This window comes from Callospermophilus lateralis, chromosome 15 (genome assembly GCF_048772815.1).
Source record: "Callospermophilus lateralis isolate mCalLat2 chromosome 15, mCalLat2.hap1, whole genome shotgun sequence".
Taxonomy (NCBI): Eukaryota; Metazoa; Chordata; class Mammalia; order Rodentia; family Sciuridae; genus Callospermophilus; species Callospermophilus lateralis.
Window position 1 is genome coordinate 75,692,561 of NC_135319.1, and position 60,948 is coordinate 75,753,508.

The window sequence follows — 60,948 nt, forward strand, 5'->3', positions numbered from 1 at the left end:
TAAACACAAGAGAAATCCTGTTCCCTGCACAGGGTGCTTTGGGTCCTAGAGAGCCAACACCCCAATATGTAGAACATGCCCTAACACCTGTGAGTCTTTTAAAATAAAGACAAAAACAATGTCCACCTCAGGGAATTGCTATAAAGACTTTAAAAAAAAAAAAAAAGTGCTTAGCATAGAGCCAGATATTCAGTAAAACCACTGTTAACATTTTGGTGTTTCTGACTGATCTGTTTTGTATGTATCAGTTATGTGTCAGATTTGGTTCTTTGATTATTACCCCTCCCCACTTTTGAACTCCTGAGATTATCTTATATACATAGTGGGTACCTTACCTTGTAGCATATGCATTTCCTTATATTATTACAGATTCTTTGTAATCATCACTCTTACCAGCTATAAAATATCCTGTGAGATTCTGTGGGGGGAAAGTAGTATGTATTTATAAATTATATGGGCTGGGGATGTGGCTCAAGCGGTAGCGTGCTCGCCTGGCATGCGTGCGGCCCGGGTTCGATCCTCAGCACCACATACAAACAAAGATGTTGTGGCTGCCGAAAAACTAAAAAAATAAATAAATAAATATAAATTATGAACATTTTTTTCAAAAAAGATTTTCAGATTCTGGAATGCTTCTCTGAAATACCCATTGAGGCTTACCTCACATGGTTTAAGCACTTGTTCCTAGGGGCTTTCCCTCAGTTCTGATGCAGGTCAGGGGCACCTGTATGTTTACATCTCCTTTGTGTCTTGACGGGCGGGGGGGCGGGGGGGGGACTTTTATGCCACCGAGAGCATAAGAGCCCACAGTCCCACTGTCATCCTGACAACATGATCTGCCCACTACTTTCTCACGTTCCCAATATGCCCAACCACTGATTAGGCTGGGGTGGTTTTTCCTGCCTGTGAAATTACCTGCCATTAGAGCAGTAGAAAGTGCCCCAGCACTGCCTCTTGCCAGCTTGGGACTTGGGGCAATTTTCCAACATTTCTCAACCTCTTCCGTAAAACAAAGAGTTGTGTCAACTTTCTGGTATCAAAGAGAGCCATTTAAAGGTAGTTTTTCATCTTTCTTCTTCCAGAGTTCCGTATTCTTCTCTTCTCCTCCCTGACATGTCCTCCCACCCCCATTCAGCCCCCACCAGCTTCCTTGCACTGGTGTGTCCCAGCTGAGTTCCAGGAAGTGGTTCTGCCTTAAGAGCCTCCCTGTAGCAGCTGGACAGTCAGGTGACCCAGTTCCCCACTGGGTGACTAAAAAACCAGTGATGCTGATTATTGGGACTTCCTGGGCAGGGCTGCCAGCCGCTGGTGGGGCTTTAGCAGCAACGATAATTAATATTTTGCAGGGTGTGATTCCAATTGCCTGGCTAAGGAAGGGGTCCCACCCTGTGCAGGGAGCCATGTGGGAACTACCCTGGTTACATTTCCATGGTAGTGATTGTGCCATGGGCACCTGGGCTTAGCCAGGTGGGGCAGGCAGGGGATGCCCTCAGCCTTGTCCAGGGTTCAGATAGGCAAGCTGGGCAAAGCAGATGACCCTAAATTCATCTTGGGGCTGGATATTTAGGCCACTAGTGTGAGAATGAACTGACCAGGGCAGAGGGCATCTGATGCAAGAAAGGGAAATGAAAACATCCTTTTGCCAACCCCTATCTTTCCGAGCACCATGAGAACTCAAAAGACTCAGTGGGCTCAGGAGCCTAATTGTGCCCCTTCTTCATTCTGTGAAGAAGAAAACTGAGCTCTAAGGAAAGTGAATTGCTTTAACCCCAAGTTTCTATGAGAACTAGCCAAATGAGGGGAGGCTGGGCTTTTGAAAGCACTGTGCAGGGCATGGTGCTTTGGATGGGATTTCAATGACTCAGAAAGACTCTCCCACCTCCAGCTTTTCCTAGTTTGCAGCTCCTGAATTCTTCCTTACTCCTTTAATTTAAGGCTTCCATGTCAATCAGAAGTTACCCTAACAGGAATCATTTTCTACAGCAGTTAGAAGTAGTTTCTGTTCCTTTTCCCCAGAGAGTGATAGAGGGTGGGAAAGAGAGCACACGCAACCTCAGGAGGCAGGAGTTTCCACAAGGTGTCCCAGGCATGGGGGTTTCAGTTTTCAATGCACTTTTACTACAATCTCCAGGTAGGTAGGGGAGACCTTGGCTGACATGCCCATTCAGAAAAGGAGGAACTGGAGGCTCAGAGATGTTCAGTAACTGGTCCAAGGACACATAGCAGGTAGGTTTGAAATCATGGCACTCGGCTTCCCTCCACAGCCCAACATCAGAGGGTGTGTTAGTATTTTTTCAAGTGGTTTATAAAAAGTATAAAAGTCTGCATTCAAGTTCCGAGAACATTTGGAGTAATATATTGTACAATGATTGCCTTCTTTCATTTAAGCCTCACAATAGCTCCAGGCATACCATGTGACAGGGGAAATGCCGAAGGCTCCCAGATTTCCTGATTGCCTGCAAAAATTAAACACCTCCAGGACAAGGAACCTGGCCGTGTCCCTCTCTCTGATCTAGCTTTATCTATGAATGTTTGATGGGTGTTTGCAGGGAGAACCTGCCAGGTCATCCACACTGCATTTTTCAGAGGGGAAGATGGAGGCCTGCAGCAGTTAAGGGGTATGCCTGGATTACAGAATTAAGCCACAGAACCTGGAATACAGAGCCCTGGATTCCCAGTCTGGTGTTGTTCATTTGACTATGAAAACTGGGTCAATGCACTTCCAGGTAGTATGCTGGGCTCTTGGAATGCAAAGGAGCAGGACAGGGACCAGGGATAAATCTCCTCCCAGGATGCCAGTCGCTCCCTAACACCATCCGCAGCCCCATCTAGCAGGTATTCCCAAGACCACCACTAACCAATGCAAACGTGGGGAGTGAGGCACTTGCTTCAGATACAAAGCCCCACTGGCAGGAGGTGCCAAAAAAACTCAGTAATCAAGACAAATATTTTAATGCAAAATCTTAAAAAATAAAGTTGACAAACTATGGCTCACAGGTTTATAGCCTGTTTGTATTTTTTTTTTTTCAAAGACTAAATCCCAGTTCCTATTTTGAGAAGCTCACAGTTTCATCTGAGGAGACAGACCTGAATGGAGGACTTATTTACTTCTCCCTGGAAATCTGCAGGCAGCAAGCAGGGGTGAGGGGAACCTTCAAAGCAAGGAAGATGCTGTATACATGCCCAGCTGTATGACACAGCCAGTTTATGGGGGGAACGTGCAGCAGAGTTTGTCAGTGTGGGAGAGACAAGGTCAGGGGTCAGGGGAGGAAGTGATGAGTGGCTAGGACTCAGAGTCCAGTGGAGGTAGAAGGGCCAGGAGGAGAATGTTCCCCTCAAGATTTTGGACTGGCACCACAGACATGGCTAACAACTTTTGGACTGACACTAAAACTGAGAGAATCAGACACAAACCAGAGCGTAGCCCACCCTCCCCTCCCGGCTCAGGAATATATTGAAAACCACACTGAATATATTTGACTGGCTGACCCCTCCATGTATCTGGGTATTTGCTCACCTCCAGCCCTTGGCCCCCAATCTATGACTGAACCCCATCTAAGGGTAGAAGCCACTCCAATCTAATACTACCTTGGCAGAGCTACTGGAAAGCCAGGGGGAACCATGGGGGACAGAAGCTGTGGAATTCTCCTTTGCTGAGCATATTGTAAGATGCTTGTTTAAAGGTATTCTGTGTAAGACACTTAGAAGGGAGCTTGGCATAAAAGAAATAGAAAAAAAAAGATGGCTGTTATTACTTTACGTTTAATATTAAAGTGCTTTCCATACTTTTTTAAAGTTATGATTTGAAAGAACCTTCTGTTCTTGAAGGACACTGGTTCCTTCCCCATGTTTGCATTGGTTAGTGGTGGTCTTGGGAATACCTGCTAGATTAAGCTGTGGATGGTGTTAGGGAGCTGGTGTCCTGGGAGGAGATTTAATCCAGGAGGACTTCTAGGGAGAGGGTTGGAGACAGAGGTTTTGTTTTGTTTTTTTAATGTTTTTTGTAGTTATAGATGGATAGAATGCCTTTATTTCATTTGTTTATTTTTATGTGGTGCTGAGATTGAACCCAGTGCCTCACACTTAGGCAAATGCTCTGCCACTGAGCTACAGCCCCAGCTCTGAGACACAGTTTAAAGAGTACCGAAAGAAGATGAATAAAGGTATTCCAGATGACATGGCATCTGAAAGATGGAGTAATTTTGCTCACCTTGTAAGAGAATCAGCTGATATCACACACACAGTGGTTGGCTCATTACAAGACTCCAGTGACCGGAGGACAATGATAAAGGCAGGGGAGGAGAACAGGGAAAGAAGGAGAGAAAGGGCTTGAGAAGTTGAGACCCCAGTTCTAGAAGGGCTGTGTCTCTGTTCAGCTATGTGAGACCCAGGGGACAATCATGCCCCTCATGACACTTCAAATTTCTTTTCCTGAAAATGATTTAAGCTAAACTTTCCACCTTTGAGAGTCTCTGATTATAATAATAAAAAAATAACAACAATTGCTTATTGCCAACTACCTTACACCTTCTAAGTAATATGTTTATATTCTTATTCTTATTTATTGACATCTTATTTGACTTTCACAACAACTTCATTAGTATTCCCAGGACATCTATAAGAAAATAGAGTTTAGAGATGTAAAGTAACCTGTCCGAATGGTAGCTCTGGTAAGTAGGCTTGATTCAGGAAGGCAGAGAAGCTGCCTCCTGGGGACAGGACCTCTCCATGACTGAGACGGATGCTGGCCCCAGTGCCCTGGAGACACAACTGTGACAGGAGGCTGCACACTTTTCTGATTTCACTACTCAGACCCCGCCTCCCACCCACCACCACCCGCCGCCCACCCCCACCCCCACCCCCACCTTAGCACAGTGACTTTCCTACAGGCTGTGTCACTCTTGACAGATGACACTCAAGGAAAAGCTCTGAGGTTGAATCACAGTGACCACTTCCTGTTTCATTTAGGGTCCCCTGTTCTCCAAAGCCTTTACTTGTGCCATGTTGTTTAGTAATAAATACCACAATGATTATGACCCCTGGATGGCTCAGGAGCTTAGTCAGCCCTTCCTCTACCCTTCTGCTATAGGCCAAAAGGCCACTCCTAAATTTGATATCTTTCCACAGCCCTGCTTCAGAGAGCCTGGTGGGACACCTTGGTTGTCCCAGTGCTGGGTAAGGAGGCAAAAGGACCATCTCGGTCCCTCTAGACTGGTGATGTAAGGATGATGGGGACAGGTGGGCAACTAACTGTTCAAGCCTCCACCATGTAGTTAGGAGTCATTGACCCTGTGAGCTCCCCATGGGCCTCGACTCATTGGATTTCTTATCTTGGCACATGGGCCAGGATGCTTGAGTAGAAAGACAGATACAAGGGGACTGTGTGTCTTTGAGGGAAACCCCACATCTCTTCCATTTGCTCAGAAAGGCCATCCTGGAGGCTGACAAACATTGAGCTTGAGAGGAGAGGGAATCATCAACTCTTTGAGGGGCTGTCTGGGGTGGAGACTTCCCCTGGGAAGATGCAGAGAGCCAGAACCTAGGATGATCAGCGCTTGAATAAGATCTTTAGGAATCTTGGGCTTGCTTTGTGGTTCCGTAGTAGAGTGCTTGCCTGGCACATGTGAGACACTGAGTTCAATCCTCAGCACCACATAAAAATAAATAAAGTAAAGGTATTATGTCCATTTACAACTAAAAAAAAACAAAAACAAAAACAAAAATTTTAAAAGATCTTTAGGAATCTTCAAATGCTAAAGGTTATGGTATCTCTTGCTCACTGCCACCCTATAGATATAAAATAAAATTATCAAAATCCTGAAAACAAGTATAAGGAAGTACAGTAACATTCTGATTTTCCCTGGGGAAAAAAAAATTTTTTTTAACTGGTACTAATCATCAATGTCCTTTTTTCATGGTTTCTGGTCTTGCATTTTGTTAATGTTATAAGTGCCATTTGGAAAGTCTGTTGAATACGCCAGCAGTAGGAGCAGAGGGTGGACATCACTAGTCCATCAATTTCATTTAACATCAGGAAGATCTTTCTAAGCATTTATATTGTGTAAACCACTGAGTGGGCTGCCCCAGGAAAGACGTGCCTGGTCATTGATGTGTTCCCAACTGAGACAGAAATTCTTACCATAGGAACAGGATGTGTGGAGTCTGGGGAAGGAATAGATATCCTCTAAAATCCCTTTCAATCTAACGAGGCTAGAGTGGGAATTCCAAGGGCTTTGGAAGGAATGCACTCATGAGATTGGATCCAAGTTGGTGGGTCTTTGGGGTCCTGCTGAGGACTACCCCCACAGTGCTGGGTATTAAACCCAGGCCCTCCTACATGCCAGGCAGGTGCTATACCACTGGGCCACCTGTTGGGAACTTTGAGGAGAAGAATTTCTTTTTGCACCAGAAAGGCAAGTTTAGCCCTGTCCTGGAGGCCTTGGACCAACTCCACCATAGTATGGCACCAGTAATGGATAAGACTATAGGGCATTTGGGCCATCAATTAGAGCACTCTGTGTTCAATCTGTTTTGACAATTCCCCTCTGCTGTATTATAAGCTCCTTGGATTTCTCAACTTATTGATCCTTATATCTCTGGTGCTGGCCCTCAGTTGGACACACAGGAAGTTGGTCATTGTGTTCATCTCTGGAAAAGGGCCAGGGAATAAGGTTATGGGAGTGGGAAGGAGACTTTCATTTCATGAATCATGAGTATGTATTAGTGATATACACTACAATAAAAACATAGGGTTAAAGAGTGTCCTAAGTGGTTCCAGCAAGCCCAACAGGTGATAAGTATGTGATAGAGAACTGGATGATGCGTATGTGATGGTCCTTAGAAAGGGCTTAGGATGTTTTTCTCAAATTTGAATTTACAAATGATTTTCACAACTCTGAAATGTCTGTTTTCTGGTATGGAATTCATCAAATTCTTACCGTTAAAAGTAGATTTGTGATAAAGACAGGCATGAAGGCTTTTTCCAAGAGAAGGGTCAGAAAACCACTGTTTTATTTTGAATACCTGAATCAACAGTCCTGAAAATGACCAAGAGCTGCTGGCAAAAGATTGCATATGTTTTCTTTTTTTCTTAAATATTTACTTTTTAGTTTTAGGTGGACACACTATCTTTATTTTATATTTATGTGTTGCTGAGGATCGAACCCAGTGCCTCATGCATGCTAGGAGCACTCTACAACTGAGCCACAACCCCAGCTCTCCTGCCCCCACCCCCCCCCCTGCATATATGTTTTTAAAGAAAATTAATCAAAATACTTCTTGGTTAAAATCAACTCTTCCAAGGCCAGGGCTGTGGCTCAGTGGTAGAGCGCTTGCTTTAGCATGTGTGAGGCACTGAGTTTAATCCCTGGCACCACATAAACATAAACAAATAAAATAAGGTATTATGTCCATCTACAACTAAAAAAAAATAAATAAATAAAATTTTTTAAAAAATCAACTATTCCAGATGAGCCATGTACCTTGACATTGGGCAATTAAACAGAGAAGGTAAACTTGTGGACCCAGCTAAATTCTAAATTCCCAGAAGCCTTTCTCAAAGTCTGCAGAGTAGACTTCCCTGGTGCTCAGAAGTGTGTCCTCCACGAGGAAGAGGGAAATTCCACTTCAAGTGACCAATAATGGACCTTTCCTCAGCTTCTCTCACTGACTGCAGCAAAACTCAATTCTCTCTGTCATCTGCGTCAACATGGTCTGTTTGACTTTGGGGCATTGCTCAGTACCTCGGGGCCTCAATTTCTTTAACAGTTAATTGAAAATTAAAATCCTTAGATCTTGAACCTGATGGTGGTGCTATTATATGAATCTATGCATGTCAAAAATGCATTAGAACTACATGCCAAAAGAAAAACATTTTTTTTTGTATGATAATTTTTTTTTCATTCTTTCTGGCATCCAGTGCAAGGCGTGGCTCACAGTATGCATTCAGCAAGTTGTGTATCTGGATGACTGCATATCGAAAGAAGAGAGGGCTGACCTGCAGATTGTGAATAGTTGTTCCTTCTTTCCAGTTTTCCTTTCGGTCATTTCAGATAACAGGGCACAGTGCACATGTACACACACATGTGAGCCCGCACGCGCACACACACATATGTATATATGTAATACATATGCATATATGCTTACATATGTATATATGCTTTATAAGTGTGTATGCAATCTATTATTTACATGTACATACATACATACTCACACATTCTGGCAAATTTGTATGAATAAACAAAGGGTACCTTTGGGCACAACAGAAGCCATTTCTTCCAGCTTTTTGCCCAGGCATGGGAGTTAGCTGACTGATTTCCTGTTGCCACGTTGATCAAGTGTCTTGTCCATGCTAAGCACTGTTGGGAGTGGCATAGGTCCTGAGTCCAGCTACACGTCACTCTGTCCAGTCAACCTGAGCAATGGAAACTAATATTCATCTCAGTGTCCTTGGTTCTCACATGCTGGGGATTATCCAGTTATGGTATTTACAGAAGCTTATTTCCAGTGCCTGGATGGGAGCTGGAGTGAAGGCAGCCAGCAGGAAATCAGCCAGGATAGCCAGAGCCTACCAGTATGGCCCCTGGGTCTGGTACTGTGTTAAGCCACCAGCTCCCCAGCCCTAATCATATCCCCAGGGACCAATTTGTTCTAATTAGCCAACAAGAATAGGAATAATGGAATAGGAAGTGAATGTGTTAGTTTCTAAGGCAATTCCTTGAGTTCAGCAGCAGGAAAATTACTGCTGCTGCAGCGCTGGGCTCTCTCTTTTTTAATTATTTTGATAGATAATTTTCTTTTGCAAAGAAAAAATAACATCATGAGTTATCAAGCATGGAAAATAAGGGCTGGGGTTGTGGCTCAGTGGTAGAGTGCTTGCCTAGCACGTGTGAGGCACTGGGTTCAATTCTCAGCACCACATAAATAAATGAATAAACAATAAAGGCATTGGGCCCATCTACATCTAAAAAAAGGTTTTTTTTCCAATGGAAAATAAATTGGGTGCAATGGGGGCATGCCTATAATCCCAGTAACTCTAGAGGCTAAGGCAGTGGAATCACAAGCTCAAGACCAGCCTGGGCAATTTAGTGAGATGCTGTCTCAAAATAAAAAGGACTGGGCTGGGGATATAGCTCAGTGGTAAAATAGAGCTGGACTTGATCCCCATTACCAAAACAAAGAAAAAGCAAATATTTGATAAGACTTTTCAATGACATCTAAACCTCCCACAATTCCATCAGCCAGAGGAAACTATTAGTAGCATTTTTTCTTTCCAGGCTTTTTAATTTTTTATTAAAACAAACAAACAACAAAAAAAGCAGTCCTGTTCCCATGCTGAATCTAATATATTTATTTACGAGTATGTATTAATATCATCTCAAATCTATAAATCTTCCACAGGCTGATTTTTGAGGAAAAAAATGACTGGCATAGTGACCCATGATATGGCCATATGTTTTATTTAACCGATTCAATATTATTGAGCAGTTTCACTAGCATAAGCAGTACTCAAATGAACATCTTAGCAGCTGAGCATCTTTTATTACACCCCTACAATAAAGATCCTGATGGAGACTGTTGGTCTATACCAACAGCCTTTCAAACACTTCCCACCAGTTTATGTTCCCACCCCGGCAGTGTACATTATTCTGACCACAGGCCAACCGTTTTAGTCAGCTCTTTTTGCTGCTGTGACTAAAAAACCTGACAAGAACAATTAGAGGGGCTGGGGATGTGGCTCAAGTGGTAGCGCGCTCGCCTGGCATGCGTGCGGCCCGGGTTCAATCCTCAGCACCACATACAAACAAAGATGTTGTGTCCGCCGAAAACTAAGAAATAAATATTAAAAAAATTCTCTCTCTCTCTCTCTCTCTCTCAAAACAAAACAAAACAAAACAAAACAATTAGAACAGGAAAAGTTTATTTGGGGGAATATGGTTTCAGAGATATCAGTCCATAGAAGGCTGGCACCATTCCTTGGGGCCTGAGGTGAGGCAAAACATCAGGGTGGAGGAGTAGGGCATAGGGCAGAGGAAAGCAGCTCAGGACCTGATCAGAAAGCAGACAGAGACTTCACTCACCAGATACAAACCCAAAGCACGTCCCCAAGGACCCACTCCCTCCAGCCATACCACACCTGCCTGCCTTCCCTGACCACCCAGTTAATCCCTATCAGGCGATTAAGTCACTGATTGGGGTAAGGCTTTTGTAACCCAATTGTTTCACCTCTAAGCCTCCTTGCATTGTCTCACACATGAGCTTTTGGGGGCTACCACATCCAAACCATAACACCAACCCTGTGTTTTGTCATTTTTCCCCCTCTTCAACAGCAGTAGCTTGATCACTTTCCTTTTGAGATTTCTGTCCAAATATAGTCATCCCTCTATCGGATGGTTCTGCATCCAGGTATTCAACCCAACCACAAATTGAAAAACGTTTTTAAAAAAATCTGTGACTGAACTGAATGTGCACAGACTTTTTTCTTGTCATATTTCCCAAACCAACTCCCTGACATTCATGATCTGTTAGATATGACAAGTGATCTAGTGAGGATTTTAAGTGCATGGAAGGATGTTTTTAGACTACATGCGACTAATGCGTCATTTTATATAAGGGATTTGATCGTCCATGAATTTTGATTCCACAGGGGCCCTGGAGCCAATCCCCTATGGATACCAAGGGAGGACTATAGGTAGATTTGGTCTCTGGGCCTCATAAGGCTTTGTGTCAGACAGCTTTTCTTGGCTGTGACGAAGTATCCGAGAAAACTCAACTTAGGGGAGGAAAGATTTATTTTGACTCACAATTTCAGAGGTTTTAGTGCATAGTCACTTGGCTGTTGGTTCTGCGCCCATGGTGAGGCACAACATCATGACAGGGAGTGTGTTGTGGAAAAAAACTGTTCACTTTAAGACAAGTGGGGAGCACTGAAAGAGAGAGAACCCACTCTCTTCAACAAGGCCCCATTTCCTGCGGTTCCCACCACCTCCCAATAGCCTATTCAGCTGTGAAACTCTCACTAAGGGGTCAGAGTTCTCATGATCCAATCACTTCCCCAAAGCCCCACCTCTGAACATTACTGCACTGGGGACCAAGCCTTCAACACCTTTTGGGGGACATTCCAGACCCAAACCAGCCTCTTCTGCCCAGTCTGGTTCTGGAGACCTCTCTGGATAGCAGTCTCCTGCCAACTTTCCATGCCAGCCAGCAGGTCTTGTCTCACAGAGGACCTGGGATCCTTAATTAGACTACTGCTTACCTACCATTGGCTACATTTCCCAAATCTCATCAGCCTTGTTCACAAATCTTGCCAAGGGTAAATTCTTTCCGGAGAAGATTTCCAGAGATAGCTGGTACCACTCATTTTCTGTTTACAATCCTGGCTTCCGTTTCTGAGGGCGAGGCTCTCCAACTTTGTTTCTGAAGGCAGGGTGGGGAGGAGGGTATTTTATCACAGCTGAAAGTAGCAAATTTGGTTCCTGGGACAAATAGCAGGAAATGTGGGCTCAGATCAAAGGAAGGGTACCCATCGGGGAAGGGGATGTGGGGAGAACAGAGGCCCTGGTCACACACACATTCCTGGGCTCACTGGCCCACATCATTCCAACCTCTGGCAAGAGATGCCTCTCTATTTCTTCAACTCTCCTGTCAACTTCCGTCCCTCTCAAGGACCTTTGTGATTATATTGAGCCTATCTCAGGGAATCTGGGATAATTTCCCTTCTCAAAATTCCTGTGACATCAGCAAACTCTCTTGTGCCATGTAAAGTCATATATTTGCAGATTCCAGTGAATAGGAATAGACATATTTGGGAGTTATTACTCTGCACTCCTCACCTGGCAAGCCACTTTCTATCTCTGGCCTGAGTTTCTTTATTTGCACTTGGTGAGTCTTCAACAGAGCTCTCCACAGTCCTGTCCAGCTGTGGCTGGTGGAAATGTTTTGAGTGAAATCCAGCAGGCTGAGGTATAGGAACAGCACCAAATTTTTCAGGTTTTCTCTATTTTCTTCTCTCCAAAGTCATTCTCTCCTCTGAATTCTACCCTCTATCACTTGAACATTTATTTTTATTAATTGAATAAATCTGCACAGAGTACTTACTATATCCTAAGGCTTGTTTTAAGTCCTTTCATGTCGTGAACTTTCACAGCAGCCCCATGAACAAAGTCCTGTGGTAATCATTATTGTATAGAGACACGGGGACATTAAGTATCTCGCATAAGATCACAGGGCTGAGGTCAAATTTGGGCAGTCTGGCTCGAGTCTGCATTCTTTTTTTTTTTTCCTTAAAAAAAGCTTATGTATGTATGTATGTATGTATTTTAGTTGTAGTTGAATGCAATACCTTTATTTTATTTCTTTATTTTTATGTGGTGTCGAGGATCGAACCCAGGGTCTCACATGTGCAAGACGAGCGCTGTACTGCTAAGCCACAAATTGCTGGCTACCCAGCCTCTCCTCAACCCTTGATCCACAGTCCTGTGGCCACAGCTTAAGTTCCTTCTAGACCTAGAGAGCAGAAACCTTGTCTAATTCTGTGAATCCCAGCTCTGATAACAGCCTAGCACACCATTAAACAAACACATGAATGAATGAAAGAATGAATTGCTAATACCTACTTGATCAGAGCCATAATAAACATTCATAGTGCACTTCAAAAGAGGATGATCCTCATGCTAACTCCCGGAGATAGTTACTGTTATTATCCTCATTTTACAGACTAGTTAACTGCAGCAGAAAGAAGTTAAGTAACTTGCCCAAGGTCAGGAACTAGATGTGAATTGAGATCTGCTTGATTCCCAAGCTGCATCAAGAAAGGCAGCAGGAAGTGCCTAAGGGCTGCATTTTTAAGGTTAGAACCAGTTTGACCTTGAACAACCAAACAAAGCAGCAGCAAAGGAGCATTTTCCTGGACAACTACTATTCTCCAGGTTCTGGTGTCAGGGGTTTAACATAATCATCTCATTTAGCTCTCAGAACAATCTTATTTTTACACATCACAGGTTAAGTAGAATTTCCAAAATCCATAGGAAAGAGCTAGGATTCAAAATTAGGTCTAATCCGCAATTTATTATCTTTCCATTCTTCCTAGGCTGCTGTGCCTGTTCTCTCACCTATAGAATTAAGGAGTTGGGTGAAGTGATCACTGAGCTCCTGCTCAGTTTGTCTTCAAACCAGTGTTAATTGTGCGCTTATTGCCTGCAGGCAGTGCTAAGAACATTATAAGCACTATGCACCTCCATCTTCATAGCACCCACTAGTTAGTTCTAGTATTGTTATTTCCACTTTAAAAATGGGGAAACCAAGAGTCAGACATACTTATATTGTACAAGGTCACACAGCTACTCTGAGGACCAGTCTGAGGTTTTTTTGTTTTTTTTTTTTTTAGTTTTCGGTGGACACAACATCTTTATTTTATTTTTATATGGTGCTGAGAATAGAACCCAGCGCCCCATGCATGCCAGGCAAGCCCGCTACCGCTATCCTCAGCCCCCAGCCTGAGTTTTAACAGACATTTATTGGATTCTTAAGCCAAACTCTTGCCCATGACCCCGCATGACCTCCAGCATTCTCTAACAGCTTTGGAGTGTGGACATCCTGTGTTCCTGCAGAACGGGAACAAGGCCGGGGTAGAGTGGGATGAGTTCCTCAATGCGTGGGCCTCTCTTCCTTTGGATTTCAGACTCACTTGAGTGAAGTTCTATGAAAGTCAGAGGTGACATTGAATGGATGCTTGGCCAAGGCTCAGAGTCCAGCCCTAGCACTGCGAAGGCTTGACCATTTTCTCTGATCGTTGTCAAGGCAACTGAATCTCTCTGTGGTTTGGTTACTCTCCCTTTTTCCTTCTTGTCTTCCTACCGGTTCAAGAGGACACTTAAGAGACGACAAATCCCTATGGCCTACTCATCAATGATTGAAGGAGATGCTGACTTGAAATAAAAATAGTTCCCAGGACTTTCAAGGCCTTAACCAGAAAGATTTAAGTTCTTTAGACACCTTGAGGGCAAAGCTGTCTGTCTCCTTCACATCTGTACCCTGGCAACTTATAAAGTTCTTAGGATGGAGGAGATGCTCAGCAAATGTTAAATGAATGACCAGGAATTGAAAGGGCAAAATTTCCCTGGGTTTTGCAGGGAAAACAGGAGTAGAGCAACAAGCTGAGATTTTCAGGGGCAAACAGAATAGAAGTGTATGTGTATGTGCATGTATCCCCACAGCAAAGGCTCAAAGACCCCTGTTATATATTGACTTGTGACCTTTCTTCCCCATCTCTGTGAACTGGAGTTGCCAATGTAGAGAGCTTGCCCACTCCAGGCTTCTGACCTCGAAAATGTCCCTCATTTTTTTTCTCTTAAAAATCATAAAGTAGACATAAAACTTATCATTTTAATATTATGTTTGTTTTGGGTTCCAATGTTCTTCCTTTTTTTTAATTGGTGCATTATAATTATACACACTAACCAGATTCATTGTTATTTAACCACTTTAAAATGTACAATTTGATAGTATTGAGTACATTCACATTATTGTACAACCAGTCTTCAAGACTTTTTTCATTATGCAAAACTGCTTATCTAACATGTGCTTAATGTATTTTTTAGCCACCATCTTGGATTTTAGCTACAAATACACAGTCATTGAGTTTTGAACACTTTATTGAATCTTAACATAGCATACAATGGCATTGATGTTCAATGAATGTTCACTGGGTAACTGGTCTTGGTCTATTTTTTATTTCTTACTGCACACTTCCATCTCTTGGTTTAAAAGCTAGTTAAGCTTCATGATACATTCCACAATTATAAGTTCTTATCGACTGCCCTCTAGTGGAAAAAATGAAGAAGTGAAACTCAGAACAACTGGTTCTCCTGTCCAGCAGATGTTGAAAATGTACCCCTTCATCTTTTTATTTATTTTAATTCTTTTTTGTTGTTGTTAACTCATTGAACTTCATACAATCCAAAATTATTATCAATACAAAGTCAACCATTCAATTCAAAGTATCCAGTTGATGTATTAAGCAGTAATTCTCAGACTGGTAAAGATCCAGTTTTCAAAAAAAAAAAAATGAATCAATTGCAAACTAATCCATTTGTATGATCAAAATTAATTACTAATAAGTTACATTAAAACACAAAGGGCATACAAGATAAAAGAAATAACTTTATTTTTTAACTTGGGATTGAGCTCGAGGCCTCACACATGCCAGGCAAGCACCCTACTACTGAGCAACTTTTTTTTTTTTTTTTTTTTGGTACCAGGGATTGAACCCAGGGCCACTTAACCACTGAGCCACATCCCGGGCCCTTTATATTTATGTTGAGACAGGGTCTCTCTAAGTTGCTTAGGGAATTGATAAATGGCTGAGGTGACTTTGAACTTTTGATCCTCCTGCCTCAGCCTCCCCAGCGCTGGAATTACAGGCGTATACCATCACAAAAAACAAAATTATCACTGTAAGATTTAACAGATAAAATTACAGTTCAATAAATATATTAAGAATAAACATAACCTCAGGTAAAATGAAGCACTTTTTTTGGTAAAATCTGTACATGTTTATTGAGTGTGCATAGCATGTAATGAACAGAGACTTGCTATTATACTCGTAAATTTTTGCTGTTCTGCAATCACAACTAAATGAAAAAGTATGAGTAAAATAGTGTTTCCCCACTTTGAGTGCCACATAAATCAGTATTGAGGAGTTTTAACCGTTGAAAACTCATGTGATTGTTTACCTATATAATCTCTTCAGAATGGTCTACAATGCTGTTTGCAGGTACAATGTGATCAAAACTATTTCTGATGTTTTTTAATAAGAGTTTGTAAGAGTTAGTAAAAGTTCTGTTTTTCTTTTCTGATTGGGGTGGGGGGGCATGCTAGGGATTGGACCCAGGGCCTTGTGCATGTAAGGCAAACACAACTGAACTGTATCCCCAGTCAATTTCTATGTTTTATTTTTATTTTTTATTTTAGTAAGAGATGGGAAAAACCAACCCCTCAGAGTTTTGTGAGATGAAAGAAGAGATTTAAGCCAATTTCAGGGAGTTAAAATTTTTCACCTTTCACTTTTTTTTCCCAAAATAAAAGCAAACACATTTCTATTTTCAAAATTCATCTTTGATTCTCTGTCAATTGTCCCTTCTAACAATTTGTCCTGTATAGTTATAGTTAAATGAAGTTATCTTGGGCTGGGGTTGTGGCTCAGTAGTAGAGCGCTCATTAGCACGTGTGAGGCCCTGGGTTCCATCCTCAGCACCACATAAAAGTAAATTAATAAAAAAATAGGTGTGTGTCCAACTACAACAAAAATAAAATATTTTTTAAAAATGAAGCTATCTTTCAATGAAACCATGGAATATGGATCTTCTTTTGATGTGAATAAATTTTAGAAGTTCTATAAAATCTGTATGGGATTTGGTCATAACATTGTACAGATATAATTAAGATCATCACCACTTCATTGATAACAATTACTAAGTTAAAAGGCACATTATAACAGACTGTAGAAAATGCTCTTCCAAGTTCTAGTTTTCATTTTTGCCATGCAATTTTATTTGCCATTGAGATCATATTGCATTCTTTCTTGCTTAGAAATATAAGATCATTAAAATGCCAAAAATATTGCACAAATATGTCTATCATCAAAATCACATTTATAAAAAGTTGTGACCTTATAAAGTTGGGAGTTTTTACTTTCAAGAAACACTAAGGGTTTTTCTCTTAAAACATTCCTGATAGAATTTTTCCCTTTAGTAAGGATCAGAACTCAGCATGCAACAACAAATGTTTATGAGTGGTTTCCATATTATCACATAATAAAGAGAATAATCTCAAATTTAATGCATTTGACTTTGCATAAAAGTCAAATGAATAATCTCAAATTTAATGCATTTGACTTTGCAGAAAAGACAAATGCATTAAATTTGACTTTATTAAATTTTTAAATTTACTATGTAACTGGATATTGTTTAGTTCAATCAATTTTTTTTTTTTTTTTTTTTTTTGCAAAACTTTCTTGATTAAAGAAGCAGTGTGTTGGTTTACATTTCATTCTAGCTCCATAATCTGGGTAATAACTTTAGAATGTTTTTCTGTCAACGAAGCTGCACATTAGAGCATATTCCTACATCACACTTAAGATCAAATCACATTCCTTTATGATGCAATTATTTATATAGTTTTATACAATTCACAGCTTGTGTTTGTCATCAACGAAACTGAAAAATTCTTCTTCACATATTCACTATGTTCAAATCACATACCAAATTAAGTGTCATGCTAACACTCTGTGTGCATTCAATGACTTGCAATGAAAAATGCTTTGCTAGCTCTACTTGTGAGTTAAAGATAATAAATTTGTCCAACTATTAAAAAAATGATACTGAAGCTACCTTCTTTATCCTGGATGTACTCATAACTTCCAAGGTCTCTAATACTAGTGTCTTTTTCAAAATTTTAGCAACCTAAAATGTTAACTTATGAGATACAAGTTACTGTTTATATGTGAAATATTGAACATCGCTATCAATTTTTTTATTATTTATTTTTTTGGGGTACCGGGGATTGAACTCAGGGGCACTTGATCACTCCAACCCTATTTTATTTAGAGACAGGGTCTCACCGAATGCTTAGCATCTTGCTTTTGCTGAGGCTGGCTTTGAACTCACAATCCTGCTTCAACCTCCCCAGCCCTGCTGGGATTACAGGCATGTACCACCATGCCCAGCCAATTTTTTAAATTCAATATTCTTTCTTTCAAAGTGTTTTTTAGGTTTTAAAGTGTGTGTGTGTGTGTGTGTGTGTGTGTGTGTGTGTGTGTGTTTTAGTTACTAGGGATTGAACTCAGGGGCTCCCTACTATTACATTACATCCCCAGTTGCCAGAATTACAGGTGTGCTACTTCGCCTGAATTGGGTTTATTTCTTTTTATTTTCTGTGTAAATGCTACCTAAGATCAATAGTTTTATTAGTATTTTTAGTTGATACATTATTGCAAGTAACTATAGTTTTAGCACTTCAGTATCAAGTATGACTACAAAGTTGCATGAAGAATCAGGCTTGTGAGTAAAATTACTGAAAACTCTGGGTTTCATTTCTTTGGAATCATTTCCATAGCCATCACTTGTTTTGCTTCTGCTATTTATTAACAAAAGTGTGTCTTTCCTGGTTAAGAAAAGTTTACTGAAACCGGGAGCAGTAGTGCACACCTGTAATCCCAGCGGCTCCGGAGGCTGAGGCAGGAGGATCAGTAGTTCAAAGCCAGACTCAGCAATTTAGCAAGGCCCTGGCAACTCAGCAAGACCCTGTCTCTAAATAAAATGTAAAAAAGGGTTGGGGATGTAGTTCAATGGTAAAGTGCCCGTGGGTCAATCCCTGGTACAAAAAAAAAAAAAAAAGACTGGGGATGTGGCCCAGTGGTTGAGCACTCCTGGGTTTAATATCTATTATCAAAAAAAGTGAAAAGTTTAGTGAAGTCTGTAATAACACCTGCAAATTAAAGTTAAAAATTGTCATAAAACTGCTTCCCTAATTTAGCTAATATTTTAAAATTATACAGTTTTAGAATTTTTATAGGAATACTTAATTTAGTAAGTAAAAACAACAAATTGTAAAAGGAAATAAGTGCTTTTATTTTCTCTGATTTTTATATCCCTTCTGTTTATAGTTGACCACTTACCATAAAATATCATATATTATAGTATGATCCTATTGCCCACACAGCTCATGGACAGCTCCTGAACTGGTCTATGACTTGTTCAATGAGACAAGTTCTCTAATCATGCACTTGAATGTCAAGTTGCCATAAAAGTTTCTAAACACTGGCATCAATTCTGTACTGCTCTTCTTGTGAATTCGAAAAAAACGTTCATGGACTACAGGAATACTTGCCCAAGGTCCACTGGTAAGTGGTGGGTCACCTTAGTGTAATGCCTTCTTCATTTCCTACTTCCACCAGAGGATTAAATGAAATTATGCATTGAAAATCTTTTAGCATGGAGCCCAGTACAGAATAGATGACTGTTATTACCAACTTACTGGTGTAAGAGATGCCAGTCACAGAATCTCAGCCTTCACTGTGTTCCTCAGGACATGTCACTGGGGCACCATCAATGAGCACAGACAACTACCGAAGCTCTCCTTTCTCAGTCCTTTCTAACTTGAGAAGAAGCTTCCATTTGAGATCCTTAATATAGGTCTCCATTTTGCATGCACCTAGGAACTATGCAGAGCAGTCTACAAAGGTATACATGGTGACATCATATATGGTGGCTACACCTTGGCATTCTGAGGTATGTTGTATGCATCTCCTCAGAGGTTTCCCAGTGGGATTGATCCCCAGAGCTCACATACAAGTAACTAGTTCAATAGAACATAACTTACTGACTTTTCTCTGTTCCCTGTCTTACTCTTCCTACCCCTACACTTTTTTTTTTAAGAGAGAGAGATGAGAGAGAGAGAGAGAGAGAGAGAGAGAGAGAGAGAGAGAATTTTTTAATATTTATTTATTTTAGTTCTCGGCAGACACAACATCTTTGTTGTTGTTTGTATGTGGTGTTTGTATGTGGTGCTGAGGATCGAACCCGGGCCACACGTATGCCAGGCGAGCGCACTACCGCTTGAGCCACATCCCCAGCCCCTACCCCATCACTTTTGTTCCCTTGGGTCACCTCCCAAATAAACTACTTGCAATCAAATGCTGACCTCAGGCTCCACTTGTGTTAAAAAAATAAATAAATAAATCAAAATAAGATCCACAGGCAGCTGTCAAGAAAGCTAAACATTTCTTCTCCATATTATGGTGCAGGGGATCTCTCTCAATTACGAGGACTCGTTTTAAACATAAAAAACTTCCATGGGGGGCTGGGGATGTGGCTCAAGTGGTAGCGCGCTTGCCTGGCATGCGTTTGGCCCAGGTTCGAACCTCAGCACCACATACAAAGAAAGATGTTGTGTGCGCCGAAAACTAAAAAATAAATAAATAAATATTAAAATTCTCTCTCTCTTTAAAAAAATAAAAGTAAAAAAATAAAGATGTTGTGTCCGCCGAAAGCTAAAAAATAAATATTAAAAAAAAAAAAAAAAAAAACTTCCAAGGAGTCTTCATCTTCTAGAAATTGTCCTTTTTGGTATTCATGCTTCATTCAATAGATTTTTTTTTTAAACCCTGACAAAGTATACAATTACCAAATGGTATTTATTATGACAGTTTTTACTACTTTTTATTATATGGCATCTATTACATTATCCTTTTTGGTGTGTGTGTTTTGTCTTGGTTTGTTTTTTTTGAGAGTTAGTCTCACCTTGTTGACTGGGTTGGTCTCAATTGATCCTCCTGCCTCAGCTTCCCACGTAGCTGATTCTATAGGGAACTGCACCTGGCATCTATTACCCATCTGAAGAAGTGTTTATATTTCATTTATTACAATAGCATCTATTGAAGATAATATTGTTTGTAGATGTAGAAATAAACGTGACTTTAAAAAATATAGGTAATGTGATGTTATGGTTTGGATCCGAGATGTCCTCAAAAGCTTCTGCTAATGCAGGAATATTCCAAGGTAAAATGATTGCATTATGAGAACAGCAACCTTATCAGTCCTCCAAGTGAGGACTGACTGGGTGGCAACTGTAGGCAGGCGGGGCATGCCTGGAGGAGATGGGTCATTGGGGACACTATCCTAGAAGGTACATCTTCTCTTTGGCCCCTTCACCCCTCACTCTTTGTGCTTCCTAACACTCCCATGAGCAGAAGAGCTTTCTTTACTGGGCCTTTCCTGCATGATGTGCTGCCTCACTTTTGGCTAAATAAATGGAGTCAGCTGCCTTATGGACTCTGAACTGGAGCCTCAAATAAACTTTTGCTCCTCTGAGTTGATCTTGTCAGGTATTTTTGTCACAGTGATGCAAAAGCTAACTAAAACAGGTGACAATCGAGCAAAGGCCTGAATGAACTAAGGGGTAGGTCTTGGGGTCTCTGGTAAAAGTGTTTTCCAGGCAGTAAGCAAGGAAGTGAAGCCTTTCTTTCATAGTTGTGGATTACAAAAACTGGACAAGATATTAGGCAATTGTTTTTTGAATATGATACCACAACCACAAGCAACCAAAGATCAATGAGGTGATGTTAAAATTAAAAATGTAGTGCTTACATCATGTACAACCAGAGAAATAAAAAGTTGTGATCCATTTGTGTAAAAAATAAAATAAAATTAATAATAATAATAATAATAAAAATGTATGGGCTTCAGGGTTGGAGTGTAGGGTGGTGGTAGAATACTTGGGTAGCATATGCTAGGCCACCACAAACAAAGCAAAACAAAAACTCATGCTTCAAAGGACAGTATCAAGAAAATAAAGATGATTCACAAAAATGGGAGAAAATATTTGCAAATCATGTATCTGTTAAGAGTCTAGTATTAGAATATATAAAGCATCTTACAACATAAAAAGATAAACTACATAAAAATTATGCAAGGCATTTGATAGCTTCTCCAAAAAAACAATACAAATGAGATTTTTTTTTAAAGAGAGAGAGAGAGAGAGAGAGAGAGAGAGAGAGAGGAGAGAATTTTTTTTAATATTTTATTTTTTAGTTTTCAGCAGACACAACATCTTTGTTTGTATGTGGTGCTGAGGATCGAACCCAGGCTGCATGCATGCCAGGTGAGCGCTCTACCGCTTGAACCACATCCCCAGCCCAATAAATGAGAATTTGACACAAAGATGTTCAACATAGTTTATCATAAGGGAAATAAAATCAAAACCACAGTGATATACCATTTTACACCCAGTAAGATGACAAAAAATAAATAGCACAATAGCAAGTTTTGGCAAGGATGTGGAGAATTGAAATCCTCATCACTCAATAATCCTAGTGTAAATATAAAATTATGCAACTCATTTGGATAACAGTTTAACAATTCCTCAAAAAGCTAAATGTATAATTACAATGACATTGTAATCCCACACCAAGGTGTATGATAAAGAAAAGTGGAAATATATGTCCACATAAAAATTGTACAAGGGTGTTCATAACGCTTTATCTATACTAGCTCCCAAATAGCAATAACTCAAGTGCCCATCAACCAATGAATGGATTAGAAAATCTGTAATGGCCACACAATGAAGTTTTGTTCAGCAATAAAAGAACACTAATACATGCTATGATACAAATAAACATATAAAATGTCATACCAAGTGAAAGAACTAAGACAAAACTGGCCACATATTGTAAGTTTCCATTTATATGGAATATGAAGACATGGGGACATGGCACAAAAGGTGTATTCAGGAAATTATCTTTCCAAGACCAAGTTTTTCCAAGGCCATGTTTGTAATTTTCCCCAGTACTGGGGATGGAATCTAGCAGTGCTCTACCTCTGAGCTACATCTCTCAGCTCGTTTTAATTTTAATTTTGAGACAAGGTTTCCTGAAGTTGCCCAGGCTGGCCTTGAATTTGTGATCCTGAGTATCTGGGATTAGAGAGGTCAGTCACCATGCCCATTTGCAATGCAAAATTCTTAAGTGAATAGTTTTGATAAATACATAAACCTTGGAACTCAAATTTCTATAATGGTGGGCCGGGGTTGTAGCTAAGTGGTAGAGGGCTTGCCTAGGACATGTGAGGCACTGGGTTGAATTCTCAGCACTGCATATAAATAAATAAAAAATAAAGGTCCAACAACAACTAAAAAAAATTAAAAATAAAAATCCTGTAATGATACAGAACATTATTATCACCCATAGAAAATTCCCTTATATTCCTTCCCAGTTCCCTCTGAGCCTCCCTGCAATGATCACTTTTCCGATTTTTTTCTGTCACATATTTTATTTTAGATTCTTCTATAAACAGATACAGAATGTATACATTTGGATAAGACTTCTTACAGAATATTAAAATAACATTCTAGAGATTTACCCATGTTATTGCATGTATCTGTAGTTTCTTTTTCTTCTTCATGTATAGCTAGCTATATATAGCTTTATGTATAGCTAAATCATAATATATACATAGTCTATATTCTGTTTACAAAATGTTACAAGTGATTTTTCATTTCCTGCACTCTTTTTATCTTTTATCACTTGGTATTCTCCTATAATATGTCAATAGCTGGCATAAATGAGTCAGGCCCTTTGGTAAGTACTTGGTTTCTGTGTACTTTTTGTTCCTAAGTATTTACTACTTTCTGCAAATTAATTATTGAGGAAAAGGCAGAAACAAAATAAAGTCCCTTCCTTTTGGATTTGTTAGGTAGTTGTCACCAAGGAGCAGTGGAATGTGAACTAATAACATAAGCAGGGTCATGGGGTTTCTGAAAATTGTCTTTAAAATTACAGAATAATCAAGTAACTTGTAGGAAAACAGCAGGTATTCTGACTCTGAGAATAAACAGATGGAAATAAAGAGAACAAATTAAGAAATATGTCAAGAAGGAAAATTGATGGGACTAACTCCTGACAGGGTCCACAGATCATTGTAAAGTTAGGATTTATAGCCATAGGCTTCTCAATACAAATCAGAAGGGCAATTTCTTTAGTAGTCCAGGCACACTAAGATAAAGTTTGCCTGGTCATTGATCCCCAAAATCTGCATTAACAAAGGTCTGACTTGTAGAGGAAGTTTCCCTGAATGCCATGACAGCCATGACAGTCCGAGAAAGGGCAAATAGGGTCAAAAACTCCCCAGCCCAACATGGAGGACATAAGTTTCTTTTGTAGTTCTCTGCTTGGAGAATAAGTCACCCCTTCTCTTTTCAGAATGTACTTTGCTTGAGCCTCATTTTCACTTATAACAAAAATTTCTGGCTTGGTTGGCCACCTCTGACTAAAGTTTTTTCCTCAGGACACAAGAACAAAGCTCTGGAGTTCTGGCTCCTCATTTGCCTGTGACAGATTTATATTCTCATCCAGAGGAAACAATAAATACATAAATACGAATAAGATAACAGCATTAAATTCTCAAAATCATCTTTGATATCTTATATTTCGCCTACCCTCTTTTCTGCCTTTATAAATGATGCAATGGGCAAAAGGTGCGACTTATGCGGTCCAGGGGGAGAAATAAAGAATGTCCACATGCTTCTGCCCTTTTCAATGCTTTATTCACTCAAATCACTCAATACCATTTCAATCTATAGGTTCTTAATCAAGAAAACGACAATCCTTAATGCTTGGCACTGCAATAGACAAAATCAATTCACAGCAAACAATTCTAGATTAATTAATTCTAAACACTGCAAACACACTTAATCACGATAGGCTAATGACAGACATTCCCTCTGTGTGCTAAATTCAAGTGTCAGATCAAAAGTCTCAAGCCTTAGGCTTTAAGTACAGCAGATGCACACTCACTCACACCATTGTGATCAGGTCAAGGAACCAATGCAGGCTTCTCCTGGGGTGGTCAGCTCCACCTGCTGAGGAGGCCGTTCTAGGGAGAAGTTGCTGTTCTCACCAGGGCCAAGATGTGGCTGTAGAGTTTGAGAGCGGTGAGAAAATGCAGAGGTTCAAGCAGAGAAGAAGAATTGGGATGTCAGTCCAGGTCCTCATCAGGCTCTCCAGCTTGGGTGCATCAGTATTGGCTGGCTGAATGTCTGTTCCTTTGCTCTATTATTTATACTGAATTTGCGGGCATTTGACCCCCCTTTCAGTCCTTATCAGCTACCACCAGATTTCTCAGTAACATCATTTACCCTGGAGTTAAAACATCTGGTCTGGTGGTCCCCATCCTGATCTTAGCAGGCAAGGACAGCCTGCCAGAGGCTTCACACTGAGTTTATCAGGGTGGGGGGAATTGACTTGTTTGTGTCTAAGGGCCATACTGGAGGGCTCCATTAGGTGTGCCAGGTGATGGAGTTGTTTAGGATCAGGCCTAAGGCCATCCTCACACATCCTCATTTTAAAGACTAGGAATTGGAGGCTTAAAACTTTAAATAACATGTCAAAAATCTCACAAACTGACAGGATTAAAAAACAAAATGTTTATACAGGATGTTTTATTTTGGAACTTTTTTTTTTTTTTGCCAAGGGCTGGAAAGGATTTGATTTGAGCTTCAAATAAAGGATACTAACGGAGATACTAACAGAGGTGGAAGCTAATAATAGCTCAATCTAGAAATAAAAGTGGGCCAGAACTGCCTCAAGCAACTAAATGGGTGATCAAGACCAACTTAGTTTTCACAACAGGGGTAGGTTTGTTTTTTTTCCTTTTCCTTCTCTTTCCAGCATGTTATTTTAGGGCTGTCCAGAAATCCAATTTCTAAACAAGTAATGTTTTTCTATCAAGACTGATAACACACCAGAGACACTTAAGATCTTCACTAGTACCTATTCTCTTTTAGGCTGTTAAAAATAAAAACAAGGGCTGGGGCTGTAGCTCAGTAGTAGAGCACCCACCTCGCACTCGTGAGGCGCTGGATTTCATCTTTAGCACCATATAAAAATAAATAAAGCTATTGTGTCCATCTACAACTAAAACATTAAAAACAAAACAAAAAACCCCAGCGTTTAACCTAAATCTTTCTGTTGTCACTGTACTGGTCCTTCCTAGATTTATAGTACAAGGCAAGGCAGTAACAACTCCCTGGGTATTAATTATCACATTTACTGAAACAAAATTTGCTACCACTGGCCAGTCCCTTAGGAGCTGACCTGCGAGGGGGCCTTTCTGGGGGAGTCTGGGGACCATGGGCGTTTCTAGAGCCGGAAAGAATAATGGAACGGCAGAAATTCCACACACAGAACAGCATATATTCCGCACTCAGAACTCCAGCATTCACCTACATTCATAAGGTTGGAGAACTGGCTTGGGCTTCAAGGGTCCGCTTTTTTAAACAGCCCGGGACCACGTGACCTCCAACGCGCTTTGCTATTGGCCCTCGGAGTCTCACACTTGGCTTTGGCGCCGAACCCTTACCCTCTCGGGGACGCGACCATTGGCTACACAAAAGGAGAGAGTATAGCCAACCTCCGATCAAGACTTCTTCGAATGAAACTTCCAACGGAGTTACAGGATATAGTCAGATTCGAATTTCAAAATTCAATGGTAGTCACCTAAGAGGGTCGTATAATACTGTGATTTTTTCCAAAAAGAGAGAGCGGGCCTGAAACTGACTCCCCCTACACTCTGTGGGATTCTGAGAGTGGTTCCGTCCCAGGCGCGGGCACCGCCTCCAAGGGCGCCGCCATTTTGTTTGGCTGGAGGGGAGAGAGCGGCGCTTTGGGGGAGGGGTCTCATAGGCTCCTCACCTGACTGACCCAGCAGTCTCCCGGTTGCTGCTCTGGGGGGGAAGACCCTCTCCCGGGTAGGGGCGCGGAGCCATGTATATAAAGCAGGTAAGGCCTGCGCGACCCTCCCACCCCCCCCACGGGCGGGTGAGGACCACTCCTTGAGGCGGGGGTGTCGCCGATGGCCCCGCGGCCGCTTCTCTCTCCCTCTAGGGTGGACCAGAGCGAGTGGAGGAGGAAGGGACCCCATCTCCGCCGAGAAATGGGGCGCCTCTCTTCAGCCCGGGCCTCCCCGCGGGGTGCTCATCTGGGAGGCAGGATCTCCAAGAGGTGTGGAGGGGGCGGCCGGCGCGCAGCTGGAAGGGGCCGGGCCTTTCCGGGCGACGCTGGGCCGCGGCGGGCGCCAGAGGCTGTGCTGCAGGGGATGGCCCGGCACCGGCGGATGGCCCGGCACCGGCCGTTTGCGGGAGGTGTGTGGCGCCGGCTGGAGTGCCAGCTGTGATCAGGGGGTTTTCCCTGCAGCATTTACGAGCAGTGAAAGGGATCCTCCTCCCCGGATCCTCCCCTCGAGCGCCTCTTCATTCACTTGTTTACTTCTGTCAAAATGGTCTTCCCGCGCGCGAGTCAGTCCACTGCAAAGATGAGCCCAGGCACGCAATTTTGGGGACGTGTTTCTATTGGATACGCCTCACTCCAAGCACTCCTCCTTGGAACGCTGACCCCTTTGGGCTGGCGATTGTGTCTGGAAGGAGCTCTCACTGGTCGCGGAGAGCTGGGACCTGCCGGCCGTGGATGGACTTTTACTGTTGCGCTAGGGTGTTCAGTGTTCCCATTAACTTTGTACGGTGCACTTGATTTTGAGAGTTTCTTAACAGGTTACTGACTATAACTACTAAAAAATCAACACTGAGTTGGCGGAGCTTACTGACCTAAGGACGGTGTTTAGCCGAAAGTTTTCTATCTTGCATTAAATGAAAAACAAGAAGGGAAAGAAATGTAAAAGAAAGGTGGTGATTTAGAAGTTCTTTTTGTGTGTTCTCAAAAGTATCTCTTATTTACTAGGTGATTATCCAGGGTTTTCGAAGTTACAGAGATCAAACAATTGTAGATCCCTTCAGTTCAAAACATAATGTTATTGGTAAGTGCTCCAGATGAACAGATGTATGTTCATCTTTGTCTTTGAATGTTAAACCAATTTTGTATGTCTGTTTCTCTTGAAATTATTTTTGAGTGGGTATCAAGGGATTGAACTCAGGGTGCTTTATCACTGAACCACATCCTTACCCCTGTTTTTATTATTGAAACAGGGTCTTAATAAATTGCTAGGGCTTTGCTAAATTGCTGAGGCTGACCTTGACTTGTGATTCTCCTGTCTCAGCCTACTGAACCTCTGGGATAACAGGCCTATGCCATCTTGCAGGCTACTTTTGTCTTTTGTTCATACTGATGAATTACTTGTTTTATAAATTTAAAAGTATTTGGATAAGTCAGTTGTAAGTTACTCATTTGGAAGACTGGAGATGTAGCTCAGTGGTAGAGTGCTTGCCTATTGTGTATATGGGAGGCCCTGGGTTTGATCCCCCAGCATTACAAAAAAGTACTCATATTTACTTGAGTACTCTTAGTATGTGTGAGATAGCGTTGTAATAGCTTTAAGTTTATAGTGAAGGACACTTAACTTAGCATTTGATTTGTATTCTTGATTTATCACCTCCTAGTTTAAGTGCTCACTATTGCTTTGTTTTAAAGGTGTTGATTATTTTTTTTTTTTTTAAAGAGAGAGTGAGAGACAGAGAGATAGAGAGAGAGAATTTTTTAATATTTATTTTTTTAGTTTTCGGCAGACACATCTTTGTTTGTATGTGGTGCTGAGGATCGAACCCGGGCCGCATGCATGCCAGGCGAGCGCGCTACCGCTTGAGCCACATCCCCAGCCCCTAAAGTTGTTGATTATTTATTCACAAATTATCTATTTTTTCCCTGTCAGTGCCTAAGACCACGTAGCTTGTGCGGAAGAGCAGCATAAATTTTGGAGTGTTAATAGAATGTGGTCATATCTCAGTTCTGGCACATAACTCTTTTTCAAACTAGTTATTTGAGAAGTTTTAGTTTTCTCATTTATAAAGTGAATATACCTGTCTCACAGGGCTATTGGTAAAATGAAATGTGAGGAAAAAGAAAAATGGTGGTTGCCATAACAATATTTAATTGTAGATTCTTCAGATTATAATGTTCAGATTGCTATTACAATCCAATAGCTTTAAGTTTCTGGCATTCTGGCATTTTCTGGCATTCTGCTGGATTTTTAAACAAAAGATTAAATGAGTACTTTTGGACTCTTGAAAAATCAGACTGCTATGCTGTTGACACAGTTCTGCAGTATAGTGTTCTCATTACAAGGTACATTAGTTTGCTAGGGCAGCAAAATAGAGTGGAGGTTTAAATAACGGATTTACTTTCTTACAGTTCTATAGGTTAGAAGTTGATGATTGTGATTAGATCTAGTGATGATTCCTTCCTGACTTGTAGACTGACATTTTTCTGTGTGCTTCCATGGCCCTCACCCTCATGACTTCATCTAACTCTTATCTTGAAAAGGCCTCCATCTCTAAATGCCATCTTATTGGGGTTTAAGGTGTCAACATGAATTTTAGTTGCGCACAACTCAGTTTATAGTGCAAGTGAGGCTTATAAAAATCAGTAAAACGAAATATCGAATACCAATATTCATAGAAGACTCCCTTAAGACAATCATACTTTACTTTTTTTTTTAAATAATAAAAACCAGGCATCTGTAGTCTGCTAGTCTGTGCATGTGTAGTCTTAGCTTGGGAGACTAAGGTGGGAGGATTGCTTGAACTCACAAGTTTGAGAGCAACCTGGGCAACATTTGAGATCTCATCTCAAATAAAGTTGAAGACAAGTTATTCTTAGCCTTGATACATCAATTGCAATCTCATAGTTGAGAATAAAGAAAACATTTTTCTTTTTGTACTGTAGCTACTAAAGACTGTTAATTTGATGTGCCTTAAAACAGTAGTTTTATTGTACTGGGGTTTTGCTTACATTTTTTTCAGAAATCTAAATCAGAAAATCTAAAGAAATGGAGAAAAAAATAACAGTTACTGGATTAATATTATTTTTTTAATTTAGCAAGTTAATAAATATTAATGTTTTAGTTGTAAAATTTTATAAATGATCTGTAAAGTGATGACCATTATCTAGAATGATTATATTATTTATCTGTAAGGTCTGATATATCAAATGTCTTAGATGTTAGTTATTAGGCAGCTATTTTGCAGCTTTGATTGCAATGTTAGGATTGATAGTCTAAAAATTTTTCTTTGCTTTGTTTTAACTAAAACTTAAGGTGACTATTGGTTAGACATGTTTCAAAACAGGTACCTTAATAATGTAAGAAAGACCAAAAGTGTAGTATGTATTGAGATTGACATTAAACAATCTACCTGGGGAGAGCAAACCACTTTGATTATTTAATGATTTGGCCCTTAAAAAAAATTCAAAAGCAAGTATCTCTTATGCTGATGTTTGTATGTTTGACATATATATATATGTATCAGGTATAGCCAGCCTTCCCTATCTGCTTGTTCCTAGTCCTCAAAGTCAACCAAATGTAGCTTGAAAATATTAGAGAAAATTTTCTTTGTTGAACAGGTGCAGGCCTTTTCTTGTCATTAATCCCTAAAGAATACATTTTAACTTTACATTGCATTTACTTGCAGAAGTTACAACAAAAGGATTGTTTTGGTTATATACAAATACTGTTCCTATTTTATATAATGGACTTGTGTATCCTTGGATTTTGGTATGAGAGAGGGGGAGAAAGAGGTGTATATATAGAGAGAGGTCCTGAAATCAGTTTCTTGTGGATATGAGGGATGAGTGTATACACCTTTTTAAGGTACTGTTTTTTCCCCCTTGCCTTTTAACAAAAAATTATTATTAATATAGGATATTATAAGAAAGCCTAAAAGGTAAAGGAAGAAAAATTGAAATTCTACCCAAAGATAATCGCTCCACCTCCATATATTAGAGATTGGACCACAGGCATTGCACTTACTAGCTAGGCAAGTGCTCCACCACTGAGCTATACCCTACCCCTTTTTTCCCTGCCCAGGGCTGAGGGCCTAACCCAGGGCCTTGAGCATGCTAGGTAAGTGCTCTGCCACTTAGCTAAATCCCCCAATCTTCCCTCAACCCTTTTTACTTTATTTTGAGACGGGGTCTTCATATGTTGCCCAGGCTGGCCTGGAACTGTTAATCCTCCTGCCTCAGCCTCATGATAGCTGGGATTATAGATATGTGCTACCATAGATAATCATTCCTAATGAACCTATACTTGTATTAGCCCTTGTTTCCTAGAAAAAGGGAAACAGGCTGGCTTAGCTGCTAAGGCTTTTATGGGAGTTGTGGTCTGAGTGCGGGAATGAGGGGAAAAACTGGTCACAGCTTTATAAAGAAGACACTATTGGATTTGATTATGTTGGATAACATCTAGCCAGACATTATGGACCCAACATGTTTTAGAAAGGTCAGATGGAAGAAGGTAGTAAAGAGATTTGACAGGTGGTGCCTACCTTTCACTGGTCAAAGTTTACTGTGTAGAATATTAATTCCTCCGAATGCTTTTGGATTGTGTTGCTCTGGCGACTCACCCACCTGAAGCAGTCAAAGAGTTAAATCCTCCTTTGAATCTTCACAGGCCTGACCTGCATGCACTTCCAGAATAGTCTGAAACAACCAAAGGTATTAGGAGACTGAACTTTTGTCAGCCAAGGCATGGGCTGTGGCATGTAAATCTGAAGGCACATATAAACTGGGTCTGCCTCATTAACCTTCAAGTTTTTGTGTAAATATGTAAGCATGACTTTTTATTTTATTTATTTATTTATTTATTTATTTAAACAATTGACTTTATTTATTTATTTTTTAATATTTGGCAGACACAACATCTTTGTTTGTATGTGGTGCTGAGGATCGAACCCGGGCCGCACGCATGCCAGGCGAGCGTGCTACCGCTTGAGCCACATCTCCAGCCCCAAGCATGACTTTTTAAATAAAAATGAATTCATGTAATATGTTGGCATTCTGCTTTTTCCCTCTTCAGAATAAATCTTGTATAACTTTCCTTATTAAATAATCAACATCCTTTAAAATGGCTTTTCATCTATGAGTAGGAATAATTTTTACAGGAAAATTTAAAAATTTTCAGTTATTTGTGGATGGATTATTCTAAACTGTACTCATTTAATGATAAATTCTTTTTGACCTTTATGTAGAAACAATTTCAAGTTTATAGAAAATTTGTCTCATTAAGAACAGTAAAGATTCTTGTATCCCAGCGAGTTGGGAAACTGAGGCAGGAGGATTAAAGTTCAAAGCCAGCCTCAGCAATTTAATGAGGCCGAAGCAATTTAGCAAGACCCTATCTCAAAATTAAAAAAAAAAAAAAGAGAGGTTGTGGGGATGTGGCTCAGTGGTTAAGCACTCCTAGGTTTAATCCCTGGTACCAATTAAAAAAAAAGAACCAGTAAAGAGAATACTCATGTATTTTCCCTTACCTAGATTCATCTATTAACATTTTCTGTTTGTTTACCTTATCATTTGCCCTTGCTCTTGTGATTTTTTTTTTTTTCCCTTTGTGGTTTGGACCCAGGGCCTTGTACACGTGAGGCAAGCACTCTACCAACTGAGCTATATCCCCAGCCCTCTTGTACTTTCTTTTTATTTTTTACTTACTCTTACACTTTCTATATACATTTTTTTTTCCCCCAGGATGTTATGGTCCATATTGAGGGAGATTGAGATAGTTATTCATGACTCTTCGACACCAAATTTTTCATAAAACAAACTTTTCACAAAAGCAGGTGACTTATAATAATCTATACTGTGAGACTACAGATGATATATAGGGTTGATCATATATGTATGACATGAGATATAGGGTTGATTGTATGTAGTGTGATATGAGACTGCTTGCAAATTTTAAATGATTAAGTATTTTAGGATATTACTAATAAGTAAATCTTAAATTAAAAATAACATTATTAAAATAAAATTGTACGTACATTGTTATGATTATAAATTATAAATGCCAGTAATGTATTTAGTTATTTTTATTAATTTTAAACTTTGAAAAAGGACAAAATGATTAAAATTCAATATCTTTTAAAAAGTTGAGTCTGAAGTTTATACAAAATTGCACTTATTTGTTGGTTACAGCTATTTTGTTAATTGATTACTTTTGTTCCCTGTTGCATTTAGTATCAAATATAAGATGTTTTAGAAAATTAGATTAAAATTTTATCATCACATTTAATAGTTTTGATGTTATTGGTTTTTATATGAAATAATTTGTACTTTTGAAATTTTTATAGTGGGCAGAAATGGATCCGGGAAAAGTAACTTTTTTTATGGTAGGTATTGTTTTTTTTGGATGCTGAATATGTTAAGACTTAGATATCTTAAGGTAGTTTATTAAAATTGCTGGTTTTCTGAGATTATGACAGTATTAAAAGAAATACTTTATACATGGTTGCAGTTTAGAAGTTTAGAGTATAAAGAACTGAGTTCTGCTGTACCAAGTGAGTAATTAGCTATGTGAGACTTAACAAAATATCCCCTCAAATTTCTTTTCACCATAAAAATGGAGACATTTATCTTAGATGGGTTGTGAGGATCAAATGAAAACACCTTTTGAACTTTAATACAGTGTATAAATGCACATATAGAATGTATCTAAATGCAGAATGGTTGTTATTATTGTTTTGAAAAATGGTTCATCATTCACCTTTATTTTCTAAACCAATAGTTTTTATAAAGGATGGAAGGATATAAAAACTTGAGACTCAAAAGACGGTTTTCAATTTGAAGGTAGTAAATGAAGCTTTGAAGGTAAAATGATTTAAGTCATGCCTCCATTAACAAATCCTTTGAGGAAGAAAAAAATACCAAAATGTTCTAACAGAATCAGACTGTATAAGGAGTGGGTTGGGAAAATTTTGTTCCTTAGTTGAAGAGTAACTGTGCACACAAATCTGAAGAGTACATTATCCTGTATAATTTATAATGGTTGTAATTTGGAGATGGCAAGAGAGTAGATTAAAGTGGAAATGTATATTTCAGAATCCCAGTGAGATGAAGGCAGTTTGAATCCATCTCTCAACCCAGGTGATTGAGAGAGAGCCAATCTCCATTCCAAGCACACACATTAATGCATGAGTGCTCCCTCAATCCCCTACTCTTAATAATACTCTCATAGAATGTCACTGATCTCTTTTGTGGACCAGATCAGGATAGCTGAGTAAAGTAGAGTTGTCCAGGTTTTTACTCATGTGTGAAAGGTAGGAATGGCTCCTTCTGACATAAGGAAAGGGTAGTATAAGCAGTGCAGTAAAAGTTGGGAATCTGAAACATTTCCCTGTATTTCTTTAATTTTGAGAAAAATGTTGCACTGTCACATTGTATCTGCTATGATGTCAGTAGGCAGTAGGATTTTTTCAACCTGGTTGTAGTCTTACAGGACCACTATTGTGTATGTGATTTGTTCTTGTACAGTGCATGACTGTATAACATTAGACTTTGATCAAGAAGTAGACCTTAGTTCTGCTTGACTATTTTCTTATACTTTAGTGTTTTCTCTTATTTTCTTACCTTACATATTTCAGTGAAAACTTCTTAATATTTTTGTCATATCATTTTCTTTTTTAAAAAATGTTTTTCTAGTTGTTGATAGACCTTTATTTTATTTATTTATATGTGGTGCTGAGAATTGAACCCTCTGCCTCACGCATGCTAGGCAAGTGCTCTACCGCTGAGCTACAGTCCCAGTCCTGTCATATCATTTTCTGCCTAATACCTAAGCAAACTTTCTGCAATCATTTTGTCTATATAAAGCAGGTATTTTATTTTATATGCAGTATTCATTACCTGACATAGTATCCTATTAAGGAAGGTATGAGAAGTTATGAATAAGTTATGAATCCTCTTTTATACTGTACTAGTACTTGTGTTTTTGTATTTCCAGCAATTCAATTTGTTCTTAGTGATGAATTTAGTCATCTTCGTCCAGAACAGCGGTTGGCTTTGTTGCATGTGAGTAAGACTACTTTAAGACATTGTTGGTACTATATATTTTTAAAAATAAGTTATCAATCCTGGTTAAGAAAATTATTTGTTCAAGTTTCAGAAACTTTGTGAACATGACATAGTCTCTCAAATATGCTATTCTGTGAAATTTAGTCTACTGTATCAATGCCAAATAAAGACCTAATTTTTATACAACAGTTAAAATAAAATTATAGAATTTGCCTATAGACGGATTTGTCTTCCACATAAATTTCTGTAAGGATATGATTTGGTAAAATTCTGGAGGCAAGTTAGGACATTTATAATGCAGAACCAGAAGTTAATTGAGAGCACAGAAGAACAACCATTGTGTACTAAATAAAAGCCATATTTGTATATAAGATAGTAACATTTTCCAATGTGGAAAGCGTTTAATACGGTAATGCAAGTTGTTTAAGTATGTCATTAGGATTAAAAAAAAAATCATTTAAAAAAGCTATAATAGAACAATACTACAGTTTATCTTTCTGGTTTAAATATTGCTTATAATTAATTTAAGATGAGAAAATGAGATCCCTCAATATATTTTTTATCAGAGTTTCACAATAGGAAGTTCTTTTTGATTAGCCATTATTTTCTTTCTTCATTTTGAATTTGTAGCACAGTAATCAGGACCAATACCCTATAGAGAAAATTTTAAGTTTCTCATATTGGCATTAAAAGAATAAATTATCATTCTTCATTGTATTGAATCACTGGATATTCACAGTTTCTAGAAACTGGAAATTATCTGGATTTCGTATATAATTGTATCATAGATTAATATAATTGTGACACATGTTAAATGTTTATATTTCTGAAACAGATTTAAAAGTACATAGAATACATCAGATGTTTAAAAAAATCACATGATTTCTTAGTGTTCCTTTCGAATATTAATGTGAAACTATAAGAAGAGCCTCGGGGTATATTTGATATAGCAAATGGGTAGAATTAGGTGGCGGGGGCTTTGGAGTAGTGTAGTTTAATAAAATGGTCTGCAGTATAAAACCTAAGAATGTCTAACTTTGTTATTCTTTGCATAGTTCTCGTTTTGTTTTCTGATCCAGTGTGTGTACTACTTTGGCCAGAGGGATATGCATGCTAGTCTGAGAAATATTTCTTCTTTGATTAAGGCTTGTTACCATAAGATTTTAAAAGTGTTTAAAGAAAATGAAAATACTATTTTTAATGAAAGTTTTCTCATATTTAGGAGGGTACTGGTCCTCGGGTTATTTCTGCTTTTGTGGAAATTATTTTTGACAATTCAGACAACCGGTTACCAGTAAGTACCTGTTTCTTTAAGTAATAATGTTGAGAATTATTTTGCTATAACTGACTTTTTATACTTTGAAACATTTATACCTTTGACAATTTAGTGTATACTAAAATTATATATATAATTATACAGTTTACTGATTTTTGTCTTTAAATTATAATGAGCATTCTAGTCTGGTAAACATTGAATGGGACTGTGCAAGCTGCTATGAAAAACATCTTTTCTCTTGAGTGTTTAGAGCATCATCTTTAGTGAGATAATTGAAATTTTAAAATAAATAGTCATGGTCAAGGTCTTTAAAATGATCTTATATAAAGAGTTTCCTACTTTACTATTAAACTAACTTTGGGCTTTCACTTTTTTTTCTTAGATTGATAAAGAGGAAGTTTCACTTCGAAGAGTCATTGGTGCCAAAAAAGATCAGTATTTCTTAGATAAGAAAATGGTCACGTAAGTGTTGTTCTTTACCAGTTTCTCTTATAAAGAGAAAGTGTCCTTGCCATTTTTGAGGCATATACTTGGTTCATGTTCAGCAAATCAGTATACTATGAACTTGAGAATAAGAAGATCCTCTGAGACTAATAAAATAGTTTAATGATGAGTCTGTACTTCCTGATGCTTTTTAACCCAGGAGCTAGTCTCCTCATTCTTTGCTTATTGTGGGTGCTTTAAAATAATTTATCTGAAAATAATTACAGTGTTTTTCAACAGGAAAAATGATGTGATGAACCTTCTTGAAAGTGCTGGTTTTTCTCGAAGCAATCCTTATTATATTGTTAAACAAGGAAAGGTAAAACAATTGTATGTTTTTTTTTTAAATAGAAAAAATTTTTCTGAGACTCTTTCCCCTTGAATGATGAATTTGGTTTATTGGTTCTAATTGTTAAGGTAAAGCAAAAAAATGGATCCAGCTGCCTTTAGTTTTCATTGATTTATTTTGCATTTGAAGTTAGAATTTTTCATGGCAAAAAAGTACCAGATAGATCCATTACATATTTGGATAGGAGCATTTTAGCAAACGAAGTGGATTTTGTTTTCTCGGTAACCTGTATTCTTAACTAATGATATTCAGTGTACTGAAAGATGATATTGACTTGTAGAAGTTAAAATGATCAAGTTAAGAATGAATTCTATAACAATTGCATTAAAAGTACTTTCAAAAAACTACTTTGTTGGGGCTGGGGATGTGGCTCAAGCAGTAGCACTCTCGCCTGGCATGCGTGTGGCCCGGGTTCAATCCTCAGCACCACGTACAAACAAAGATGTTGTGTCCGCCGAAAACTAAAAAAAAAATAAATAAATATTAAAAAATTCTCTCTCTCTCTCTCTCTTTCTTTCTTTCTTTTTTTTTAAAGAGTGAGAGAGAGAGAAAGAGAGAACTTTTTAATATTTATTTTTTAGTTATCGGCAGACACAACATCTTTGTTTGTACGTGGTGCTGAGAATCGAACCCGGGCCGCACGCATGCCAGGCAAGCGCGCTATCACTTGAGCCACATCCCCAGCCCTCTCTCACTCTTTCTTAAAAAAAAAAACTACTTTGTTTATCAAAGAATTAAAAACTATATTATCAGAAATCTATCGTAATGCTACATATTATTTTACTTGAAAGAGATATTTTTTAGCAACTAAATTAAAGACGTCAGTGGATTGTTCTTGTCTCATCGTATAATTTTAATCTATATCTAAGATACTTTCTTTTTCTCAGAACTGATCCATCAGTAAGTTTTTTGTTGTACTTCTAGAGAATTTTTTTTTTAATGTATATATTTCATACTTTTTTTTTTGCTAGTGGGGATCGAATTTAGGAGCACTCAACCATTGAGCCACATCCCCAGCCCGGTTTTGTATTTTATTTAGAGACAGGTTCTCATTGAGTTGCTTGGCTCCTAGCTTTTGCTGAGGCCGGCTTTAAACTTGCAATTCTCCTGCCTTAGCCTCCTGAGCCTCTTGAGATTACAGGCATACGTGCACCACCACGCCTGGCTGATGTATACACTTTTGATAGATATATTTTCTTAGTCCAGAGCCTGTTCTTTTTTATGTAAATGTGTATTTTTTTAATTGTTGTTGTTGTTATTGTTTTGGATTTTTTTTTTCCCCCAGGGATTGAACCCAAGGGCACTTAACCACTGAGTCATGTCTCCAGCCCTTTTTATTATTATTATTATTATTTATTGAGAATTGAACCCAGGGGTGCTCAACCACTGACCATATCCCCATTTCTTTTTATATTTTATTTAGAGACAGGGTCTCACCGAGTTGCTTAGCACCTTGCTAAATTGCTGAAGCTGGCTTTGAATTTGAAATCCTCCTGCCTCAGCCTCCTGAGCTACTGGGATTATAGGAGTGTCCCACTGTGCCCGGCATCTTTTTATTTTTTATTTTGATACATGGTTTTGCTTATTTGTTGAGGCTGGCTTTGAACTTGCAGTCCTTCTGCCTCAGCCTCTCCAGTTGCTGGGATTACAGGTGTGCAAAACTGTACTCATTTTTTTTTTGTAATGCAGTGATAGCATTTTTGACTTATAGTGATGTTTATTATGTTAAGTCACATAGTAGTTAAATTGTACCATTCTCTCTATATTTAAAGTACACCGTTTTTGTTGAACTTATAAGTATCACTTTTTTTAAACAAATGTCAATGATGATTTCCCTTTGTAAAAAATACTTTTTGTTCCTTGAAAATGAAGTCATCTTTTATAATTTATTATAATGACTAAGAAAAATTGGTGGTGTTTCATTTGTAAGTTATTCATAAAGGAGGCTTACAAATGTATCAAATTTTATTTGTTAAATTTCCTTTATGTAAAGGAGATATAGATATGTTGGTATATGTACTGTATAAATTACATTGGCTAAATCATAATTTACAAATTCAGCATGTGAATATGTCTGTAGACCTCTTTAAGGTAAAGTTCTTAAAGAGCAGTTGATAGCTATGTAGTGATTCTTCTTCTGAAATTTTTAGATCAATCAAATGGCAACAGCACCAGATTCTCAGAGACTAAAACTATTAAGAGAAGTAGCTGGTACTAGAGTATATGATGAACGAAAAGAAGAAAGTATCTCCTTAATGAAAGAAACTGGTAAAATAAATGTGATACCACTTTATTTCTTTTTGTTGCAGATTATTTTGTCATTGTGTTGTTACAGTTAAAAAGTTATGTCTGTTTGTTGTGTGATAATTTGCCTATATACTGAAAGGAGACAGAATTAGTTTGAGACAGTTTAAAGTTTTAAGATTTTCAGTAATTCATTAATTTTGAATAAAGAAGCATCAGGATTAGAACTGTAGGGCCTTTGTAAATCAACTACTTTGACTCTTCCTTCCTTGCTGTTGTTAGTGAGGACAACAAATTTGAATGCATTCTCACCTTCCAAATACTGGAGTACTATTGGCATTAGGTTTTAAATTGTTCAGGAACAAATAAATGTAGAACTTTGAGCTTGAAATCTTCATTATTATAATACATATATTATGAAACCCTCTTTTGCTTTTCAAGTGCTGTGATATATTGTGTCTTAAGTTTGACAATCCTGGGTTCAAAATCCTATAATTAACTTACATTATGACTTTAAACTTGATCTCTCTGGTCCAAATCTTCCCATCTATAAAATTTTGTTTTGTAGATCATGGTGGCAAGTAGAAGAACAGGTAGTTCTATGACTGGAATATAGTATGTACTCAGTATATGGTAGCTATAGATAATGCTCTTAATGAAAAATGAGAATTAGTAACACCAGTGATGTTAGGTTTTGATTGTTTGTTTTTTATTTTTAATGTTATGGGACAGTATGGTAACTTTAAAATAAAGCTTCAATGGAGGAATGGAGGCCCTTATTATATTGTGATATAAAAATTGCTGTTACATTGTGTAAATTTGGTTTCTGCCTTTCATAAAAACATCTTAATTGCCATTTTAGTATCTTAGATTTCAAAGAAACAATGTTATAGTTCTTAAGAATAAATTCATGGTGTATTTGAGAAGTGATATTATATAACGTTTTTATTTAATGCCCTCACTTTCTCCCCGTTTTTTTTTTTAAAGAGGGCAAACGGGAAAAAATCAATGAGTTGTTAAAATACATTGAAGAAAGATTACATACTTTAGAGGAAGAAAAGGAAGAACTAGCTCAATATCAGAAGTGGGATAAAATGAGACGAGCCTTGGAATATACCATTTACAATCAGGAACTTAATGAGACTCGGGCTAAACTTGATGAGGTAAAATATTTATCTTTGGTAGTCAGATCATTTTATTTATTTTTATTTTTATGAATATGTTAAACTCAACCTGTATTTATACTTTTTAGTGATTTTAATAGAAACTTTAAAATATTAGAAACTTCTTAATGAATTTAACAGTTATCAATTTTTCTTTTGTTATGATTTAGTTTACTATAAGGAAAATGCCTAGACCCATATTGTCTTTACTGGAGTTGTATCTGAAATATAAAATGGTGATTTCAGGAAAACCAGATAAGAGAAAAGCTAACTTTAAAGCTTGTAAACTTTTTATTTGCATTTTATAATGTATTTTGCAAATTTGTATTGCTTTTTTTTTTTTTACAAAAATTGTTTTAGTAATCCTTGAGTTTTCTACTTGAAGAAAAATATTCAAAATTTTTTTGTAAAAATTTTGAAGTGAATGGTTACTTTAAGTTTATTTTAGTAGATACTGAAAATTTTACTAGAAGTTATAAAATTTTAGATAAATATGATTTGGAAGTGGTGACTTTTTTGCTTTTTTCCAGCTTTCTGCTAAGCGAGAAACTAGTGGAGAAAAATCAAGACAATTACGAGATGCCCAGCAGGATGCAAGAGATAAAATGGAGGTAAGGTTATGGACAAGGTTTAGATATATAAGTATTTTAAATTTTTTATTTATTTATTTTTTGCAGTACTTGAACTTGAACCCAGGGGTATTCTACCACTGAGCTACATTTCAGTCCTTTTTGTTTCTTATTTTGAGACAAGTTATTAAGTTGTTCATACTGGCCTCAGATTTGTAACTTTCCATTTCAGCTTCCCAAGTAGTTGGGTTTATAAGTATGTGCTACTATGCCTGGTTACTTGGATTTTTTTTTAACCACAAAAATTCTTTTGTACCAGAACTGTGGAATGGTAACCATAAGGGGAAGTCACAGGGATTGAGAATTGGAAAGACAGGGTGATACTAAAAGCATAAGTGAAAGAAAAGAATGGATAGAATTCATTGTATCTATCTGTACTTCTGATTGCCTAACTCATTTGTTTGATACTTTTTGGATAGGATATTGAGCGTCAAGTTAGAGAGTTGAAAACAAAAATTTCAGCTATGAAAGAAGAAAAAGAACAACTCAGTGCTGAAAGACAAGAGCAGATCAAGCAGAGGACTAAACTGGAGCTTAAAGCTAAGGATTTACAAGATGAATTAGCTGGCAATAGTGAACAAAGGGTAAGTCAAAATGCTAAAAATGAAAGACATGAATGTTCAGGTTAGTAAGAATTGTAGAAGATAGTTCTGTGATGGGATTATATCCTTGAATGTTTTATAAAAGATTTGCCACATTATCAAGTAGCATATTATAAGTACTATCTTTTTATTATTTTTTTTTTAATTTCAAAAAATTAGTCTTATGTTCCAGGATTGGTTTTCTCATGAGCGCCCCCCCCCCCGAAAATATTTTATGCTAGATTTATAAAAGTTAAGCAAAAATTTTTAAACCAATTACATTTATACTTATCTTGCTTTATTTACAGAAACGTTTATTAAAAGAGAGGCAGAAATTGCTTGAAAAGATAGAAGAAAAGCAGAAAGAACTGGCAGAAACAGAACCTAAATTCAACAGCGTAAAAGAAAAAGAAGAGCGAGGAATTGCTAGGTTTGGAAATTTTTAGCAGCACTTAATTTTGTACCTAGTTTCTGTGTAAAATATACATTGCTATGGGTTAAGAGGGGATTGGCACAGTAATTAAGAGCAAAAGTTAACTGTTCTCCTGAAAGTAATAATAGCTAATGTTAAGCAACTCCTTTGGGTCAAGTGTTACTGTACATACTGCCTACATTATTTCTACTCAAAAGTGGTGTAACTGACTTTAATTCTACTTTAAATTCAGTGAACTTTGGGCTTCGAGAGATTTAATAACTTACTCAAGATGACATAACTAAATGTTAGGCTTTTTAAAACAAGCAATTTTTTTTTTTAATCCAAATTGCATTGTTTTCATTCTCTATCTTCTTTTTCCACTTAATGACTTTTGGTATCTGTCTATAAATTGGACTTGGTAGCATTTGCTAATGTCACATGATTTAATGTCTAATGTTTTTACACATTCATTTTAGTGAGTTGCCTATTTATATCCTTTGTTCATTTTTCTTTCTTTTTTTTGTAGGAATATTCAGTATGTTAAAAATGTTTTCTCTTTTAGAGTATCTTTATTACAATAGAGTCGAAGATGTTAATGTAACTAAATGTAATTGTGTTTTTTTTTTAAAGTTTCTAAAATGGCACTAATTCTCTAGATTAACTGACTAACCCAGACCTGGAATGAATACTGAGTGCCTGAAATTCTTAGAGTATGGGCTATTTACCTAACTAGAATTGTTATTTCAAAGTTATGTTATTATAACTAGCTAGTCCAAGGCACTTTATTATATAGTAATTGTTTTTTACACTTAACTTCTTTTTTAATGTAATTTTTAAAAATGGATTATTGTTTCTGAGTATGCTTGATGTTATAGATTATAATTAAACTTGGTTATTTCCTATTCTCATTTTTCAACTTATTCTCATATCTTGTGTAGATTGGCTCAAGCCACCCAGGAAAGAACGGATCTTTATGCAAAGCAGGGTCGAGGGAGCCAGTTTACATCAAAAGAAGAAAGGGATAAGTGGATTAAAAAGGAACTCAAGTCTTTAGATCAAGCTATTAATGATAAGAAAAGACAAATTGCGGCTATCCATAAGGATTTGGAAGACACTGAGGCAAACAAAGAAAAAAATCTGGAGCAATATAATGTAAGAACTTTTGTAATGACTTTGAGAAGACATCAGTGGCTTCAGAAGACATAATATACAGTTTTATCTACTTGGTTTTATTTTTAGACAATTTTGTTTACTATTAAAATACATAAAATATACTTATTTAAAAATTGGTCAGTACAGTTTAATATATATGTAGCAGAATTTCCCCTCCTTCTTTCTTTCCTTTTAATTGAATCCAGGGGCACTTTGCCATTGACATCCTAACCCTTTTTAAAATTTTTTATTTAATAAAGATCTCATTAAGTTGCTGAGGCTCAGAATTTGTGGTCCTCCTGCCTCAGCCTCCCAAGTTGCTGGGATTACAGGCATAAGCTGCCATACCTGGCTTTTTTTTTTTTTTTTTTTTTTTTTTAATAAGGATATTTTGTTCATGTCATACCTATTCATGGAGATTAGGTATGTTTAAAATATGTTTTTATAGATTGGTAGCATATATCTAATCTACCTTTGATTTTAACATGAAAAAGTCTAAAACAACTTGAGTAACTTGAAGTTTTTTTCATTTTTTAAATTCTAATAATTTTCTGCCAATAACTTGTTATTTTTTGGTTAGTTAAAACAGTGGTATTTTACAGGCATTTTCAAAATGAACTTAGCATTATTTACTATGTATATTTAACTCCTCCCTTTCTTAAAAATAGAAGTAGAAGAGAATATTTCCAGAGTAAGGAAGATGTCATGTTATTTGAAATGAGAAATTGGGGATAAATGCCTTCTTAAGTGATATGTATAGCTGTGTGCAGGTGTGTAGAAGTTGATGGGATTGATGAGAAAGGAGTATGTAAGGCAGTATAGGGTGAGAAGGGGTGGTACAATCTGCACCAGTTGGTTTATTGGTTAGTTTATCAAAGAAGCTCACTAAAAGTATAAAATTTTAAAATATGTGTATGTATATGGATATATGTTTGTAATACACCCACATATATTTATCTTTTTTGGGGAGTGGGGGGCTTACTGGGGATTGAACTCAAGGACTCTCAACCACTGAGCCACATCCCCAGCCCTATTTTGTATTTTATTTAGAGACAGGGTCTCACTGAGTTGCTTAGTGCCTCGCTTTTGCTGAGGCTGACTTTGAATTCTCGATCCTCCTGCCTCCGCCTCCTGAGCCGCTGGGATTACAGGCGTGTGCCACCGTGCCTAGCATATATATCTTAAGCAGTTTATTTTAAGCAGATCAGTGTTCATTAATGTACCAGTCTTTTGATAAAAGGCCCAAGAATGTTTCTTCTGAATCTGACTGACTGGAATTAATTTCCAGGAAATTTTCTCATATGACCACACATGTAAACATATTTTCTGTTAAAGTTGAATGATGACCGGGTCCAGGATTCCATCTAGGATCATATGTTTGATTTAGTTGTCATTTCCCTCTATCTGCTCTAAACCAGTTCAGTTCCTCAATTTTCCCTTGATTTTTTTTATTTTTTATTTTTTTGGTAACTTGACGTTTATGTTAAATTCAGTTTTTAGTGACTTGCCTTGAATGTGTCCAAAACCTGTCACATTTAAAAAAACAAACAACTTTTTTCTTTGTACTCACTCACATAATTACACAGCCAAAACAAAAGTAAATACAAGTGATTCTAGGAATGAACAATATAATGGTTGGGAAAAGTGACAAGAAGTAATACATTGTAGCTCAATGGCTTTGCAAGTCTTATGTGTTCTTGTGGGCTTTAGTCAGAGTACTTTATAAAGAAAATAGAAAACACTTTTTAAGCTAGGTAATCGTTTATGTGGAAATTAGTGTAGTTTCAATTGTTATAGCCACACATACTTTACTGAAACAAAACAAATTCTGTCTTGATTTTATGGAACCACCAACATTAGCAGATCCCATTTTTGAAAGAGTGATGATAAACCAAGATTTTCCATTGAGCGGCTTTATTTATTCTCTTTTATGCTTGAAGTTTATTATTTTCCAGTATTTCAGCTACACCTAGTGTTATCAGAATGACCGCTTGTAAAGATAAAGTGTGTCTTTTATTCTGGATAGATAAGAATTTGCAGTACATTAGCACTATGTAAAATAGCCATTTGTTTTCTGGATTAATTTTTCTACAATTTTTTAAAATTTATTTATTCTGATTAGGTATATATGACAGCAAAATGCATTTTGATTCATTGTACCATTATACATTGACTCATTTCTCTGGTTGTATACAATGTAGCATCACATCATATGAGAAGTCATACATGTACCTGGGGTAATGATGTCCATCTCATTCCATCATCTTTCCTGTCCCCACCCCCTTTGTCCAGTCAGAGTTCCTCCATTCTTCCCATCCACCCCCAGCTTTTCTGCAATATTTTTAACACCTGGGGCTGAGGATATGGCTCAATGGTGGAGTGTTTGCCTAGTATGCATAAGGCCCTGGATTTGATCTCCAGAACTACACATGCAGAAAAATTTCATCAGTCCACCTGGCAGTGGTACATGCCTATAATCTTATCAGCTCAAAAGCCTGAGGCAGTAGGACTGCAAGTTTGAGCCCAACCTTAGCAAATTTAGCTAGACTCTCTCAGAATTTTAAGGGGCTGGAAATGTTGTTCATGAGTAGAGTGCCCTGGGTCTAATCCCTACTACCAAAAAAAAAAAACCTGCTGTATGAAAAATGTCTTGGGTAGTTTTGTCATGGTTTTGTTTGTTTCATTTATTCTGTGTATCTTAAAATAAATTTAGACTTTTTTTTACTGATTTTAATGGTATCTTGGTCTCACTAACTGATATGGAGGAAAAACTCTTTGGTAGCTGTGAATAAGCTACAGTAATGTTTCTTATTTTTTCCTAGGCTTTATTATTATTTTTTTATTCTAAAATTCTGGAGTGAACATTACAGAAGTAGTAAAGTTTAGATTATTAATGACAAATTAATTACTTTTTAGCAATATTTTCTAGGATAATCCATTTCATGGTTTGTGTTTTCTTGTTCTGTACTCTGCCAACTCCTTTTAAAAATCAAAATTTGATTTTTTAGTAGCTTCAATGAGGTATAACTGATATACAATAAATTGTACATACTTAAAATAAGTACATTACCTGTAAAGTCATCATCACATTTAAGATAGTGAATATGTTTGTCACTGAGAAATGTTTCTCATTCCCCTTGTTAATTCCTCCTTCCATTAGCTTTTGGAGCCCGTGATCTACTTTCATAATGTCACTATGGATTGTCACTATGAAATTGAATTTTAAATTTGAATTGTTTTTATTTCCATAGAAACTGGATCAGGATCTCAATGAAGTCAAAGCTCGAGTAGAAGAACTGGACAGAAAATATTATGAAGTAAAAAATAAGAAAGATGAATTACAAAGTGAAAGAAAGTTAGTATAGACTAAAATATGCCTTTTTTTTTTTTTTTTTAGTAATGCTGATTATGGATTGTTACGTGGTCTTTGTTACATTACTAAGTTTAATTTCAGTATTTTATTCTAAAGTGTATATTGTAAGTGCATCTTATGTGTTTAAAATTAAAGGTCATCTAATTTTTATTAATTAGTTACTTGTGGAGAGAGGAAAATGCAGAACAGCAAGCACTTGCTGCTAAAAGAGAAGATCTTGAAAAGAAGCAGCAACTTCTTAGAGCAGCAACAGGAAAGGTAGGCAAGTTCTTTGCATTACCCTAGTAGTTGAGTCAGTCATCGTTGCAAGAATTTAGTAGCTTTCAAGCTGTAGGTCTTAAGTTCAAGGTAATAAATAGGAAAGTAGAGTCCAAATCACTTATCCTATAAATGTGAAACAATAGAGATTATATAATTATCCTGATGGTATACCAACCATGTTATTAATGATAGCACTTTTGATTTTTAGGCAAAGAACCCATTTTTTTCACCCTAGTGTCACAGAGCAGACCCATAATAGTGTTAAGTGTAGTTGACATATTTTAAGGGGATGATGTGTTTGGTGAGGAGAATGTTTACTCTCTGGTATATATTTAAATGTATGATGTAATGGACTTCTTACCAGCAGGAAAGCCATTGGTGATACTGATATTTTTCACTAAACAATTTATAGGCCATTTTAAATGGAATAGATAGTATAAACAAAGTGTTGGACCATTTTCGTCGAAAAGGAATAAACCAACATGTACAAAATGGCTATCATGGCATTGTGATGAATAACTTTGAGTGTGAGCCGGCCTTTTACACATGTGTGGAAGTCACTGCTGGAAACAGGTGAAATTTTTTTGCTTGATATTGAGGGTTTGGGGAGGTAAGAGGGAATAAGAATAACCTAAGAAACAACTCTTCATAGTTTTTGTATAATATGTCTTCCATTATCTCATATCCTTGAGGTTCCTTATTTAACTTTAAAGAAGTAGGTGCCAAGTATTTGTTTCTAATTGTATGAAGTAGAACTTTCCCTATTTTGGGCTCCCCTTCCTGTATTGGAATATTCTGCTTAATCTTTTTCAGTACAGTGGCATTACATGGAAAAACTGAATTGTTTGATGCTTAAATGTTTATAATATTTTGAAATCTAGCAGTAAAGATGTGTCTTGTCTTTTTTTTGTTTATATGTAGGTTATTTTATCACATTGTTGATTCAGATGAAGTCAGCACAAAGATTTTAATGGAGTTTAATAAAATGAATCTTCCCGGAGAGGTCACTTTTCTTCCTCTTAACAAGTTAGATGTCAGGGATACTGCCTATCCTGAAACCAATGTAAGTCAACATATATTAAGGTCTCTTTTATTAAGTTACCTTTATTGTAGATTCTTCTTATTACATATTAGTGCCTGGGTACGATACATGGAGATTCAGTAGCCTAGAGCAAAGTTACTGTTTGGTGGGATTGAGGAGAACAGAGATTATAGCCAAGACTTATGAAACAAATCATTGCAGATATATAAATCTTCAGGGTGACAATAATAAAATTATGGAATTGGGGAAAAATTCCTGAGGACTGTCATTTAAAGGGAATTTTAAAAAGTTTTCTGGTTATGCTTTTAATATATTTTATAAATTAAATGAAAAGTGGCTAGGAAGATGATAAAGTCTGAAAGCATAATGTCACTAATTAGCACAGTTTAAGTGGATTAAAAATATTCTTCAGACATCATTCTTGAAAAAAATGTTATTACTTTGAGGTCCTTGTCCTCAGAATGTTGATAATAATAGCAGCTCTTAAGTATTGTGGAGGAAAATTGAGTTTTAAAAACATGATGTATGAGTGAAGCAAAAGACACATAAGATTGGAAGTGTGGTTCCATTTATACAACATACACAAAACTGAACTTAGGTAATAGAATTAGAAAGATATGCAAGGAAGTGATTAGCACAAAGTCGTGATAATGTTTACCTCCAGCAGGTAATTACTGTGGCTTCTGAACTGTCAACAGTGTTCTGTTTCTTGTGTATGGTGGTTATATTAGTGTTCTCTTTATAATTATTAATTTAGGCTTAATATGTACATATTACATTTTTTTATATGTAGGATATATTTCATAATTCAGAAAAATGTATGGAAATCCTTTTCAGATAATTTAGGAAAGAGGAAAAAATGAAAATACATGACATCTGCCGATACTACATGAATTACTTTGCATGTATTAACTCATTTAGTCTTTATAACTTTAATAGGAAGAAACTATTATTTCAAAGTTTTGTATGTAAGTAATTGTTATCTAGGGAAATTAAGCAATTTGTCCCAGCACACATGTGATAAGTGACAGAACCAAGATTTGAATTTGGGCAGCCTTACTACAGAGCTATTAAGCTTTTTATCACCATGTGCTCTACTATTGAAAACTTTGAGGATTAAATATCCAGGATATTTCTTTTTTTTTTTTTTTTGTGGTGCTAGGAATTGAACAGCAGCCCAGATCTGCTGCCAGCCAGTACACTATATTCCCAGCCCTCTAGATTTTAGTAGAATGATTGTTTCAATATCTTCAATAAAAAAACTGGTAGTTTTGAAGTATATTTGTGTTTGTATTTATAAAGATATAATTCTGCAAACAGTTTTTAATTAGCTGTGTTGTTGCCTCTTTGCTTATTAATGAAATATTCATTTTTAGGATGCTATTCCTATGATCAGTAAACTGAGGTACAATCCCAGATTTGACAAAGCTTTCAAACATGTATTTGGAAAGACACTTATTTGTCGAAGCATGGAAGTTTCAACCCAACTGGCGCGTGCTTTCACTATGGACTGCATTACTTTGGAAGGTTTGTAATAGTAATTCTTAACTTTGAACAAATAAATCTAATAAATAATTTTAACACATATAACAAGCTGTATAATAATATATCTCTTGAGCTGTATGCATGCCTGATGAGTATATCTTGGATAGTAATTAAAAGTTTCAAGAGTATTTAAAAACCCATGTCTGATTTTTTTTATCATTTTTTAAACAGTGGGTTCAAGTGAGAATGCAATCAGGCTGCCCTTGATATTGATTTTTTTTTTCTTTTTTTTTTTTTAATGTATAAACATTTGGTTCTTAACCTTTTTTGCACTGTGGGCTCCTTTGGCTCTTTGAAGCTTATGAATCCTTTCTCAAAAGAATTTAAATAGGGGGGATAGTAGGGGATAGGAAAGGTAGCAGAATACAACAGTCACTAATATGCCATTATGTAAAAATGTGAGTGTGTAACCGATGTGATTCTGCAATTTGTATTTGGGGTAAAAATGGGAGTTTATAACCCAATTGAGTCAACTGTATGAAAGATGATATATCATGAGCTTTGTAATGTTTTGAACAACCAATAAAAAAAGAAAAAAAAAGAATTTAAATGCATAAAGTAATACTTTGGATCACAAAGGAAACCCATTATATTGGTATGTATCACAATATTTTAAAAATATGATATAGTAATGCATTATTAAATGTATTAAAGACAAGATTTAGCAAAGTCTTTAGTAACTATGATTTTGAAACACAGATGCATGTAAATAAAATTTTGAGATCTGTGACAAGCATAATTTTACATGAAAGTAATTTTGCTTTTCTTAATAACAAAGTTAAGAGTACTTACAATACCATAGTTATTCATTACAGAAAGAAGTACTAAATAAAGATGTACATTTTTGGGGGGCTGGGGTTGTGGCTCAGTGCTAAGAGTGCTCGCCTCACATTTGTGGGATCCTGGGTCGATCCTCTCAGCACCACATAAAAATAAATAAGTGAAATAAAGGTATTGTGTCCAACAACTAAAAAATAAATATTAAAAAAAAAAAAAGATGTACATTTTTTCCCCACCCATGTCACAGGTCTGAATGTTATCTGTGGAATGCAGGTTAAGAACTCTTGGTATGTTATTTGACTTCATTGTTTCATTTTTTAATTTTTCTTTATAATTTGTTGGAGAAAAGAAAGACAACATTCCTATTCCTAGTTTTGTTCTTGTTGCTACTGAACCAACTGAGAATAAGTTGTAAGCATCTTGGTTCTTCATCTCTAAAACTGAAGCCTGTGTTTTCATAAATAAGAGCATTTTCCATTGTAACCACCTTATGTCATTCTTACACCTAAGAAATTGAACATTAACTTAATAACATCTAAAAAGTAACCACATTCAAATGATGTCATTTGAATTGTTTTTCTATTCAGGATTCAATCAAGGATACATGTAATGTCTTCTCTTTAGATTCTTTAAATATAAGACAGTTCTTCTGTTCCCTTCTCTTAGCCCACTACCCCCTGAAATTGACTTAGAGAGTGACCCATTTTCTAAATTTATTTTATAGTTTCCTTATGGTTAAATTCAGGTAAACTTTCTTGGTATGAATGCTTACATGAGTGATGTGTACCTCTTACTGCATCATTTGTTATGTCCCACTCTTGGTGATGCTAAGTTTAATCACTAGCAGATCTCTCAGCTAACAGTAAAGGGGCGTTTCCCCTTTATAACTAAGTCATATGTGTAGTTGTTCTTTAAAACTAAGTATTAGGTTCCCTAACAACTTTTTAAGCATTCTTTGTTGACTCTTGCCTAAACTACCTATTACACTTGGAGTTTTGAAATGACAATTCTTAGATTCTTTCATTGCCTCTATACATATTAACTGTTAGCTTTCTGTAAAAAAGAGTGCTGTGCGTTTATTTATTTTTGGCACTGGGGATTGAACTCAGGAATTCAACCACCAGCCACAACCCTGGCCCTATTTTGTATTTTGAGACAGGGTCTAAACGCTGAGTTGCTTAGGGCCTCACTGAGTTGCAGAGGCTGGCTTTGAACTAATGATCCTTCTGCCTCAGCTTCCTGAGCCACTGGGATTATAGGCATGCACCACAGTGCCCAGCTACTTATTTATTTTTAAGTATCAGTATGACTCATGGATTTTTTTAAATTCAGTATTATTACATTGCTATTATTTTTGATGCTCTGATTTTTTCCAAACTAGTTCTTAGTGTCATATTGATATGTCCTCATTAGTCTTTTGCTTTCTGCTAGATGTTAAGGCTTATCTAGAAGGTACATTTTTAATTCTCATTGTGTAATTTAAAGCCTTTGATAAGTATTTGATTATAAGTCAGTTTATCATTGAATAAAATTGTTATACAGAATCACTACCTTTATCATGTTTTGTTTATAGGTGACCAAGTCAGTCATCGGGGTGCTCTAACTGGAGGTTATTATGACACAAGGAAGTCTCGACTTGAATTACAAAAAGATGTTAGAAAAGCAGAAGAAGAATTGGGTGAGCTTGAAGCAAAGCTCAATGAAAACCTGCGCAGAAATATTGAAAATATCTTTTTATTTTGTGCTTAATGGTGGACACTGTGGAGAAAACTACATTTTGATTGTAGCTAATCTTTTACATGTTGGGTGTAATATATATATATATATATTGTGTTTTACTTTGTCTTTTATTTAAGCAGAAGAGCTTATGTTTGTCTCTTTAGCTTCTGAAGACTAAGGGGAAAAAAACCTAAAAAGTACTTTTTATTTTTATATTGATTCTTTGCTTAACTATTAAGTAGCTAATACCAGTGTGTTTACTTTTGAAGGAAAAGAATCTTAGGAACACCAAGTTTTTAAGGCTATCAGGCAAAGAGGAAACCAAGGATTAGTCACTGAATTGTGGTGAAACCTGGCTGGTGTTTCAAGGAGAAGGGTTGGAGGTATGGGTAATGCCTCATAATGTATGGATGTCAGTATATCAGGAATGAAAAATGTCCATTAGAACTTACTATCTGAGGTCATTTGGTGCAAACGCAGATTTAATATTAGTGGAGGAAATGGCCATGAAATAGGCAAATCTGAGAAACCATGGTTGTTCTTTAAAATAAAAATTGTGCAATATGGAGAGTGGCTAGTTCAGCACACAACTGAAATAGTTCTGCCATATGCATTTTCTTAAAAACAAACAGTGCTTTGGAAATACAGGAATACTTGATGTGTGCTTCCTAGTTTCTCATACAATATGAAGAATACAGGTACTTGAGCATTGAGAATAGTTATTTGTTACTACTACAAGGACATTTTAAGTAAAACTGGTATTTTTTTTTTTAATTGAATTTATAGCTTCTGTGCCATCAGTGTAAACATCAACACAAAACAACAGTTGAGCTTCTTAGCTTTAACATAGCCAAGATTTACATTTCATACTTTTAGAACATGTGACATATAACCTGCTAAGAATTTTCCTTAGCCTTGTATATGGATTAATAATGAAATTGATCAGTTGATGAATCAAATGCAGCAGATAGAAACCCAACAAAGGAAATTTAAAGCATCCAGAGACAGCATATTATCAGAAATGAAGATGTTGAAAGAGAAGCGGCAGCAGTCAGAGAAGACCTTTATGCCTAAGGTCCGTTAAGTATGTCTTTTATTCTAGATTTGTTTTTATTATACAGATTTGGGGTGATAGCTTGGGGATATAGCTCAGTAGTATGGCACCTATCCAATGTATGTAAGGCTCTGGGTTCAACCCTGGCATGGCAATTAACAAAACTAAAAGAATCCTTGTGATTATATAGAATTGGGGGTGAATCATGTATTATATGGGTTATCATTGAATCTCATATATTCCATTTTTATTTGAACCCATGCTTCTAGACATTTACATCTCTCTGTACAGTACTTAAATTTATATGCACCAGAATCTTTTATTGTAGATTGCATTCAGGCTGCACACCTTAATTGGATAAACAGACATTTTGAGATATGGCATAATAGTGCTGTCATAATTGGTATTAATTTGTTAGTATCTATTTTTGTCTAGAAAGCATTATGAAACTATTTGAATACTTGACCGTATATTGTCCAGATTATATCAAAATGAATAGAAGCAGACTTATACAAAGAATAGTTCATTATTGTATCTTAAAATTGAAGCAGTTTGGGCAAGAACTTTTTATTTAGAATCTCAGTAGTACTGAGATTAAAAAAAAGAAAGAAAGAAAGAAATGCTCACAGTTACTCTTCCAAAGCATTCTTTTTGTTCCTATGGATACTTCTGAAAAGTTTTGTATAGTTTAACCATGAAATATGGTTTGTCCCTCCCTCACAGAGTAAATGTTTTTCTTTTCTTTTCTAAATATCAGATTTAATTAGTACAGGGGTTTGGGTATGTAGTTCAGTGGTGGAATGCTTGCCTGGCATGCTTGTGACCCTGAGTTCATTTACTCAATACCATTGAAAGGAAAAAGGAAGGGAAAAAATAATACAAAAAAGAAAAAGTACAGTTGCTCCTTGGTTTATGATGGGATTGTGTCTTGATAAACCTATCAGAAGTTGAAAATATCACAAGGAAAAATGCATTTAATACACCTAACCTACAGAACATTATAACTTAGCAACACATTATAGCACCTAATATTTAATTGGGTTGTGATTATTTTAGTTGGCTTTAATGGCATGTAGATTTTTCTAGTTTTTCATTATTAGTAATAATGGTTAACACCTTTATTAAGAAATGGATAATTTGTCATGTAGCAACGTAGCTTACAAAGTTTGGAAGCAAGTTTGCATGCTATGGAGTCCACCAGAGAATCACTGAAAGCGGAACTAGGAACTGATTTGCTTTCTCAACTTAGTCTGGAAGATCAGAAAAGGGTAGATGCACTGAATGATGAAATTCGTCAACTTCAGCAGGCAAGTACACCTGATGGGAAAAAAAATTTCGCTGATAATTAGCTGTTATGAAAATTGCCTTTCTTGCCAAATAAAAGAATATGAAGGGGAATTACTGGGGAATGAAACTGGCCAAATTATTTTATGTGTACATATGTATATGTACAATGGTTACTGCTATCATATATAATGATAATGAACCAATGGAGTATGAAAGAAAAGAATATTGAGAAAATACAAAAATGAGACTTGGGCCTTAATACTCATAGGAGTAAGTAAGGTTTTAATTAGGTGTTTCTAAGCCATTTGGGGTATGTTAGGATTACATAAGAAATCTTCACTTTGTTATTTAATGCACATTTATCATTAGTATCATTGAGCTACTTAAATCAAATATAAGTATTGATTGGACCAACTTTATATATTCAATAATATTGTCTTGAATAACATTTGATGTTTTTAATGCATAATTATAAACAACACTGAGACCAAAAAATAAAAAGCAAGAAAATAAAATTTCTCGGCACCATGTCTTTTAAAAACCAGGCACCAAACTTAGCATTCTGTTGAACAGATGAGAAAGAGAAAATTTTTAAAATATAGGATTTCTTGAAAAAGTTTAAAATATAGAACTCTGTTTGAGCTCATTTCAACACAATGGTGCAGATAATAAAAATGTCTGAAATATTACTGCTTAGGTAGAAAACTAATTTTTCTTTCTTAATTTTAGGAAAACAGACAATTACTAAATGAAAGAATTAAATTAGAAGGTATTATTACTCGAGTAGAAACTTATCTCAATGAAAATTTGAGGAAACGCTTGGACCAAGTAGAACAGGTAATTTGTTCTTTTTGAGGATTCTGTGGTGACAATCTAATAAAAGTGGTTATATGAGAGAGGATGTGATTGAAAGCATGGGCTTTTAGGATAGACAGCTATCTGCACACTAGCCCTGGGCTGGAATTCTGGCACTCCTACCTGATGTGTGATTTTTGGCAAATCATTTAATATTTCTTTTCTGTTTCCTTTTGTGTAAAATAGTAGGTTCTGCTTCATATAATTAACTGTCTTGGTACATTCTACACACTCAGTAAATGTTAGCTAGTGTTTCTTCACTAAAGTCATGTTGAGCAATTTTCTATTAATTATATCATTACTTTGTTTCGCTTTTAGTATACTGTTAAGTATTTGCAATCATATGAACTCTTTGTAGAAACTAGAGAATAACTATAGCAACTAATGGTAGTCAACATTTTGAGACTAACAAAATTCATATTTTATGGTTTAACACTCAGAGGTCCTTTTCTGTTGTAGGAACTCAATGAACTGAGAGAGACAGAAGGGGGTACTGTTCTCACTGCCACAACATCAGAACTTGAAGCCATTAATAAAAGAGTCAAAGATACTATGGCACGATCCGAAGGTGAATTTGTATATAGTAAAAAAATTATGGTATTATGTTAAATTTAGATTAGTTTATAAAATGCTTGTGATAAAAATAACATCCAAATAGGCAGAAGCATGTAGTAATAATTTTTTTCCATCACCATAAGCAATTAATAGTGAATAGAGTTTAGTAGGTTAATTATAAATAGAAACTTTTTTGTTGGGATAGATTTCTGATGATATTAAGAGAGACTGTAATTATTTACTTAGTTAACAAAAGATGAAATTCCTGAGTCAAATTTCTTAATAGTTACTGAGAAGAAAGTAAATTTTTTAGCTATTTATAAATATGAACATTAAATAATCAAAACTATGAAATGGAAAATTTCATGATTATTTTTTTAAAAAATAGTTTTAGTTGTAGATGGACACGATACCTTTATTTATTTATTGTTATGATGTGCTGAGGATTGAACCCAGTGCCTCACATGTCTTAGGCAAGTGCTCCACCACTGTGCTCCAACCCCAACCCTTATGATTATTCTTGAGTAACTCATGTATTTTGTCCAGACTTAAGTGGTATGTGCATTTTCACAGCAAAATTTAAGCAAACTCTGAAAAAGGTTAAAATGTATTTATTTTGGAAGATTTGCTCATTTTAAAAATCTTGCTCAAATAGCAGTGTGGGTCTAATAGTCTAAAGCCAAATTTTGTTTCTTTCCCATGTTAGATTTGGACAATTCCATTGATAAAACAGAAGCTGGAATTAAGGAGCTTCAGAAGAGTATGGAGCGTTGGAAAAATATGGAAAAAGAACACATGGATGCTATAAATCATGATACTAAAGAACTGGAAAAGATGACAAATCGACAAGGCATGCTATTGAAAAAGAAAGAAGAATGTATGAAGAAAATTCGAGAACTTGGATCACTTCCTCAGGAAGCATTTGAAAAGTATCAGACACTGAGCCTCAAACAAGTAAATCAACAAGGATTTAAATTTGAAGTTTCATTGCAGATTTCCCTGTAGTATGTGAACTTATTTACATATTTTCTTTTCTTTGTAGTTATTTCGAAAACTCGAACAGTGCAACACTGAGTTAAAGAAGTACAGCCATGTTAACAAAAAAGCTTTAGATCAGTTTGTAAATTTTTCTGAGCAGAAAGAAAAGTTAATAAAGCGTCAAGAAGAGTTGGATAGGGGGTACAAATCAATTATGGAACTGATGAATGTACTCGAACTTCGAAAATATGAAGCTATTCAATTAACTTTCAAACAGGTATGTTTAAAAAATGCAAGATGAAAACTTCATCTGTTACTCATTAAGGTTAATCTAATATACTTGAATAAATCGTATATAAGTTGCTAACTTGTAGTAATTTGGATGGTTTTATGTAACTCTGAAAAGAATCTTTATCTCTTGTTCTTAATATAAAAAATATTCCTAATACTTTTAAATACTTGTCTTTGTTTTAAGCAGTAATATATATAATGCCTTTTAAGCAAAATTTATATTTGAATTGACACTTTTTTTTTTAAGGTATCCAAGAACTTCAGTGAAGTATTCCAGAAGTTAGTACCTGGCGGCAAAGCTACTTTGGTGATGAAGAAAGGAGATGTGGAAGGCAGTCAGTCTCAGGATGAAGGAGAAGGGAGTGGTGAAAGTGAGAGGGGTTCTGGGTCACAAAGCAGTGTTCCATCAGTTGACCAGTTCACAGGAGTTGGAATTAGGGTAAAATACTTATATCTTTTATTTTATTCACTAATATCATAGAATTATAGAATCTTTAGCACATCTAAATTATACTTCATATGCAATTTAATTTAAGAAGTGATAATGATTCTACTACCCTCTGAGATATTAACTCTTAATATGTTTTCCTAGGTGTCGTTTACAGGAAAACAAGGTGAAATGAGGGAAATGCAACAGCTTTCAGGTGGACAGAAATCCTTAGTAGCCCTTGCTCTGATTTTTGCCATTCAGAAATGTGACCCAGCTCCTTTTTACTTGTTTGATGAAATTGACCAAGCTCTGGATGCTCAACACCGAAAGGCTGTGTCAGGTACAGTTTTGGCTTAAAATGAGAACTTGCTTAAAGGTGATACCTTACCTCTTTTATTACAGTTTTCTTGTTGCCGGAGATATTTGGGCAAGTAGATTGTATATACTAGGTAAACAAGATAATTTGTCTTTTTAATAGTTTTCTAGAAGTTTGGTATTTGGCTATTTTTCAAGGTTTAGTTATGTGAGAAATAGATATATTATTTTGAATTAAATGAAAATTACTTTAATTAAATTTTATTAAAATCTGCTTTGTTTACTCAGCATTAAAAGAGTACTTGACAAACAGTTTTGTGCTCAAAAGTCTAATTCTTATAAGTCCAAAAGGTTTTGTGGGGGTAGTGGATAGCAGAAGAAAGATGGTATGTATTTGTGTATGAGAAAACCATTAGAAGATTCTTTATAGTAAACAACTGTTTATGTAGCTTTAAGATACTGGGTTTAAAGCTTTGTTCCTAATTGAAGAAGTTACATTGGTAGTTTCTGCAGTTGTGTGCATGGAAAATAAAAGTCACAGGCTGAGCCAGGCATGGTGGCGCATGCCTGCTGTCCTAGTGGCTCAGAAGGCTGAGGCAGGAGGATGTGAGTTCAAAGCCAGCCTCAGCAAGTTAGTGAGGCCCTAAGCAACTCAACGAGACCCTGTCTGTAAAAAAAAAAAAAAAAAAAAAAAGAGGGCTGTGGTTCAGTTGTTGAGTGTTCCTGGGTTCAATTGCCATTACCAAAGGGGGATAAAAAAAAAAAAGGCTGTTCTGACAGTTTTGAATTTTACATAAGAGTAAAAATATCTTTTTTTTTTTAATTTTTAGATCTCCTGAGAAAAGGGATTTATTAAATTATTTCTTTTTACAGATATGATTATGGAACTTGCTGTACATGCTCAATTTATTACAACTACTTTTAGGCCTGAACTGCTTGAGTCAGCTGACAAATTCTATGGTGTGAAGTTCAGAAACAAGGTAAATTTTTTGTTGTTGTTTGTTAATAAGCATTGAATTTGTTGAATTCTGATTTTATGTTAAATTGTGAAAGAAGACAAATAATTACTAATCTGTCTTTGTAAATACATTTTTCCCAAATATCTACGAAGTTTAGCAGATATTTTGTAGCATTTATTGTTTGAATTTTCTTTATTTTCATTGATATTAAAAGATAATATCTTCCTGTCAGGTCTACTCAATGCTTCTGGAAAGCACAGCCTTTAACAATTAGTTCTATTTGGCTGTCCCACTCACACCTTTTCCTGGTTGTCTTCCAGTCTTAAGATTCTTTGATGAAATAGTAAATAATTTAAACTGAACAAAAGGAAGTTCAGGATGATAGGCATAATTACTAATCTATATCTTCAGAGCATTAAATGTATAATATTTTTAAACCCACCTATTGAATAATCACTATTATAAATAAAGATTTAACAATGCTTTAGAATCATTTGACACGATATGTACAATTTACAGGGACTAGGCTGTGTATTGTAAACATTACCTTAAACAGTGCAAACCTGATAATAATTGTTTAAGATGTAATGTTTTCAACATTGTTCTGCAGGTTAGTCATATTGATGTGATCACAGCAGAGATGGCCAAGGACTTTGTAGAAGATGATACTACACATGGTTAATTGAAAAATATTGCCCACAGATTTAGAAGATGTATATAATAACATGGTTCTCATACCCAGGAACTGTAAATTTAAGCTAAATATTGGTCTTTATTGTTGTCAGACTTAGAACACACATACTCCTTTTTTATTCTGTCTTTGTATTTTATAAGATATTCTGTAATGTTACATTTCTACTAATAGTTAAAAAATTTTGTTTCTCACACAGCTTTTTGTAAAGTGCCCTGCTTCTCCTATTTTAAATCTTTTGAAACATTCTAAATATTCTTTTCTAATTGTCAGTTATACTGCATCTTTTTTTATAGCCTCAATTAAATGATTGGCTTTATGACTTTGTGTTTTATGTGGCTTTTTATTTGTCATTTTACTGATTAGAAACCAGTTTTTCTTGGCTGGGTTTGGTGGTACACGCCTGTAATCCCATTTCCTCAGGAGGCTGAGGCAGGTGGGTTATAACCTGGTGAGACCCTGTCTCACAAAATAAAAAAGGCTGAGGATGTATCTTAATAGTAGAGCACCCCTGGGTTCAATCCCCTGTAGCACACACACACAACAGTAATAAAAATAATTTAAACGTGTACTTTTTATTTTGCCTAAGAAAGTGTCACTTTTATTTAAAAGGTGTACTTTCATTTATTTATTTATTTATTTTATTTCATCAGTGAGTCTCTGTCTCATTGTGTACTTGAACCATGGGGAACTTTTAAAAATATAACACTATTGGATGTGGAATCAAAATTTTAAATGGTTGGGATTCTAGTTATTGCTATTTCTAAAGTTCCTCATAGTGATTTTGACCTTCAGTGATGATTAGAGCCCCCTGCTTCAACTTGGTATAATGAGTTCTTTAAAAATTTTTTTTTTTTTAGATGGCAGTGTATTTAATAGAACTTGTGTGCTTAAAGTAGTTCTAAGTGTGAAAACACTAGTGCCAAAAAAATGAGCCTTATAATTTCCTTGTTTTTCTGGCTAAGTAAATAGTTTTAGAAGGTTTTATTACTGAAATTGCCCCCCACCCAGGGTGGTCTTTAGGGATTTTTATCTTATTAAATGACTTTCTTGAGATATAATTCGTTCACCATAAGATTCACCCATGTGATCTATGTGCAGTTCAGTATTTTTAGTATAGTCACAGAATTGTGCAGCCATTTCTGAAATTTAATTTTAGAACATTTTTACTCCAAAATAAAACCCTGAGCTAGGCACTGTGGCATACAGCTGTAATCCCAGCAACTCAGGAGGCCAAGGCAGGAGGATCACAAGTTCGAAGCTAGCCTAGCAACTTTAGTGAGGCTCTGTCTCAAAAAGGATTGGGGAGATGTGGCTCAGTGGTTAAACACCTCAGATTCAACCCCCAGTGCCAAAAACAACAACAGCAACAAAAGGAATCCCTGTGCCTGTTACCAGTCAACTCCCTCCTTTTAGCTCCTGGCAACCAAATTGACTTTGTTTAGTACTATAGATTTGCCTGTTTTGGTCATTTCATATAAATGGAAGCATATGATATATGTTCGTTTGTGACTGGTTTCTTTTACTTTGCAGAGTATTTTCAAGGTTATCTGTGTTGTAGTGTGTGTGAATTTTTGTTGCTGAATAATGTTATATAATGTGTACCATGTTTTTTTTTTTTTAATTCATTTATCAGTTGGACACTTGGATTGTTTCTCTCTTTTTGCTATTATAAATAATGCTACAGTGAATATTGGGAACAAACTATCATGTGGGCATGTTTTCACATCGCTTAGATATGTATCTAGGTATGGAATTATTGGTTCATATGGTAACATTTTGAGGAATTGTCAAAACTTTTCCCTATTATATTCATTCATATAATAAATTCATGAGAGTTAGGATTTCCCCACATCCCCACCAAACTTCCTTTTATATGTTTTTTATCATAGCCTTTTTGTGAGTGTGGAGTGGTATCTAGTGCCTTTAACTTATATTTTCCTGATGACAATGATGTTAAGTATCTTCATGTGTTTGTCATTTGTATATCTTCTTTGTTAAAATATCTACTCATATGTTTTGCCCATTTTTTAAAATTGTTTTTTGTATTCTTATAGAATTTTTAGTTCTTTGTATATTCTGGATACAAGCCCTTTATCAGGTATCTAAATTTTTGTCCCAGCCTATGACTTCTTTTTTTTAAATTCTTACAATGGTGCCTTTTGAAGCATATTAAAAA

General features: G+C 36.5%; 1 protein-coding gene across 1 annotated transcript; it reads left to right on the forward strand.

Annotated features, from left to right (window-relative positions):
* Positions 1 to 26,169: 26,169 nt before the first annotated feature.
* On the forward strand, positions 26,170 to 59,091 carry Smc3 (structural maintenance of chromosomes 3). The gene is made up of 29 exons (XM_076834169.1): positions 26,170 to 26,332; positions 27,287 to 27,362; positions 32,623 to 32,661; positions 34,272 to 34,339; positions 35,565 to 35,636; positions 36,001 to 36,080; positions 36,342 to 36,420; positions 38,601 to 38,718; positions 39,682 to 39,857; positions 40,388 to 40,468; positions 40,906 to 41,070; positions 41,376 to 41,497; positions 42,421 to 42,634; positions 45,886 to 45,989; positions 46,166 to 46,265; positions 46,681 to 46,841; positions 47,190 to 47,331; positions 48,687 to 48,837; positions 51,209 to 51,361; positions 52,278 to 52,429; positions 53,557 to 53,715; positions 54,425 to 54,532; positions 55,010 to 55,118; positions 55,812 to 56,059; positions 56,148 to 56,360; positions 56,622 to 56,813; positions 56,967 to 57,144; positions 57,993 to 58,099; positions 58,689 to 59,091. The coding sequence occupies exons 1-29, from the start codon at positions 26,318 to 26,320 to the stop codon at positions 58,758 to 58,760; spliced, it is 3,654 nt and encodes a 1,217-aa protein (XP_076690284.1). The 5' UTR covers positions 26,170 to 26,317; the 3' UTR covers positions 58,761 to 59,091.
* Positions 59,092 to 60,948: the final 1,857 nt, after the last annotated feature.

Excerpts from the sequence above, each read along its gene's own strand:
- Smc3 (XM_076834169.1), top strand. Across the intron at positions 36,081-36,341 it reads TTAGATAAGAAAATGGTCAC|GAAAAATGATGTGATGAACC; the intron begins GTAAGTGTTGTT and ends GTTTTTCAACAG. Across the intron at positions 56,814-56,966 it reads TCACAGGAGTTGGAATTAGG|GTGTCGTTTACAGGAAAACA; the intron begins GTAAAATACTTA and ends ATGTTTTCCTAG.